This window comes from Oryctolagus cuniculus, chromosome 3 (assembly GCF_964237555.1).
Source record: "Oryctolagus cuniculus chromosome 3, mOryCun1.1, whole genome shotgun sequence".
NCBI lineage: Eukaryota > Metazoa > Chordata > Mammalia > Lagomorpha > Leporidae > Oryctolagus > Oryctolagus cuniculus.
This window is the reverse complement of record NC_091434.1, coordinates 138,222,474-138,294,562: the sequence shown is the minus strand read 5'-3', so window position 1 is coordinate 138,294,562 and position 72,089 is coordinate 138,222,474. Positions and strand designations below refer to the sequence as shown.

The 72,089-nt window shown below is 44.0% G+C and overlaps 1 protein-coding gene and 1 non-coding gene across 2 annotated transcripts; one reads left to right on the top strand and one right to left on the bottom strand.

Annotated features, from left to right (window-relative positions):
• Positions 1–26,835: 26,835 nt before the first annotated feature.
• Positions 26,836–26,952, top strand: LOC127491857 (U5 spliceosomal RNA). The gene has a single exon (XR_007920791.1). It is a non-coding gene; the product is annotated as a U5 spliceosomal RNA (small nuclear RNA).
• Positions 26,953–38,296: 11,344 nt separating this feature from the next.
• SYPL1 (synaptophysin like 1) lies at positions 38,297–66,344 on the bottom strand. The gene is made up of 6 exons (XM_002712032.5): positions 66,213–66,344; positions 65,878–65,949; positions 50,527–50,651; positions 48,240–48,447; positions 41,289–41,477; positions 38,297–39,766 (listed from the first exon to the last, which is right to left on the bottom strand). The coding sequence occupies exons 1-6, from the start codon at positions 66,261–66,263 to the stop codon at positions 39,632–39,634; spliced, it is 780 nt and encodes a 259-aa protein (XP_002712078.2). The 5' UTR covers positions 66,264–66,344; the 3' UTR covers positions 38,297–39,631.
• Positions 66,345–72,089: the final 5,745 nt, after the last annotated feature.

Sequence of the window (72,089 nt, the reverse complement as noted above, 5' to 3'; positions counted from 1 at the left end):
GGGTGCTCTGCAATCCATGAAGTGACCCAGTGACCTGCAGATCTGTCATCCTGCAGATGCCTGAGACACAGGAACCCCACCCAAAGGAGTCACCGTAGGGCTTGTTCAGACTCGGGGCAGGCAGGGGTTAAAAATTCCTGCTCACCAGAATAGGCCATGTATATTAAAAACCCTCCACTCTCTGTTCCAGAAACATTATTCTGGAAGGTTAATGTGTTCCATGAACGGTTTCCATGGTGACCAGTCCCACCCCATCCTCCACTCCCCCCAACAGGTGAGCAGCTGGGGAGCCCAGGGCAGGTGCGTGAGCGCATCAGAGACAGCAGGTGTCTTGAGGACTTGGGCTTAGGCTGGGCTCACCCCGCACTGCGTCTGAACAGCGCCCCACTGCACACCTCACGCAGGTCACTCGGGGATGGAGGCAGCCGCCGCAGAAGGCTCCTCCCCGGCGCCAAGTGTGGAGCCCAGCAGATGCACCATTCTCTCTCCACAGCGACAGATGCCACTCTAAAACCAACAAGGTCCCTGCGACAGGCCCCACTGGCTTCTCACCCCGTCTCTGGAGTGATCAAGGACTGCGGTTGCTAGGGAGAAGCGAACTGTCATTGATGGGGTCCCCTCCTGCTTGCCATATGCTACTTCCTTCCATCTTCCTTCAGCTCTGTGAAGTATTAGCCACATTTTACAGCCCGGAAACCGGAGCCTTGGTGAGGCCGAGGCATTCATCTCAGACTAACAGCCAGCGGGTGGCAGAGCTCAAATTGGAACCCGGATTTGCTGGACCCCAAATCACAGGCTCTGACAGGCCTTGTTACTAACCAGGCAATAAATACTTCCTAAGTGCCCATTCCCTCCCCAGAGCTGCAGGGGGACACAGAAAGTGCAGGAGGCCAGGTCCTGGCCTCCAGGGGTTGGGGCCAGCCTAGAGAATACGCAAGCACAGGGACCAGGGAGGTGGCTGCCCACTCTGAGGCCAGTAGGGAGTGTGGGGGCACAGGCACGGGGACTGCCATGCCCCAGCCGCTGCTCAGACAAGAGGGACAGCCTAACTCCTCCTGGCTGAGGGGCTCCTGGCAAGCTGCGATGCTTTGTGTGCACACCAGGAATCAGATCAGGAGCTCAGCCGGGACTTAACCTCCCAACCGGGTGCTCCTTGTGCTCCCTCCGCAGGAAGCAGGGAGGGATGTTTTGGGGCAACAAAGGGACAGGTCCCAGGGAGCAGAGCCTGGGGGCCCCACCTCCTCCTCCAGCCCCCCGGGGGCCTGGCCTTGCCAGGCGCAGTGGTCTGGGTGAGCAGCTGTTTCCATTTTCCCCTGCAACCTCCATTCTGGGAACCAGGCCAACAATTGGAGCCTTTTTTCTCTTTTTCCTTTTTGTACAAGGGAAAACCGCTCAGCACTGCCAGAAGCCAGGCACTTGCTTTGGTGGCTGCATTGGTGGGCAAGGCCTATTGGGGGCCACTTTCTTCCCGGCTTGGCCTTGGTGGGCTGTCCCTCCGTGTGCAGCAGCTGGAATCCATGTTCCCTCCCCCAGGCTCTGTCCCAGTGCCCTTTGTCCCTTGGACTTGGCAGTTTGCTGTCAGTCCTACACCTCCAGAAGATGGGGCGCCCCAGAGGGCGTGTCCTAGGCGAGGGCCCTGCCAGCCCTGGTGCCCTGATGGGGACCTGGAGGCAGCTTGACCTTAGTTGTCCTCACCATGGTCTTGGCACTGAGGCTGAGGGCAGGAGAAGGAGCCCACGTCCACCTTTATCCCTAGAATCCCCCACTGCCCTGCTTCGAGCAGTTGCTGTTTGTGTATGCAACCCGGTGTGCAGGGATGAGTACCGCTCCTTTCTAGAAGCATCTGTGGCATGTTTGCTCACTCCTCTGGAAGGCGCCTTGCAACCTCAGAGTGCCCCGTGCTGGCCGCTCTTGTTCTGCACGACACACACAGAGCATGCGTTTCCCAGCCTCTTGTGTTCTTGTGTGATTTTCCGTGACTGCTTCCTTGGAGGCTTTTCTCGAAATAAGCTCCTCTAGGCAAACAGGGGAAGGGATGGATTGATTAGCCTCAGAAATTAAGAAGCATGAAATTATTCTGCCTCTGACACCCGAGGACTGTGAGCCAGGGCTGGGTGTGGGAAGGCAGGCTGAGGCCTGGGAAGGTGGGAAGGGGCTATTCACAGCTCTTGGGGGCTGGGACTTGACAGCTTGGAGAAATAGTTCTGGCCAGCAGGCGCCCCGCCTGGTGTCCTCCCAGCTGACAGCGGCTCCACCAGTGCTCCCCTGAGTCCAGGACGCCGGCTTCCCTCTCTCAGGACCTGGGGCACTAACCCCACCCTCAGGCTCCTCATGAGAACTGGGCAGCAGCAGAGGAACAGAGGGCAGCCAGGGCAGGCCACTGCTGAGCTTTTCCGTGGTCCCTCTTTGGTTTCCAGATTTCTGGAAGTCACCATTGCACACTGGTGACACTTTGAAGTATTTTTTTTAGAGAGATTTATTTATTTATATGAAAGACAGTTATAAAAGAGAGACAGAGAGAGAAAGATTTTCCACCTGTTGACTCACTCCCCAAATGGACACAATGGTTGGCGTTGGGCCAGGCCAAAGCCAGGGGCCAGGAGCTCCATCCAGTTCTCCCACTTGGGTGGCAGGGGCCGAAGCACTTGGGCCATCTTCTGTTGCTTTCCCAGGAACATTAGCAGGGAACTGGATCAGAAGTGGGACAGCTGGGACTCAAACTGGCACTCCTGAATCCAGCGCTGGCATCCCATATAGGAACCTGCTCCTCTTCTGAATCAGCTCCCTGCTGATGGCCTGGAAAAGCAGCAGAAGATGGCCCAAGTGCTTGGGCCCCTGCACCCACGTGGGAGACCCGGAAGTAGCTCCTGGCTCCTGGCTTCAGATCAGGTCAGCTCTGGCCGTTGTGGCCATTTGAGGAGTGAATCAGCGGATGGAAGAAATCCCTCTCTGTCTGTAACTTTGCCTCTCAAATAAATAAATAAAATCTTAAAGAAGAACAAAAAACCAACCTGGCTCTCATATGGGATGCCGGTGTCACGGTGGTGTCTTAACGTGCCGGACCACAGTGTTAGCCCACCTTGAGCTTCTTCACATTGCCTCCATGTGATTCTGGGTGGGCGTTAATTTAGCCTCAAGACCAGTGGTTACTTTCCATATCACCATGTTGTCAAAGGACAGTGACATTTCACAGTCATCTGAGAGAAATGTGGGGGACCATGTGAATGTGGGGAGCCATAGTGACAGTGTGAACCAGGCTGGGGGTCTGCTGTCTCGGAGGAGCCATGTGCTGAGGGCGGAAGAGCCCCCACATGTCTGGGATCAAGTCTTGGCTCAACTTCTCAGCAGCTGTGTTGCCACATCGGTCAAGGGGCAGTCACAAAGCCTGTCTCACTGCGTGGATCAGAGAGAGAAGTGACGTTAAGATACCTCACACGCTTCCTGTGGAGGGCAAATTCTTAATCGGCAGGAATTCTCTTTCTCTTCTAAAACCTGGGGTACCTGAGTCTAGCATTGGCAATATTTGCTGATTTTTGCGGTAGAGTTGCCTGGGATATCGGAACTATTTGGGAAGAGAGTGAGTGAGGATGTCATGTGATCAGTAGAAACCAGGGGTGTGAGTAGTTCTCCAGGAGAAATTTGGAGATTCCCTCTTCCATTTGATTTCCTGGTGAAGGGTGTGTTACAGGGTGAGTGTGAACCCAGAAATGAAAATAGTGTCTAGCTGTGATCCAGAAAAACCACCTTTTTAACTGAGGGCTCCACACTGTAGGTAGCTCTGTGCCATTGTCCCAGTACATGGAGTCCATCCTACACCCGCCTCCATCTCTTTCTCCAGTCCTGCTCCTTGGTGAGGCAAACAGCTTCAGTGTGCAGGAGAACAGTTGTTCAGGATGATTGTGTGTTTTCTCAAAACAGCAACAACTGCAGTCCTGTGACATTACCCTCCACCCCTGGGAATTCAGCTACTGTCCCCTGCACCTTGGACCTGTCAATCTTCAAGATTATTTCAGGCTGAGATCAGCAGTAAGATGATTTCCACTGGGGTCGGTGTTGTGGCACAGCAAGTTAAGCTGCCATTTGCAATATATATAAGCACTGATTTGAGTCTCAGCTATTCTACTTCTGATCCGGCTCCCTGCTAATCACCTGGGAAGGCAGCAGGAAACGCCCCAAGTGCTTAGGCCCCCTCACCCCTGTGGGAGACTGGATGAATTTCCCGGCTCCTGGCTTTGGCCCAGTCCTGGCTGTGGGGGCCATTTTGGGAGCGAACCAGTGGATGGAAGATCTGTGTGTATGTGTGTCTCCCTCTCTTTCTGTCTTTGAAAGAAATAAATCAATCTTAGAAAATAAAAAAGCTCTCTGTTACTATTCATCCACACACATACAAATTCCTTGGAATTTTCAAAGTGCATTCAGCTTCATTCCAACAACCCAAAGCCCACAGTAGTTGTGTGTTCATACAAGGGGACACATATAATCAACAACAACAAAAAAGCAAAATTCTGAAACACATAACCATGTGAACCTCAAAGACACTGAAAGAAAGAAGACATTTTTTTAAAAAAGATTTATTTATTTGAAAGACAGAGTTACAGAAAGATGTAGAGACAGAGAGAGAGGTCTTCCAGCCGCTGGTTCACTTCCCAAATGGCCACAATGGCTGGAGCTGCACTGATCCAAAGGCAGGAGCCAGGAGCTTCTTCTGGGTCTCCCACAGGGGTGCAGGGGCCCAAGGACTCAGGCCATCCTCCACTGCTTTACCAGGCGTAGTAGCAGGGAACTGACTGGGAAGTGGAGCAGCCGGGATTTGAATGGGTGCCCATGTTTGGTGCTGGTGCCTGGCTTTACCTGCTACATCACAGTGCTGCCTTCGATGCACCTTATTTCTACAAATGCTGGTTGAGTGCATTCGGTTTCTGCAAATGCTCATTGAATGGGCTGTGTGAGGCCATCGCAGGACACACAACCCAAGTATTGGCTGCAAATGGATTGCAGCCAGAATTCTGACTGCTTTGGCCTTTGCTCAGAGAGTGGCCTATTTTGCCTCTATTTTGGGTTTGCACTCACTTTTTTTTTAAAGATTTATTTATTTTACTTGAAAATGAGAGTTACAAAGAGGCAGAGGCAGAGAGAGAGAGATGTCTTCCATCAGCTGGTTCACTCCCCAAAAGGCTGCAGCTGGGCCGATCTGAAGCCAGGAGCTTCTTTCAAGTTTCCCATGCAGGTGCAAGGGCCCAAGGACATGGGCCATCTTCTACTGCTTTCCCAGGCCATAGCAGAGAGCTGGATTGGAAGAGGAGCAGCCAGGACTAGAACCAGTGGCCATATGGGATGCTGGCACTGCAGGCCGGGGCTTTAACCTGCTAAGCCACAGCACTGGCCCCAAGAAGACATATTCTAAAAAAGGCATACTATATGATTCTGCTCCCATGAGGTTCAAGAATCAGCAAAAGTGGGGCAGGAGTGGGTCTTTGGTGTTGTGTTTAAGATGGCATTTGGGATGCCCGTTTTCCATACCAGAGTGCCGGGCTCTGCTTCCATTTCCAGCTTCCTGCTAATGCACACCCTGGGAGGCAGTAGGTAATGGCTCAAGTACTTGGGTTCCTGCTACCCATGTGGGAGACCTGGATTGAGTTCTGGGTTCCTGGCTTCAGTCTGGCCCCAGCCCACCTGTTTAAGACATTTGGGGAATCGATCAGTAGATGGGCGGTCTCTCGGTGTGTGTCTCTCGGACTTTCAAATACTTTTTTAAAAACCAGCAAAAATAATCTTAGTTGATAAGTCAGAAGAGTGATTGCTTTGAGGTCATGCCTTGGAAGAGCCACAGAGAACCTTCTGGGGGCGAGAGGAGGGAATGTCCTGTATCTCGATTTGGGTGATGGTTACATGGTTATATGCATCACAGACATTCAGAGATGTAAACCCAAGAACTGTGCTTTTTAATGCATGTCAGTTTTAAAAATAAAAACATGAAAAGGAGAAATTGGAGAAGTGCAAAGAGCTCGGGTTGAATGGGGATTGCCCAAGCTGAGGCTGCCTCAGAGACAGCTACCAGGAGTCCTGGGACCAGTTTCTCCTTTGGGAGAACTATGGCACTGGGATGCCCACCCCAGGAACCCTCGTTCTGATCCTGGCACCAGCAAAAGACCACCTGCTGTTAAATCTGTGTCAAAGGCTTACAGGATGGTGGCCTTTCCTGCCCTTAAACAAGTAATATTTAAGGCAAAATTCTGCCCAGATTCAATGTCCTACTTCCAGGTATACCCCCTTTCTCCTGAATCTCCAAACCATCCCCTTGATACCCAAAGAGCCATCTGTGACCCCCTACTCACATATGTACCCCATATCCATCCATCACCAAGCCCTGCTAGTTTTACTTCCCCAGCAGCTTGAACACTCACGGTCTCCCCATCCCAGTGTCCTTCCATCCCCCTCCATCACACACCAACCTACTCTCCCACACTCCTGTGGTCTGGCTGCCTTTCAGTTAACACTGCTGAAGGAACTGCCACCCCAAAATGCAAATTGTAAAACACTTGAAGGATCCTGATCACCTCCAGGATCAACCCAAGCTCCTAGCAGGGCTCAGGTGCTCCGAGCCATGGTGTGAAGCATGCCTCTCTGCCTGGACCACCTCATCTCTCTCCGCTGGGCACTGTCCTAGGTGCTGGGACTTCCTTCACTGATGCAATCTGCAATCTTGTGGGAAAAAAGCAGACAGCAAACAAATAAACATATGAAGTAACAAGGGAGCAGACTGTCCTCTCTTGGGCTTCTGGGCCATTGCATCCATTGCTTCCTGCCCCTGCTACGCTCCCCATCATCAAGAACTGTGAAGGCTCTGACTTTTTACCCCACGTGCAGGCTCATAGGTTAGCATTCCACAATTTCATGGATGCTGGCAGAAGACATGAGAACCCTAGCTCCAAGAACAAGGATGGGTTACTACCCCAAGACATAATCAGAGACTGGCATTTTGCTCTGGTTTTCTGGCCCCAGATGACCCAATACTCCCTTTCAGTAAGACAGACAAGAGACAACTAGAAGAATACAACTTTTGGAGGGAATTGAGACCATAAACATTAAGATGAGAGGATGGTCATCATGGCAGAGAAGGTAAACCCACCACGTAGGACACCTGTATCCCATATCAGAGCATGTGGGATCGAGTCCCGGCTCCTTCACTTCCTATCTGGCTTCCTGCTCATGCACCTGGAAGACAGCAGATCAGGGCCTAAGTACTAGGGTTTCTGCTACTCATGTGGGAAGCCCCGGTGCCTGGCTCTTGGCTTTAGCCTGCCTCAGCCCTGGCTGTTGTGGGCCTTTGGGGAGTGAAACAGCAGGTGGAAGACCTCTCTTTCTCTCCATTTCAAATAAATAAATATTTTTTAAAAAATGAAAAATTAAGACGGGTTGTGAAAAGGGGATTTAGAACTGCTTAGAACAAGCTACAGAGCTTTGGTAGAGCACTAGGGGATGGAAACCCCACACTGTACAATCCTTGCCCTTGAGAATCTGCTCAGGGCCTGGCAGGGAGACAGAAGTGTTAACATATAAATTGCAAGGGAGTGGGTGTTTGATCAGCGGTTAAGAAGCTAAAGATGCCTTTTTTTTTGTCCCATTCTCAGTGCCCAGGTTTAAGTTCAGGCTCTGGCTCCTCACTCCGACCTCCTGCTGATGTGTACCCTGGGAAGCAGCAAGGACAGCTCCCGTAGTTGACTCCCTACCAGGCATAGGATTGCATTGCATTCCTGGCTCCCAGCTTCGGCCCCAGCTGAGCAGGCATCTGGGGACTGAACCAGTGGTTGGGAGCTCTGTCTGCCTTTCTCTCTGTGTGTCTCTCAAATAAATTTTGCAAAACATAAATTTCAAGGCTGTGCCCCTAAGCTCTGGTAGACCTGTGACAAAGGATTAGGAAGCCACAAGGATAGGCAGGAGGAAAACCATAAAGCTAACTCAGAGGGGCAGGATTTAGAAAAATGTCCATCTTTTTTTTTTTTTTAAACTTTTTGCCAGGCAGAGTTAGACAGTGAAAGAGAGAGAGGGAGAGACAGAGAAAGAGAGAGTTAATAGACAGTGAGAGAGAGAGGTCTTCCTTCCATTTGTTCACTCCCCTAATGGCCACCACGGCCGGCGCTGCGCTGATCTGAAGCCAGGAACCAGGTACTTCCTCCTGGTCTCCCATGCAGGTGCAGGGACCCAAGCACTTGGGCCATCCTCCACTGCCCTTCCGGGCCACAGCAGAGAGCTGGACTGGAAGAGGGGCAACCGGGACTAGTACCCGGCACCCCAACCGGAACTAGAACCCGATGTGCTGGTGCCGCAGGCGGAGGATTAGCCGAGTGAGCCATGGTGCCGGCTGAGAAGTGTCCATCTTGAAAGCAGCACTGTGTGCAAGGGAAAGCCAAGTGCACTCGCGAGGCAGGAGCCCCTACAGTTTCACACTGACACTCAGTAATGTGCATCTTTTGGTGGTAGAGGACGATGCAAAATTCCCTGCAGACAAGCTTGGCTGGGCTTATCTGGTCAGGCCAGGTAGCGCTTCTTGCAGGTACTGTCGCTGCGGGAATGTTCTCTAGGCAGAGTTGGCTTGGTGCTCACCACCCCGGAACAAAACAAATAAGGGTGCAAATTTTCAGCACTTTTGCCACAGCCAGAAGCTGCTCTGGTTCCTCTGGTGAGAACACAGCCTGAACCTCACTGGGCCTGCCCGTCATGCCCACTTGGTGGGAATGCAGGACCATGGCTGCCAACACACACTACTTTGCACTCACAGAGCAATCTGTGGAACCCCGGGGCCAGCAACAGCTGTTGTCAGTTCCCAGAGTCACAGCCAGCCTGGCACCACCCAACCCCACCACACACCACCTGCACTGTCTTGAGCCTGGGCTCTGATTTTTGCAGAGATGGAGTGAAGGGAAGTCTGTCAACCCAGCAAGGGCTTGCAGCAGCGCCTCTATCTTTTTTTTTGTCAGAATTAGAGAGAGGGAGGGAAAGAGAGAGAGTGAGAGCGAGAGCGAGAGATCTTCCATCCACTGCTTCACTCCCCAATCAGTCACAACAGCCAAGGCTGGGCCAGCCTGAAGCCAAGAGACAGGAGTTTCATCCGGGTCTCCCATGTGGGTGGCAGGCGCCCAAGCGCCACTTGTGCTACTTTTCGCAGGCCCTTATCAGGGAGCTGGATTGGAAGTGGAGCAGCTGGACATGAACCAGCACCCATGTGGGATGCCGGCGTCACAGTCAGCAGCTTTGCCTGCTACCCCACAACCCCAGCCCCCAGTCATTGCTTCTAACTACAAACAGTGTGGGCTTAGCAGGACCCAACTTCAGAGAGAAAAGGTTTGTCTTTTAAGAAGTAATGCTTGGGGCCGGCGCCGCGGCTCACTAGGCTAATCCTCCGCCTATGGCGCCGGCACACCGGGTTCTAGTCCTGGTTGGGGCGCTGGATTCTGTCCCGGTTGCCCCTCTTCCAGGCCAGCTCTCTGCTGTGGCCCGGGAGTGCAGTGGAGGATGGCCTAAGTGCTTGGGCCCTGCACCCCATGGGAGACCAGGAGAAGCACCTGGCTCCTGCCTGCGGATCAGCGCGGTGTGCTGGCCGCGGTGGCCATTGGAGGGTGAACCAACGGCAAAGGAAGACCTTTCTCTCTGTCTCTCTCTCTCTCACTGTCCACTCTGCCTGTAAAAAAAAAAAAAAAAAAAAGTAATGCTTGGGGCCTGTGCTGTGATACAGTAGAGTTAGGCTGCCTGTAGTGCTGGCATCCCACATGGGCACAGGTTCAAGTCTCAGCTGCTCCATTTCTGATTCAGCTCCCTGCTAAATGTGCCTGGAAAAACTGTGGAGGATGGCCCAAGTGCTTGGGCCCCTGCACCCATGTGGGAGACCCAGAAGAAGCTCCTAGCTTCAGCCCGGCCTAGCTGTGGCTGTTGCAGCCATTTGGGTAGTAAACCAGTGAATGGAAGATCTCTCTCTCTTTCTCTCTCTCATTTTCTCTCTTTCTCTGTAATTCTGCTTTTCAAACAAGTCAATCTTTATAAAATTTTTTTGAAGTAATATTTGACTTGAACTTACAGGTGAAAAAAATGACATCTTAGCCTTCCAAATCTTTGAGTGGTATTAGGAGACCATGGCAATTTGGTATTGTGGCTTCTCTTACTCTTCTCACCCCAGTCTCCAGCCACACAGCGTGGTCCTCCTAGATACTTGTACCCTAGTTTGAGAAGTGGGATTAGGGGGAGCTGGGGGGGGGGTGGTGGATGAGCTCCTCACTCTGGCGCTCATCTGGTCTTTTCCACTTTGCCTTGAGATGAGGTGGGGACAGGGGGAGTGGCCGTCCCTGCATGTGTCTGGCTGCCCAGCCTCGTTGGAGGCATTTGCTTTGTGCTGTTGCTGAGGGAGTAGGATCCCTGCTTCTCCACTCTGGTGGGAACAGCTTCCCTGGGGAGACAGGGGGAGGGAGAAGAGGGTGCAGGGGGGGTCAAGATGCCTGCCCTGCTGCCAGTGCCAGGCCTTTTTCTCGCCTTTGCTCTGAGCGCCGACCCTGCTAGCACTACTCTGGCAAGTTGCCCTCCCTTTGAGAACAGAGTCGCTGGGCTCTGGTTGAGAAACGCTGGATTGAGGTTTTCCATAATGACTAAAACCAGAGTCCTCTACCCCAGAGCGTCTCAGCAGCGGTTGCCACACATGGCTTCTGACCTCTCAGGAAATGACCTCTGCACGCATTGCAAAATCAAGAGTCTCCATCCTGAGCCACATGTGCAACAGGAAAAGACTAAATACCAGTTCAGATGTTTCTGTACCAGGTATGGATGCTGGCTCACAATGTTGGCTTGAAAAAACACTTTCCTGGGGCTGGCACTGTGGCATAGTGGGTAAAGCCGCTCTCTGCAGTGCTAGCATCCCATATGGGCGCCGGTTCAAGTCCTGGCTGCTCCACTTTCAATCTGGCTCTCGGCTATGGCCTGGGAAAGCAGTAGAAGATGGCCCAGGTGCTTGGGCCCCTGTACCACATGGGAGACCTGGAAGGAGCTCCTGGTTCCTGGCTTTGGATCAGCTCAGCTCTGGCCATTGAGGCCATTTGGGGAGTGAACCAACAGATGGAAGACCTCTCTCTCTCTCTCTCTCTGCCTCTGCCTCTCTGCAAATATGCCTTTCGAATAAGTAAATACATCTTTAAAATCAAAACAAGACAAAACAAAAAACACTGGCCCTGCCATGCTCGCTCAGCCAGCAGACTGGTGCAGGTTCTATTTGGAAAGGGGCAAGGATCAACCGGGAGCAGCCCTGGGGCTGGGGCAGGCCTGGTGTTCGTGTTTCAGCACACAGGTAAACCTGGAGCACCTCCCGGTCAGATCTTATTCCTGCCCCTTGTGGAGAAAAAAAAAAAAAAACAAAACACAGTAGAGAATGATTTTCGCAGAGACTTCTTCCCTATTGTCCCTGAGAGACGACAGTGGAAGCTATGGGCAAGCCTGGGGCTCGGTTCCTAGGGCCTCCTCGCCCCCTCTAGAGGCTGCCCTGACCACGGACAACTTCCCGCCTGCTCAGTCGCCAGTGGAGTGTTTGCATTTCAGACAAACTCTAATAGGATTCCTTCCCGGGGACACTGAAGGGTTTATTTACAGATGCTCACTTCCTTGTCAGAGGAGCTGAAGGGCAGAGAGATTTGGAGCTGACAGTTCTGGGAGTGCCGCCCTCAAAGGGTGATCAGCCAGAAATAAAGAGAAAGAGCTTTTTGAAATGATAATGGCAAGCAGTGGGGACAAGTATTTGCTTCAGAGGCACCGTTTTAGAAAAATGATGCATGGTATGAAGTGCAGCCCGACGTGGATCTTGCTTGCTTTTCACTGACTGTAATGAATATTTCAGGGCCTGGCAATCCTCAGTGGTCGCCATCAAGTTTTTCTGAAAATCACCCCAGAAACAGGTTTCTGCAGAAGGAGTTCTATTTTCTGTTGTGAGAATGAGGCTATCCACTTGGAGTTCCGTTTCCTGATTAGGGACTGTGCGTCAGATGAGATCTGATGAGTGCAGTCAGAAATGCAAAAACCCAAGGCCTCCCGGCCATTACAAACAGGAAAGCCATGCCTGAGGACTGCCAAGTAGCTGTCAATGGACTGCCTGGCTCCCTGTGGCCTGCTGTCACTCCAGGCTCTTGACTGGTCACATCTACGAGGTCCTCACGCCCAGCCTGAGGTAGGGAAAGTGGGTCTTAATCCCAGTTCTGCAAAGGATGAAATTGAGTTTCAGGAGCCCACAGCTAATTGGAAGCATGGCAGAGACTTCCTGCGTGGGTTTTCTTTAGACTCTTAGGCTCAATCAGTGTGTATAGCAGTGCGGGGTCCATCGATGACACCCGGCCTGTGACAAGCAAAACACTGTGTCTGCCTGTCTGACACTAAGGCAGTGGCTGCCTGAAAAGCACACACACCTTCTACCCTCCCAACCTACTTTTTTGCTGTTCTTTCGAAATCAAAATGCCTTTCAGGGTTGCTATGCGGACATGAGGGCTGTATTGAGTTATAAAGAAAATTTTAATAAAGAATTGTTAGGTGAAGTCAGATATGAGCTTATGTGTGTGTGACAAAGGCCTAAAGAAAAGACATCTATGTCCAGCATATGCATCTGCATCTCAAAGTCATCCTGATAATGTTTCGGGGAGGTAGCCCAGTGTTGGCATCCTGCCCTGTCCCCTTCTACCCGATAACCTGCCAGGTGGGGGTCCCGCCCCTTCTGCCTGACAATCTTCCACAATCTCCCAGACACAGCCCAGTATCTGCATTTCAAATACCCTGCTCTGGAGCCACCTACGCTTCCTCCTGTCTGATACCTTCAGGGGAAAACTCAGATAGGAGCTTCTTAATATTTACATCCATAAAATCCTTTGTTTCAGGAGGAGACAAAGAACCATCTCCTTAAAAACCCCTGGCCTCAACTGGACTGCACGTTCAGCCCTCTGCCTCTCTGCTGAGCCGCCCGCCTGCCTGGCCAGGTGTAATCTCTCCACTCAACCATGAAACCTCGCTCCTCCCCCCAGTCTGAGCGACTGGGCACTCTCAGGTCCTGTCTGGAGAGGTGCCCATGTGTTCTTATGGATGTCCCTTCCCTGATAAACTTTGCTACTTACTTTCCACTACTCTGTCTCACGCCTGAATTCTTTCTTGCGGGAAGACAAGAACCCCGCCATTCACCGGTAACAGAATTACCCTGAAAAATGTGTAAAACACATTCCGGTATAGGTGTGACTTAAACGCAAGGAGCTGGCATTGTGGTGCAGCTGGTTAAGCCACTGCCTGCATTGCGGGCATCCCATATGTGCGCTGGTTCAAGTCCCGGCTGCTCCACTTTTGATCCAGCTCCCTGCTAATGTGCCAGGGAAAGCAGCAGAGGAATAACCCATGTGCTTAAGTCCCTGCAGCCAGGTGGGAGATCTGGATGGAATTCTAGGCTCCAGGTTTCAGCCTGGCACAGCCGTGGTTATTGTGGCCACTTCGAGAATGAACCAGCAATGGAAGAGTCTCTCTCAAATAAATAAAGCTTAAAACACACACACACACACACACACACACACACACACACTGGCACTTAGGATAAACCTTGACTTTGCAATATTCTTGTTTGTTTTTTCTAGAATTTAAATGAGCCTTCTGGAACCAGCTTTTAAAAACAAACAAATAAAAAACTGTCCCTTGGGAAACATAGCTGGCACCTTTTTGCTTCTTTCCTAGAGTTCCCAGCCAAGGTTTTCAGCATCTTTGCCGTGACCTCAGAGCTGCTGGAAGTGGTACAGCGCCCGTTTGGCGGTTTGTTGACAAGAGCTGCTACACTTCACACTTCATTGGGAAGCCATAAAAGCATCTTCCAGGTCATTAATGCAGCCTGTTAAAAGAGTCGCTTGCTGCATTTGGGTAGTGGGATTAAGGACAATTTCTCTCACAGTTTCAGTATATTTTTAAAAATGGACTTCAAGGGCACAAAAAAGGAATGGATAAAACCTCTGCGTTCACAGCACACCATTGTCATTGGTCCATGCATGGCCTTTTTTCAGATCATTTTTATTCCGTGGCAAACACCTGGAGAACCTTATGCCCCACCAAGAGCTAGAATATCACTACCATTTTTCACCTTGACCTGAAGAAGAGATCAGGGCTCCCACTCTGTCCCTGCTCGCTCACAGACACTACACGTGTGTGGCATCTGTCACTCCCTCACTTTTAAAAACTGGACCTGACCAAATATTCATGAACATGCTACATGTGGATGTATTATACATGCATATGAATACATCATGTATTACATATGTGTATGGACACATTTACTATAGTATAAGAATGCATCCCACATTGTCACGCATAATTGGGTTTCCTTCATGAATAAAAGTTGTATCCCCCTGCATTTGGTCTTCCAAAGCCTTTTCATTCAACATTGGTTTGGAGAACGCTGATGTGGTCAGGAAAGCTTTAGTGCATTAGTTTTCACTCAGTTTTAGTCCATTGTGAGATTCCACTAAAATTCATTTCTATCTTCTCCTGCCAACAGCAATTTGGGTTGCTTCCCTTTCTTTTTCTAAGACAATCTTTCCTGCCACGAACATTCTTTTAACTATTTCATATAACGCAGGCACTAAGGTTCTTCTTTGGGATGGTCCTAGGTTTATTTACTGGATCTTAACACATGGGCAACTATGCAGGCAACTGCAGACACGTGATTGTCCAAGGCGGTTACACTAACTCCCCGCCACTATTCCCTTCCAACTGGACATCGACAGCCTGAGTTTCTAGGCAGGGGTGGAATATCTGCGGTTTGAATCTTTTGTACTTTTCTGTTCCTTTGTTTTGCTTTTTCTTCTTCATTAGTAGGAATCCTTATGAGTATATTCTGCATGCTAATCCTTTCTGCTGTCATAGCTTCTTCCAGTTGTGATTTTTCTTTTTTCAGGATTTATTTATCTGAAAGATGGAGTGATGGGGAGACACACACACACACACACACACACACACACACAGAATATTTCATCCACTGGTTCACTCCCTAAATGGCCGCAATAGCCATGGCTGGGCCAGGTCGAAGTCAGCAGCCAGAAACTCCATCCTGGTCACCCTCGTGGTTGGTACGGCCCCAAGTAGTGGAGCCAACTTCTGCTGCTTTTCCAGACACACTAGCAGGGAGCTGAATCAGAAGCAAAGCAATGGAGACGCGAACCAGCTCTAATATGGGGTGCTGGTATCACAAGCAGTGGTTTAACCTGCTGTGCCACAACACCAGCCCCTTTCATTATCTTTGAAGTGTCTTTCGGTGCTACCTTTTCATGACTAATTTTAGTGTATCTGGACTTGTGCGTATCTTTTATTAGTGTAGTTTTTTGGCTTTTTAGGAAATTTTCCTCTGATCTTTTCTTTTTAAAAAAGATTTATTTATTTACTTATTTGAAAAGCAGAGGTAGAGAAAGAGGAAGGGTAGCAGAGAGGAGAAAAGAAAGAGAATTGATTTTCCATCTGCTGGTTCACTCCCCAAATGGCTGCAATGGCTAAGGCTGGGTCAGGCTGAAACCTGCAGCCTGCAACTCCATCCTGGTCTCCCATATGGGTGGCAAGGGGTCCAAGCACTTGGGCCATCTTCTGCTGCCTTCCCTGGCACATTAGCAGGGAACTGGATCAGAAGTGGAGCAGGTACTGGCACTGTGGTGTAGCAGGTAAAGCCGCCACCTGCAGTGCCAGCATCCCATATGGGCACTGATTTGCAGCCCGGCAGCTCCACTTCCGATCCAGCTCTCTGCTATGGCATGGGAAAGCAGTGGAGGATGGACCAAGTGCTTGGGCCCCTGCACCTGCATGGGAGACCTCCAGGCTCCTGGCTTTGGGTCAGCCCAGTTCTGGCCATTGTGGTCATTTTGGGAGTGAACCAGCAGATGGAAACCTCTGTCTCTGCCTCTTCCTCTCTGTAACTCTGCCTTTCAAATCAATCAATCAATAAATCTTAAAAAAAAAAAAAAAAAAAAAAAAAGAAGTGGAGCAGCTGGGACTTGAACAGAAATTCATGAGATGCTGCTAACATGGTGGCTCCTGAAATCTTTCCCTATTCTAAGATCATAGGGATCCTCATGTTTCCCTCTAAAAATTAAGGTTTATGTTTGGCACTTAAGTTATGAATAGTTCTAGTTTGCTTTTTTATGCGATCTGAAGTAAGATATTTCATTTTTCCATGTGGATAGTCAATTTTTCAGCTCCATTTGCTGTGCAGTTTCCTTTCCCTAGTTCTCTATTTCTAGCCTATCTTAAAAGTTCAAATATGCGAGAGTTTGATTCTCAGCTCTCTATTCTGTTGGTCACTTCATTTATTCCTGCACCAACAGAGCACTATCTTAATTACTACAAACTTAAACCAATACAGTTGCATATGAATACATCTGCCAGGACAATCCCCTCCTTGGTTTTTCTTCTTCGGAAATACCTCGGCTATCCTTGGTCTTTTGCTCCTCCACATCCATTAGAAACAATTTTTTCATGTTTCATGAAAATCCTGCTGGGATTTTTGACTGTAATTGCTTACATCTGTAGATCAATTTGGAAAAAAGTGAGACGTTTCTGATAAAGACTTTCTACTCATAAACAAGAGAAATTTCTCTATTTGGATTTCTTTTGCTAACATTTTGTAATTGTTTGTATATGGCTTTTGCACATCATTTTTAAGATTTTTTTCCTAGGATCTTTATAGCTTTGTGATATTCTAAGTCATTAATATTGATATTTACTTTTAAAAATAAATCATTATGTTTTAAAATTGTGTCTGCTATATAGAAATAAAAATTGAATTTTTACATTGATCTTGTCAAAAGCAATTATGTCTAATAATTTACTTTTAGATTCCTTGGGGATCTCTTTGTACACAATCATATCATCCACAAGTAATGTGTTTTATTGTCTTCTTTTTATTTGCTTATTTTATTATTTTCATTTTCATTTTATTTGAAAGGCAAAGAGACAGTGAGAGATTTTCTATCTGCTGGTTAACTCCTTAAATGCCTGAAAAGGCCAGAACTTGGCCAGGCCAAAACCCGGAGCTCAGCACCAATCCTGGTCTCCCACGTGGGTGGCAGAAACAAGCCCTTGAGCCATCACTTGCTGCCCCCCAGGGTGTGCACCGGCAGGAAACTGGATGGGAAGCAGAACTGGGACTTGAAGCAGATAATCCTATATGGTATGTGGGCATCCCAGTTGCTTCCTTTTCAATCCTTGTATGTTTAATTTCCTTTTCTTGACTAATGTGCCACACAGGATCTTTACAAAATGTTGACTAGAAACACTGAGGGCATGTATCTTCACTTGGATCATGATTTAAAAAACAAAAACAAAAAACCTTGCAATGTTTTCCTTTTTTTGTTCTCTAAATATTTATTTATTTATTTGAAAGGCAGAGTGACAAAGAGAAGACACACACATACACACACACACAGACAGACACAGAGAGAGAGAGACAGAGTACATCCATCTTCTAATTCAATCCCCAAATGTTGACAACAGCCAAGGCTGGGGCAGGCTGAAGCCAGGAGCCAGGAACTCTGTCGGGGTCTCACACATGGATGACAGAAACCCAAGCTCTTGGGCGATCATCCATTGCCTTCTCAGGTGCATTAGCAGAGAGTTGGACTGGAAGTAGAATAGCTGAAACTTGAAAGGGTGCTCTGAGATAGAATGCAGGTATCCCAAGGAGTGGCTTAACCTGCTGCACCATAATGGCCGGCTCTATGTTTTCTTATTTTATGACTTTTGTTGCAGAGACTTTATTTAAAATTGGAGCTTAATAAGACATTTGAAGCCTCATAGAACATTTTGTTCCATTGTTCAGAACTGAGCCACAAAGTCAGAAGTAGCAGTGAGAGAGGCTGCGAAATCTAGTCTCTCAGCTGGGTAGCGAGGTGCAGATGGAGTTGTCCTAATGCAATTCGAGTTCTCCTAATGCAGAGTGAAGGGAGCATGTGTATTTGCTTGGTAATGAGGAAGCAGGCGCTGCTCTCTCTTGCAGATGTTGACCACAAACCAAGATGGGCAACCAGCCTGGTGTCATGACAATATCTCGTGAGATATAAAAAATGTCTTAGCGAAGCCTTCCCTTGAAATTACTAAAGTGAACAATACCAAACAGCTGCAAAGGAACTTCCTTAACGCCCAGATCAGTGCTCCCTATTTCCTGAACTCAGAATTCTCTTCTGGGGCAAAGCTATGACTTCACGTCGTCCGGGAGAGGGGAGTAGAAACCACACTGCTGATCATTTTCCAGTTAGCCACGCCATGTGGAACTGTCATCTTGATTTCCGTTTTGATCACCAGTGCTGTTCGTACTTGCACTTGTACTTCGTACTCTGTACTTGGCTGGCACTTTCCCCAGCCCAGGAGGTTAAGACTCTGCCCTTGGTTGAGCATTGCCAGACACATGTGGAGGGAATCAGACTAGTCAATCATCCCTTACTGCTTTCTTCAACTCACGCTGTCTGGTGACATTGGCCTCCCTGCTGCTCCTGGACTACACTTCCCAGAATTCCTGTCTCTCACTTCTGGCCAAGTCCTGGGGAGAACTTGGTGTGAGATTTGGAAGGCGGCAGCGGTGAAGCAGCAGCCAGCGTGCTGTGCTGCTGAAAGCTGGTGTGGTCTGCCAGGCTCAGCTGCAGCTCTCGCGTGTTGTCGCCAAGCCGCTGGCTCAGTTGACTGTTGTGGGGCCGCAGCCAGGCTGGCAGCTCCTGCAGCGGCTGCCAGGTCGCCACCCTCCCTGTGTCCTGAGCCAGGCACATGCAGCTCTGAGAAGGGCACAGGGCGCTTCTGCACTTCACCTAGGCAGTCCTGGGGAGGAGGCAGACAGATGGTGTGGGTCGTTTGTCCGTTAGGGTCTCATTTGTTCCCATGGGTTCCAACTTGGCCTCATAGAGTCCAGTTTGTTCCCCAGCTTGGTCTCCAGTTTCCTGATCAGCAGACCCTGCTGGTTTGCCATGACTCTACATCCATCGTCAAATACAGAGGCAACCTCCAGCCACAGGCTTCTGCCCTGGCTCTTGCCACTGCAGGGGCCTAATCCTTCTTTTTTAAAAAATACTATTTTAAAATCTTTTTAATGTCTTTTGTTTTTTTACTTATTTGAAAGACACGTGCACACACACACACACACATACACACAATTTCCCAACTGTGGTTCACTCTTAAAATGCTCTCAATAGCGGGGGATGGGCCCGGGCTGAAGCCAGGAGCTAGGAATTCAATCCATGTCTCCCTACATGATTTGTCAGGAGCTAGAATCAGAGGCAGAACTGAGGCTCGAACCCAGGCACTTCCATATGGGATGTGGTTATCATAAGGAACACCTTAACACCCAAAAACTGCTGTTTCTCCTTCTGCCCAGTGTTTTTCCCTGGGGGTGGAGGTGGGTGGGCAGGGAGAGGAGTAGGAACAGGAGTGATTGTGATGCTTCACTCCTGAAGGCAGAGTTCATCCTGCAGACAGGTGTGCGTGTGTGTGTGTGTGTGTGTGTGTATTTGAAGGGGAAGAGGCAGAACTAAGTTCTGCTAGGGCAGTCAGAAAATGACACTGTAACTCAACTCTAATGCCAGGGACGATGTTGGTAGAAAAGGGAGGAGAGGAGGTTGAGATGGCGGTGGCAAGCAACAAGGGCTGGAAGGCAGAGCCTTGCCTTCAACAAGGGAGTGAGCAGGGTGCGCAGACGACGGAGGGCAGAGAGCACTGGCTGCGCGGGGGGAGCCCTGAGTGGCACTGCCTCCACCCACAGCACTTGTCTGCAGCCCTCATCTGGTTCGGGAGGGGTCTTCACGAAGGTCATGGGAAATGCCTATTATGAACAAACTGCATAGCTTTCAAAGGCTTTTGCATCCAAATCAACATTTCCCATAAACTTTTTGAAGTACCCTCATAGGTCACCATATTGTTATTTAGTTGTTTTCTTCAAAGTTTTCATGTAACATTTCATAGGTGACAGCTTTCACGATGAAGTATAATGATAAATCAAACACACAGGACCTTGACTCCTGCTTCATAACCTGTAATGTCACCAGCACTCTGGAAGCCCACATGTGTTCCCTCCACCTACTACCAAGTTGAGCAGGTTTTGAATTTCATGTTTATCACTACCTTGCTCTTTACAATACATTTTTCAAATCCAATACAAATATCTACATAATATACAGTTTGCTTTTACTTCTTCAGGGCTTAATAAATACAGTATTGCATTGTATTTATTCTTCTGTAATTTGCTCACTCATTTTGCATTGCCTGAAACATATGTGGACTGTGGCAGGTAGATGTAACTTGTTTATTTTCATGGCAGTGAGCTTTTCATTTTTAATATAATTGAACATAGCACTTATCCCATTTATAGTGAATTTTTTTTTGTGTCTGCTTAAGACATCCTTTCCCACTACAGATCCACAGTCTGGCTTAAAAATTGTGAAGTTTGGGGCCGGTGCTGTGGTGCAGCAGGCTAAAGCCACAGCTTGCAAGGCCGGCATCCCATATGAGTGTTGGTTCGAGTCCCAGGTGATCCATTTCTGATCCAGCTTCCTGCTAATGTGTCTGGGAAAGCAGTGGAGGACGCCCCAAGTGCTTGGGCCTCTGCACCCAAGTGAGAGACTGGGAGGACGGTTATGGCTCTTGGCTCTGGCCTGGACCAGCCTGGTCATTGTGGCCATGTGGGGAGTGAACAAGCAGATGGAAGCACTCTGTCTCTCCTCTCCTGTAACTCTTTTCAAATAAATAAATCTTTAAAAAATTTTTATTTTAATATGTCAGAGGACAGGATCTAACTGTTTAAAAATATGGATAATAAATTGTTCCAGCATCATTTCTTTTAAATATTTTTTAAAAAATATTTTTATTCAAAAGGCAGACAGACAGAGATGTCCAATTTGCTGATACACTCTCCAAGTGCCCACAACAGCTGGGGCTGGGCCAGGCAGCAGCCAGGAGCCAGGACTCCATTCAGGTCTCCCACTTGGGTGGCAGAAATGCAGACTCGAACCATTATCTGCTAGTTCCCAGGAGTATTAGCAGGGAGCTGGATTAGAAGCAGCTGAGCTGGGTCTTGAACTGGCACCTTGATATGGGATGTAGGCATCCCAAGCAGTGGCTCAACATGCAGCCCCCAACACTGGCCTCCCAGATGTCCTTCTAAGCTAATTCTAGTATTTAGCTGGTAGATAATTGAGTTTTCTTTTTCTTTTTTTTTTTTTTAATTTAGTAAATATAAATTTCCAAAGTACAGTTTATGGATTACATTGCCCCCCCCATAATTTCCCTCCCACTCACACTCCTCCCATCTCCCACTCCCTCTCCCATTCCATTCACATCAAGATTCATTTTCAATTATCTTTATACACAGAAGATCAATTCAGTATATATTAAGTATATACTTTTTCATCAGTTTGCACCCACACAGAAACACAAAGTGTAAAAATACTGTTTCAGTACTAGTTATAGCATTATTTCACATTGGACAACACATTAAGGACAGATCTCACATGAGAAGTAAGTACACAGTGACTCCTATTGTTGACTTAACAATTTGACACTCTTGTTTATGGCATCAGTAATCTCCCTAGGCTCTAGTCATGAGTTGCCAAGGCTATGAAAGCCTTTTGGGTTTGCCGACTTCGATCTTATTCCGACAGGGTCATAGTCAAAGTGGACGTTCTCTCCTCCCTTCAGAGAAAGGTACCTCCTTCTTTGATGGCCCTGTTCTTTCCACTGGGATCTCACGCGCAGAGATCTTTCATTTAGGTCTTTTTTTTCCCCCCAGTGTCTTGGCTTTCCATGCCTAAAATACTCTCATGGGCTCTTCAGCCAGATCCGAATGCCTTAAGGGCTGATTCTGAGGCCAGAGTGCTGTTTAGGACATCTGCCATGAGTTTTCTAAATGTACAGATATGTAGCTTGTGTTATTTAGTTTCTTGATTTCTCTTTGTTTTTAATCATTTTATTTATTTATTTGAGAGGCAGAGTTACAGACACAGAGAGGGAGAGACAGAGAGAGCGGCCCTCCATCATTGGTTTACTCCCCGACTGGCTGCAAATGGTAGGAGCTGTGCTGATCTGAAGCCAGGAGCCAGGAACTTCTTCCAGGTCTCCCACGTGGGTGCAGGGGCCCAAGAATTGAGCCATCTTCCACTGCTTTCCCAGGCCATTAGCAGGGAGCTGGATCGGAAGTGGAGCAGCCGGGACTCAAACTGGCGCCCATATGGGACGCCAGCACTACAGTAGACGCTTACCCTACTACACCACAGTGTTGGCCTAGTTTCTTGATTTCTATATTTGCTTTTTTCCTTCTTGTCCCATTTTGGCTAGGATCCCTACCTAGCACAACACTGCTTCATTTTTGTGCATCACTGTCATGTGGTCTCCTCTCTACTCAAACCTCTACCCTGTGTTGTTTTTACTCATTTTCAGGGGGAAACAGCTGCAATCAGAGGATTTCCTGAGACTAATTATCACCCAATCTACAAACAAATCTTTTAAAATTGTTTTCTCCTCCTACTATCCTCCCTTTCCATCAACCTTCTTTTCCATTCTAAGGTGAATTAATGCTCCACCAGAAAACATGCTGTAATAGCTTAAATCCTAAGCACACACAAAGACCTCCTGGGATCTCACACCTTCCTTCAGCTGTTCCAATTCTCTGCGCAAAATACCTTTTTCTTTCTTCTCTTTCAGCAAATTCTTTCAGCAAAACACCTCCAAAGAATCATCTATACTTGCTAGTTTCCACTGGCTCCTCTAAAATTACTCTGTTGGGCTGGTCTAATTAAGCTGCTGTTCCTAGACGTGCATTGATACAGCCCTTGGGAAGGACAAGACCGCCACAGTCAAGGGCAATGGTGGATTCACATTCCTCATTATTACTTATCCCTCAGTAGTGGTTGGCAGACCAACTGTCATGGGGTGCGCACGTGTGTAGGAGGTATTCACACAGGAGGTGTACTGAGTTTCCCCCACTCCCAGAGGTAAGGCATTTGGCTTATGATACCAATAAACTTCTACCTAAACCATTGGAAGATTTCTCTGTTATTTGCAATCAAATGCATTCCTTGTTAATTTATGTAAGTTCATTCTTTTTAAAAAATGTAAATCAAAGAATTTTTTTTTTATCAGAAGCAACATGAAATAGCAGGGGAAAAACTTGAATTGGAAGGGCTGGAGCTGTGGTACAGTGGGTAAAGCCGCCGCCTGCAGTGCCGGCATCCCATATGGGCGCTGGTTTGAGACCTGGCTGCTCCACTTCCGATTCAGCTCTCCACTATGGCCTGGGAAAGCAGTAGAGGATGGCCCAGGTGCTTGGGCCCCTGCACCAGTGTGAGAGACCTAGAAGAGGCTCCTGGTTCCTGCCTCCGGATTGGCCCAACTCCTGCTGTGGTGGCCATTTTGGGTGTGAATCAGCAGATGGAAACTCTCTCTTTGCCTCTCTGTAATTCTGCCTTTCAAATAAAAAAATAAATCTTAAAAAAAACAAAAACAAAAAACCAAACCTGAATTGGAGCCCAGAGGTTTCTCCCATTTGGGAGCAGTATGGATGCTACTCCAACTCCCAGGCTTCCAACACTTCAAGTCCCATTTGTGAAACGAGCTGTATTTCCAGTGCTGACGCTCGACAGCGCTAACAGTCTCTGCTTACCTCTTCTCACGTCACAGGGAAACTCACGAGCACAAACACAGCTTCTGATGTAAAATGAAACTATAAATTGACTATTTCAGTTTGAGATCCTAAGAAAGGGAAAATTTGTGTTCCAATTGTTTCCACTCTTTGATGATGATTCTCACATCTCTGCTCGTTGTGTGAGGCAGGAAGAAAGCAATGGCTGAGACAGAGGTAATGGCACATTTTCCCTGGGAAGTCTCTCTCCATCTCACTTAGTAAACACACAATTTGAAGGACTTCAGGTTCCCAAAATTTCGGAGTCCATGTGTGAGTACTTTTCCTTATCCCCCCCGCCCCCCAAGTGCAACGAAACATGGCACATAGTATACAAAATACTATGTATAAGAAATATAAGAAGCCTCAGAAAGGCGGAGAGATGGAGAGCACTGGCTAGGAATCTTGGGAATCAAGACAGTAAGGTGCTTGGGTTTTCTTTTTGCTTCATGAATTCCAGTCTTGGAACTGAGGAAAACGGGTGAGGCAGAAACAGCAACAGGCACAGACACAAAACAACAAAAGCTGACTCTCTCCAGGAAAACGACAAGGAAGCAGGCAACTTACCAAGACAGAAAACCTCTGGACAAAACAGCTACTGCAACCAGACACTACAGGAGCAATGGCCAAATGAACAGCCCGCACTTGAAGCCAGGTGAGGGTGTAAGGAGGCAGTCCTCCCCTCTGGTCTGTGGAGGAGTCACAGGACGCCCAGTTGAAAAGAAAGGCTAAGACTGACAAGTACCCGACAGGTTAGGGTTTCAAGTGGAAACCACCCACTGGAGCAGGTGTTTGGCTCAGCAGTTAAGACACCACTGGGATACACACATCCCATAACCAAATGCCTGGGTTTTAGTCTTGCTCTTCTTCCAATTCTGGCTTCAGAGGCTGGGAGGCAGCAGTGATGGATCAGGTACTTGGATTCCGGCCACCCACATGGGTTACCAGATTGAGTTCTGGGATCCCGGCTTCAGCCTGACTCAGCCTCAGCTGTTGCGGGCATTAGGAATATAAATCATCTTGAATGGAAGATCTTTCTTTACCTTTCCAATAAAAATAATACATGAAAATCACTCAGCAGACCAAGAATAGACTACCTCCAACCAAAACCACAGATAATAGATGATAACACTGGGATGTCAGAGAGAGTAAAATTACCTGATAAACTTGTGAATCAGTCACATAAAAACGCCTTAGGGGAGCAAGTGTTCACCCCAGCTGTTAGGTGCCTACATCCACACTGCAGTGCCTTAGTTTGATTCCCAGCTGTGGCTCCTGACTCCAGTTTCCTGCTAATGCAGACCCTATGAGGCAGCAAGCAATGGCCCAAGTAATTGGATCCCTGCCACTCAAATGAGATACCTGGCTTGTGTTCCCAGCTCCTGGCTCCAGCCCTGGCTGTTGTGGGGAAATAGATGAAAAAAAAAAATAGTCTCAGTAAAGAAAAAGTCTCAATACATAACAAAAATCAAATGGAATGTTTAGAAATGAAAAATATAACACTAAAAACTTAATGGATGGATGCAAGAGCAAACAGAGGACATGAAGGAGTGAAATCAGCCACCTGGAAGATAGGATATGAACTGTCCCATTTTTAGAGGGAAAATGGAGTTTAAAAAGAACTGGAAGAAATAATGGCTAAAATTTCCCCCAATAATGCAGCTGAGCAAACTCCAGACTCAAAGCCGAGGAACCCCGTCTTGCTTGGCGTATCTTTTTTCCTCTATTGTTTTATTTTCAACTTATTAGTTCTTCATTTTACATGTGTTTCAGTTAACATAGAGAAGATTTAAAAGATAAAATAACTGCCTGATACACAGGGCAAGCACAGAACACTCCACTCATCAGAGTACACACTCTTTCAAGCTCAGGAAATAGTTAAAATTTTCAACCACAAACTAGGTTAAAATGCAAGTCTCAATAAACTTCAGGGGACTAATTATTGTAGAGACCACAATGTGGTTATTATCTCTGTAGTAAGAAGAGAGATAGAAAAAAAAAGAATTTGAATATATTCAGAACAGTGATAAAAATGCTGCATATGAAATGCTTGTAGGATAAAGCTGAGATGGGTAGTGATAGAAGAATATTTAAAATCTCACGTGTATACACTGAAGGGAGAGAAAGGCTGAGAAATGAATGAGCCAAGTACCATCTCAAGTCAGGGGAAAAACAAACCCAAACGAAGCAGGAGGAAAGAACTAATGATGCTAATAGGCACCGAAATTAAACAAAACAAATACGAAATATCCAGCAGCAATAAAGTCAAACTCCATCCTTTGAAAAGATGGATCAAATGGACAGCCACTGGCAATACGGGTCCACGAAAATGGAAGGCACAAAAATAACAGGAATGAAAGGAGCGCATGACTGCACATGCTGCAGATCTTAGACACACACTGGGCTGTGACAAACTTAATGCTAATTAATTTGAAAACTCAGTGAAAGGGGAAAAATAGAACTTAAGAGCAAAACATCTGAATGTTTAGCATCATTGATGGTAAATAAGACTGAGATAGTAATTTAAAGAGAATTCTAGAGCTGGTGAGCTCTGTCAAATATTCAAGGAATGGCAAATCTCAAATTTTTAAAAAAGATTTATTATTTATTTGAAAGGCAGAGTTAGGGAGAGAGAGAGAGGAGAGGAGGAGAGAGAAGGAGAGGGGGAGGAATGGAGGGAGGGAGGTAGGGAAGGAGGGAGGAACGGAGACAGAGAGAGAATCTTCCACCTGCTGGTTCGCTTCCCACATGGCTGTGGCTGCAACAATCAGAACTGGGCCAGGCCAAAGCCAGGAGCCTCTTCGGGATCTCCTAAGTGGGTGCAGCCCAGGGACTTGAGCCACTCTCTGCCGCTTCCCCAGGCACACTAGCAGGGAGCTAGATGGGAAGTGGGACATACAGAACATGAATCGGCGCCCACATGCGATGCTTGCGCTGAAGGCCACGGCTTTAACCTGCTGAGCCACAGGCCTGCCCCTCAATCTTATATAAATTATTTCAGAGTACAGAAGAAGAGAGGGGGCAAACACGTCTTCACTCACCGGACAAATTCTGTGACGGGGCCAGAGTATGATGGGACTACAACAAGTCATTGAGTAAAAAAATGTAGAGAAAAACAAGAATAAGAATTTCACAGAAAGAATATGAACATTAAGAAGTGATGCTTATACTTCAGATCATATAAATCTTTTGTCTTATACTAAAGATTTCTGTGGAGAGGAAGAATTCTGAGTCATTACTCAATTTTTTGAGAGCCTTGTTTCTGCAGGGCTAACAAAGTTAAAAAAAAAAAAAAAAAACAGGCTTAAACAGGCTTCCCACTTTGTATTTGCAGCTTTCCCAGAAAGCATCTTGAGTCTGGGAATTCTTCGCAGGACTCATGGAATGCAGGTGTTGCAAGCCATGGCTGGCTTAACGCTCTGTGGTACAACGCTGGTTTCTCCAAATACTACTCCCCAATTCAAGGCTTTTGGCGGAAGAACGCAGCCAACCAGGAAATATAGCAACTTCAACAGGTTCTCAAGGGTCATTCAGAGGATTAATAAATACAAGATTCCAAACAAACAAACAAAAACAAAAACAAAAACAAAAAAAACGAAAAGAAGTGATGTTTCAGGGGCCAGCATTGTGGCAAAACAGGTTCAGTTGCCGTCTGTGATGCTGGCCTCCCATAATGGAGCCCTGGTTTGAGTCTTTGCTGCTCTGCTGTCCATTCAGTTCTTTGCTAATATGCCTGGGAAAGCAGTGGAGGATGGTCCAAGTACTTGGGCTTCTGCCAGCCACCTGGGAGACCAGGATGGTATTCCGGGCTCCTGGCTGTGGCCTGGATCAGCCTCACCTATTGTGGCCATTTAGGGAGTGAACCAGCAGATGGAAGACCTCTGTCTCTCCCCCTTTCTCTGTCACTCTGCTTTTCAAACAAACAAACAAATACTTCTTTAAAACACTAAATTATGTATAAACTCACTGAGAATCAAGGAAATTAAAACTAGTATGAAATATTTCATAATCATCAAGTTGGTGAAAAATTACATAGAGAAACAGTGCTAACTATTGGTAAGACTGTGGAACAACGGGCTCCCTCATTCCTTCCTGGGAAGGAGTATAAATTGGCATAACAATTTTAAGAAATGGTTTGACATCACCAAAGTTGTACATGCATATGTATTCCATGACCCAGCAATTCCACTGTGTGGTTTCATAACAGCAAAAGCTCCAAGCAGTCCAAATGTCCATCAATAAAATGGAGACATGAATAATGGCATATTTACACAATGAAACTATATCTAGGAAGATTATTAAACTACAGCCAAATCCATCAGCATGGATAAACTATAAAAAAGGCCTATTGGGAAAATAAGCAAATAAAATATGGTTTTAGTTTCGTAAATTTCAAGAGCCAACAGTCAAAACCACATATTTAAAATAGTAAAAGCTAAAAAGAAGAGATATTAAGAACTGAGGATTTAGTCAGGGAAGGGAAGTTGACTGGACTTAGAAAGGCACTGGTAGTGTTCTGTTTAAACTTTTATTTATTTACCTTTTATTTGAAAGGAAGAGAGAGACAGAGAACTCCTACCTGCTGGCTCACTCCACGTGCCCAGAACTCAACCTGAGAATCCCGTGTGAGTGGCAGGGACCCAGGGACTCGAGTCATCACTGCTGCCTCCCAGGGTGTGCATCAGCAGGAAGCTGGAATGGAGAACGGGACTGGGACTTGGATGCAGCCTTCTGACCTGGACGCAGGTTCTCAATCAGCATCTTAACCACCGCGTGCCACACACCTGCCATAATGTCCTACTTCTGGGTCTAACTATATGTGTACATTTTCATATACTTTTTATATATACATTTCAGAAAAAATTATTTTTGAATGATAAAGTACCATTATTTTTGAATAATGCCTATCCCAAAACACCAACTCCCAATTCTGGAATTTCCAAATTCCTTATTTGGAAAAAACATCTTTGTAGATGGGATTCAGGACCTGAGATGAGATGACTTTCCAGGAGGTCCTAAACTGTCCTGAAGAGAGGCAGAGGATGATTTTACAGACAAGCAAGAAACAAGAGAAGAAGGAGGTAAGATCATAGTAACGCTGGCATTAAGCCAAGGAAGCCCGTAACCACCAGAAGATGAAAGCCAAGGAGTAGATTCTCCTGAGAACCATGGAAGGATGTGCCTCCTCATTTCAGCTGAAAACTGTTATTTCACAGAGAAAGACATATTTTGAATTTCTGGCCTCCATAACTGTGATATGATACATTTCTGTTGTTTTAAGCCACCAAGCTTACAGTAATTTGTCACAGCACATTCAGGAAACGCAAATAAACGGTGAAGAATGAGCACAGAGCCTAAGCACGAATGCTAAGGAGACCCAGCAACGCTGCAGACATCTGTAGGAGTTCCAGTTGGCACAGTGCAGTGATTTTTCCAGCAATGTTCAGCCACTTTCATGTTGACAGATGATTTGAGGTTGGACTCTGGCTAGGCAAGGGAGTACGGAATACTGTCATAAGAGTGTAGTAGTAGACAGGGAAGAAAGGGAAAGAGGAAGATCAGAAGAGATCTGGAGAAAGTTAAGGTTAATAAGTAACCCTGATAAGATCAAAGAACAGATGTAGAGAGGATTAGCAGACTGAGAGATGGCCGGTTGTGGTTGGAAAGAATTCAGAGGAAGGACAATTAGGATTAAGAGGCCTAAGGAGTCTTGAGGAGGCGGCTGAATACAATTCAATGGAGACAAAGAAACTACTTCCCAGGTTCTAGAAAATACCATGATGATGACCCCAATCACTTAGCCATGGCTTCCAGTAGCCTTCATCTTGGTTGTGAAGATAGATCAATAAACACTGTAAAAAGACTGATAGAGACCAACTCCTCGGCCTCATGAAGCAACCTAGCAAGGTCAGGTGTCTTTATTTTCCTTGTATGGGATGCTGGCCTGACTCCGTTCTGTAAGTTTCTGACAAAGCTAGTTTCTGAAATGTCCCCAGATGTAAAAGATATACAGGGATCATTCTGTCAACAGCAATCAATGCTACACAGTTTAATGTGCCTTCCAATCACCTAAGGGAGTTGTTAGAATGCAGATTCCAGGTCAGTGGGGCTGGAGGGGGTCTTGCATTTCTGCTGGCTTCCAAGCGATGCTAACAACTGCTTGTCAGTAGATGAACCACATTATTTTTCTTTCAAGAGGTGATCCCTGAAAGCATGGCCTATTTGGAACTGATCTCCCAGTCTGGGAAATGAAGCATCAGCAGACATGGTGCTGAATCTATCCTCTGTTTCTAGGGCTTATGACGATGGCTAATGGGGTGTGGTGAATGTCTAGACTCACGTTGTGATACAGAACCAGACTGTACCGAGTAACGGTGACTGAAGCAAGATTGCAGTACCTATGACCAACACACAAAAATAAACCGTATTTTATGTATTTTCCAGTGGCTAACTGGAAATTGAGAAAAACACTGCTTACAATGGCATAAAAATTTTTTACTCAGGGATCAATCTGACAAAACATATACAGAACCTGCACTCTAAAAACTACAAACACTGCTTAAACAAATGAAAGACCTAGATAAATGGAGAGGTGTACCATGTACATGAGTAGGAACACTCAATATTAAGATGTCAATTCTTCTCAAATTGATCTATAGATTTGACACAATTCCGATCAAAATTCTAGTAGGCTTTTCCATAGAAACCAACAAGCTGATTCTGAAATTCATGTGGAAATGTGAAACACCTCTAACAGCAGTGACAAGTTAAAAAAGAACAAAGTTGCAAGGCTAATACTAACTTTAAGACCTGTTATATGGGGCCGGGACTGTGGCATAGTGGGTAGAGCGGCTGACTGCAATGTTGGCATTCCATATGGGTGCTGGTTTGCGTCCTGGCTGCCCCACTTCTGATCTAGCTCTCTGTTATGGCCTGGGAAAGCAGTGGAAAATGGTCCAAGTCCTTCGGCCCCTGCACCCCCATGGGAGACCTAGAAGCTCCTGGCTCCTGGCTTTGGAGCACTCCAGCTGCTGCAGCCAACTGGGGAGTGAACCAGAGGATGGAGGACCTCTCTCTCTCTCTGGAGGACCTCTCTCTCTCTTTCTGTGCCTCTCCTTCTTTCTCTGTGTAACTCTTTGAAATAAAATAAATCTTAAAAAAAAAAAAAAACCTGTTATAAAGCTATAAATCAAGGCAGTACCTGCATTAGCATAAGACAAAAACATAGCACAAAAACATACATGGACAACTAATTTTTTTGTTTATATGGATAAAAGTACAAAGACAACTCAGTGGAGAAAGGACAGTGTTTCAACAAATGATGTTGACCAGTCACCTAATCGTATAGCAAAAACACAAACAAACAAAACTGTATTCCAGACCTTTGATGAGTATCTGGAACCACCTATAAAAATTAAACCAAAATGGACCAGAGCTCTAATTTGTAAATCTTGAATAAGACTGCTAGAGAGAAAAGAAGGTATTTGTGATCTTGGGTTATGCAAGGATTTTATGGATACAACATAAAAAGCACAATCCATTTGAAAAACATGATAAATCTGTCAAAAATTCCAAATTTCTGGGGTTGGGCTTGTGGTGTAGTGGGTAAAACTAGTCTGTGATACTAGCATCCCAAATGGGTGCTGGTTTGAGTTCTGATTGCCTCATTTCTGACCCAGATCCCTGCTAATGACCTGGGGAAAGCAGTGGAAGATACAGTGTTTGGGCCCCTGCACCCATGTGGGAGACCTGGATGAAGCTCCGGGCTTCGGTGCAGCCCAGCCCTAGTCATTGCAGGCATCTGGGGAGTGAACCTGCAGACAGAAGATCTCTCCCACTTAAAAAAAAATGATCTTAAAAAAATTTTAAATATATTATTTATTTCACTTTATTTGTGTGTTTGAGACAGATCTTACACCATCTGCTTCATTTCTCAAATGCCTACCATAGCCAGGGCTGGGCCAGGCTGAAGACAGGGAACTAGAAATCAACCTGAGTCTCTCACATGGGTCACAAGGACCCAAGTACTTGAGTGGATCATCTGCCGCCTCCTGGGGTGTGCACTCATAAGAAGCTGGATCAGAAAACAGAGGAGCCAGAATTTGAACCAAGGCACCCTGATAAGGTATGTGGGCATCCCTGTTGCTGTGGATTTGTTCTGAGAGAAACATAGTGGGGGCAAGAGGCACGGAGTCACAACACAGACACCCGGAGTCAGGTGAAAGCAGGCTAGAGGCAAGCAGCTTCCAGACTTGATTATTTCAGTTGGTGCAGCAGCTTATATACCTGAGGCAGCCAATCCGGTCAAGGGTGGTTTATGCCCTAACCAATCACTGCCTGTTGCCAGGCAGGCTCCTTTGCCAGGTGGGTTCCCAAGCCATTCCTGAGTAACTGACACTCACTTGCCAGCAGCCATCTTGGTTCGGCCTTCTCATTCCACCACACATCCTAAACATCATCTTAACTGCTGTGTCAAATGCTTACCTCAAATTTCTGCTCAACGTAAGAATGAAAGGACAAGTCCAATAATGGACAAGTTCAGAATTAGAACAACAATGAGATACCACCACACACCTATTAGAATGGCTCATATTACAGACTGAGACCAAAAGTGCTGATGATGTAAAGTAACTAGATTCACACATTGTTGGTGGGAATGTAAAATATCACAACCACTTTGGCGGGTCTTTTTTTTTTTTTTTAAGATTTATTTATTTATTTGAAAGTCAGAGTTATACACAGAGAGGAGAGGCAGAGAGAGAGAGAGAGAGAGAGAGAGAGAGAGAGAGAGGTCTTCTATCTGCTAGTTCACTCTCCAGTTAGCCACATGGCTGGAGCTGGGCTGATCAGCAGCCAGGAGCTTTTTCCAGGTCTCCCATGTGGGTACAGCGGCCCAAGAACTTGGGCCATCTTCCACTGCTTTCCCAGGCCATAGCAGAGAGCTGGATCAGAAGTGGAGCAGCCAGGGCTCAAACTGGCACCCACATGGGATGGCAGCACTGCAGGTAGTGGCTTTACCCGCTATGCCACAGCACGGCCCCTGGTGGTTTCTTCAGAAATTCCTACCATATGATTCAGCTACCCCAGTCCTAGGCATTTATGCAAGACAACAACAAGCATATGTCTCTACAAAGACTTTTACATGAATGTTCATAGCAACTCTATTAGTATTAGCTCAAAGCCCAAACTGACCATATATCCACTGGTAGGTGAAGGCATAAGCAAGCAGTGAGAATCCCACCATGCAGGTGTGCATGTGCACAACAGGAAGGAGATGCTGACAAGCCCTACATGGATGAATCTCAAAGTATCTGCAATGAAAGCAGCCACCAAAAATGAGCACTTAATAAATGAGTCTATTCACAGAAACCTCTAGAAGATACACATTAACAATGACAAAGACCAATGATTGCTGGAAAATAAGTAGGATGTGTGGGAGAGGGTATGAGGAAATGTTGGAGGTGATTGGTACCAGCTTTATTTTACTACATGAACGTACTGCAAAGAGTTCACAGAAAATGCCTACTATGAAAATATGCATGGGATTTCAAAGTTTTTCTATTAAAATGGTTTTCATTTTCCATGAACTTTTTGAGATATGTATCTTAAAACTTATTAAATTATATACTTTAGATGTGTATTTTATGACAATCATACCTGAATAAAACTATTTTTACAAATCTACATCATTTGGAATTCAAGAAGCACAGCTTCAGTTATTCTTAAACAAGCAAAGCTCAAATTCTAACAGTACAGAAGACTCTATGTGACAGTATCATGATACTAATCAAATCTTATTTTAATCAGCTAAAAAAATTATTTGTGGGCAAGGGGGACAGGAGAGAAGCTAGCAGGTGCTCCCATTCCCTGGTGTACTCCCCAAATATTCAAGCTTGGCTGGGGCCAAGGTGGGGAACTCAGTGCAAGTTTTCCTTGTGGGTGGCAGAATCCCATTACTTGAGTCATTCTGGTGCCTCCCAGGATCTGCATTAGCAGGAAGCTGTACTCAGGAGCCAGAGCTGGAAACTGAACCAGGCACTCCAATGTGGGACACAGGTGTCTTAACTGGTGTCTTGATTGCCAGGCTGAACACCATCAGTGATCAGTTTAATTCAACTGGTATTTTTCAGGTGTTTGTTCCACAGCATTAATAACTATGATGTATTTTAAAAAATGTTTTCTTTTAAAGTGTATTTTCCTTTATTTGAAAGGTATTTGAGAGACAGAGACAGACAAGACAGACCTTCAAATGCCCCCAACAGTTCACTCTTCCAATGCCCCCCAAGAGCTAGGGCTAGACCAAGGCTGAAGCCAAGCGCTCAGAGCTGTCTGTGTCTTCTGTGTAGGTGGGCAGTGATTCACATACTTGGAACGTCACTGGCTTCCTCTCAGGGTGCATATTAGTAGGAAGCTGAAATTGGAAGCTGAGGCAACATGTGAATCAAGCAGTTGGATATGAGATGTGGGAATACCAAGCAGCACTTCAATTGCTGCTCCAAATGCTCATTTCAGAGTCATTGACAATGATCAAATTTGATGCAATACTATAATGATCATGTTACAATGTTGTACAAATGTGTGGTTAAGTGTGCCGTCTGAAACAAAATGCTATTGCATTTTCAAATATGTATACATATTCCACTTTTTAGATTTCAGAAATTATCATATAATTGTAAAGATAATAAAAGTAAAAGGTATAACTAAATTCCCAAATGAAATGAAAAAACAAAACTATCACTTTTGGGGCCAGCACTGTGGCACAGTGGGTTACCCTGCTGCTCGCAATATCCCACTTCAGAGTCCCAGTTTCCTGCTCACGTGCCTGGGAAGGCAGCCAATGCCGGCCTAAGTGTTTGGGCCTCTGCCTTCCATGTGGGAAACCAGGATAGGGTTCCTGGCCTCTGACTTCAGCCTGGCCCAGTCCTGGCTGTTGATGGTATTTGGGGAGTGGACCAGAGGATGCAAGATCTCTTTGTCTTAGTCTCTCCCTCTCTCTTGGTCTGCCTTTCAAAAAAGAGAAAGAAAAAAAGAAAAGAGTATTGAAAACACTCACTAAAAGTATGAGAATGCAAAAAGTTTAGAAAGGTTACCTCACAGAACATCAAGGGATAAAAACTGGCATAAGCCTTGCCCACAATAAACGATTACCATTTAAATGTTACTATGGACAATAGCAACAAAAGCCACCAGACATAAATCTTCACTAAACAGCATAAAAGTATAAATGGAGATATGTTTGTAAATGCAAAGCCTGTATTATGATAATTCTCCACAAATGAACATTTGTTTTCAAATAAAATCCCACTAAAATTTTCAGGAACTTGACAAACTCACCTTGAAATTTATATAAGACTACAGGGCTTCAAGACAGCAAAGACAACTGTCCATAACTCTAAGAATGATGAAACTGTCAGTCCCCAACAGTAATTCTTTCCGGAAAGCTATACAGGAGTGTAATGGCTACCGGGTAATAGGGCTAGATGTGGCACTGGTAGAGAACACACAGAAAAGGCTACAAACGGAAATTTGATATGTGACAGAGTGAATACAAGATGAACGTTTAAATGAAAGGTACTATGAAAAATGGGTACGAGTACTGAAAAGTATGAAAGCTGACATACGGGTCACAAACTACAAAAACACACTCTCCAATACTAATAGTGAAAACCAGGGATGAACATCTTTATGAAATTAGAAGAGGATTTCTTAAGACATAAAATACAAACCACAAAGATAAATTAGTATTAAAATGAAAAACTTTTATATGACAAAGAAATCAAGACATCTACAACTTATGTAAATGCCAAGGGACTAATTTCAAGAATTCATAAGCAGCACCTCCAGTTGACAGGAACACCACCACCACCACCAAATTGGTAAAGGATGTGAATGGCAACGCCGAGCTGGGCTATCCCCAGCAGACTGGCAGCAAGCCAGCAGCATCAAGGTTTAGCAGCAGCATGCAGCAACAGAAATCTTAGACACTGCCACTGAGACAATCAACCGGTGGAAGCATTTTGCTGAACTGTTCTGTAATAGCAAGGTTACAACTAAAAATGCATTTCACGCTCCGGCAGTTCCCTTTCTAATGACAGGTCCTACAGAACCCTTCACACATTTCAGATGGACTTCTGTGCTATTTTAAATAGTGAAAGGCAGGAAAACTGTCTCAGTAAGGAAAAGGGTGTATCTGTAATGCTTTATTTCCATAAAAATACCTGATGCAAATAAAGTATTTATATATTTTGTATACTTACATGCTTATCTGAAATACAACAAATTTTTTAAAATTCAGTAGAAACACAATGAATGTAACATGAAATATTGACCTTAACATTTACAGTAGGTTGAGAATTAAGTGTCTTTATCCAAGTGAGCTCTACCCTGAAAAACATTAGTAATGAGGAAGTCCACCCTCTGTTACCTCTGGGTTCTGCATCTGCTGATTCAACCTTGGAAAGGAAATACTTGAAAAAAAGCCATCAGTCTGTACTGAACATGTGCCACTTTTTCTTGTCATTATTCCCTAAGAAATACAGTGCAGTTTCCTAGCACTTAAACATTATAAGCACAAATGATTTAAAATATATGGATGTGCATATGTTGTGCCTAAAAATATATTCCAATCTATACAAAGGACTTGACTATCAGCAGACTTTGGTACGGGGGGAGGGGGGGGTTGGAATCAATCTTCAAGAGGGAACAATGTTAATTCTCTACAAACTTCACCTTGTAAGTCAAAGCTTTCATTGCTTCTATCTTGGAAATTATCCTATAAATTGCTGCATCTTGTAATGCCGACTGTAAAGCAGGGAGTGAAAAGGCAACACAATTCCTTTCTCCATCTACTATAATCTCAATAGCCTATTAGCTTGTAGTCTCATTATCCAGGACTTCCAGGAAGTTAGAGGTGTTTTTAAGCCTGAAGCTTACTCTGCCTCTTTGCTCAAAACCATTATTCCTCCTCAGCCCCAAGAATTCCAGGTTAAGAATCTTTATTAGTTACTGCCAAAAGCTAGTCATTAATAGCTAACATTTATAGAGTACCTACTATATGCTGAACACAGTTTTAAAGCCTTCACATTAATTCACTTCATCTTTATAAACACTCTGTATATTCTTGCTATTTGTTTCAGATAAGCAAACTGAGGCACAGGTGATTTGCCTACAGTTAACTAGCTAGTAAGTGGGAAAGATTCAAATCCAGGCAGTCTGGCTCTAGAGCATACTTCCCCCTCCTTCTCCCCTCACAAAAAAATGCTGCCTCCTGGAGAAGCACTTTGCTAGGGTTTCTTTATTTCTCTTAAATATTTAATTTTTATGTATTTGAAAGGCAGTTACAGAGAGAGGAGAGGTGGAGGGAGGGAGAGGAGGGAGTATGGGGGGGAGAGAGAGAGAGAGAATCTTCCATCTACTGGTTCATTATCCAATGGCTGCAATGGCCCGGTTGGCCAGGTCAAAATCAAAGACAGGAGCCTAGAAATCCTTCAAGGTTCTCCCACATAGGTGCAGGGGCCCAAAGAGCTATCTTCTGCTGCTCTCCCAGGTGCATTTCCAGGGAGCCAGATGGGAAGTGGAGCAGCGAGTTTTGAACCAGTGTCCACATGAGATGCCTGTGTCCCAGGCAGAGGCTTAATCTGCTATACAACACCAGCCCCAGAGAGCACATACTTTTTTTTTTTTTTTTTTTCCAATTTGACAGGTAGAGTTATAGACAGTGAGAGAGAGAGAGACAGAAAGGTCTTTCTTTTGTTGGTTCACCCCCCAAATGGCCACTAAGGCCGGAACTGCGCTGATCCGAAGCCAGGAGCCAGGTGCTTCCTGCTGGTCTCCCATGCGGGTGTAGGGGCCCAAGCACTTGGGCCATCCTCCACTTCCCCCCAGGCCACAGCAGAGAGCTGAACTGGAAGAGGAGCAGCCGGGACTAGAACTGGTGCCCATATGGGATGCCGGCGCCGCAGGCAGAGGATTAACTAAGTGAGCCACGGTGCCGGCCCTGAGAGCACACACTCTTAAGCAGGAATCTGTGCTAACTGGACAATTAGAAAGGATATATCAGGAAAACTTAATCTGACAGTTACATTTTCAAAAAGATTTATTTATTTATTTGAAAGGCAGAGTTACAGAATGGCAGAGGCAGAGAGAGAGAAAAAGAGAGAGGGAGAGAATCTTCCATTTGCTGGTTCACTCCCCAGATAACCACAACGGCCAGAGCTGTAACAATTTGAAGCCCAGAGCCAAGAGCTTCCTCCGGGTCTCCCACACAGGTGCAGGGGCCCAAGGCCACGGGCCATCTTCTTCGGCCTTCAAGACCATAGCAGAGAGCTGGATTGGAAGTGGAGCAGCCAGGAATTGAACCGGCACCCATATGGGATGCTGGCACTGCAGGAGGTGGCTTTGCCCACTACACCACAGTGCCAGCCCCCGAATAAGCATTTTTTAAAATGAGACTGAAACAAAAAAGTTTCAGTCATCAAAGCATTTCTGTCTGTTTTATTCCTTGCCAAACATTTAAAAACATTATTGTGATTCTATTTCCTGCTTTAAGGCAGTTTCATTTTGCACTGCTTATGCCTTTAAGATGAAGGTTTCTTTGTAATAACAATCAAAGCACTCTTTCTTTCAATTTCTTTATTAAGTTGGTTGCATAAAAGATATACATTCCTCAAAACATTTCCTGTCACGGATAAAAGCAACAAAAACAAGGCAATAGTAAGATGTGCTTCACATATAAACAATCATATTCTAGGAATAGGCAATCTGGATCCCTGTACAATAAGATTAGGAAGCAAAATGTGAGTAAGCCCCATATTCAGAATATACCCAAATGTGTGTGCAAAGAGAGTATACCCACAATAAAGCTCAGGTTCTTTTATGATGCATAATTCCTTAATTATCCAATTGTGAAAGAAGAACATTAAGAAACATGAAATCAGAATCACATTTATTTTCACAATATCAATGCTAAACTCAAGACAGCAACTTCATTGACTCTAAATGTTAAATGTTTCAAAAGTAAAAGGTAATCTTAATTTTTGTGACCCCCTGAAAAGGTCTGCAAAAAAAAAAAAAAAAAAAAAAAGTCTCCTATTCTTCTCTACTCACAAGGAGACTAGATCTCAACCTATGCTTACACAGCAAGAGCAACATAGGAGAAAAAACAAACATCACCAAGAGCAATGCCCACACATACGAAGACATCTAGGTGAACCATGTTCTTTCTACTGATACCCGAGGGTACTTCAAAGAAGTTCATGGAAAACACGCACTATCTCTGAATTCCTATTAAACCACTAAAGTAATGTAAGCTTATACCTCATGTAACAGAATTACTAAATAAACTACACATCTGTTAGAAATTTCCAAATCCCTGCTCCCACCACAATTTTAGTACACATATTAAGTACAGCAGGTCATTTAGAAAAAACAGAAATAGAGCATATACCCAGTTTTTGCCATTACATTTTCATAACATGAACAATGTTCAGATAGAAATTTTGAACTAAATATGTTTTTTCTAAATACAACTTATATAATATAGGTTTTCTTAAACAAAGACAGGTCTCAGGCATGTAATCTGTACAAACTTACAGTAGTGTATATCCCAAATAATTTTATTCCTATTATGATAGAATATAATTTTATGAATGAAGATACACGTTAAGGCTTAAGGTGTAAACACTTTAGAAAGCAAACAACTTACTGCTCATTTAAAAATGTGTATCATCTCATAACAGGCCCCTGAACTTTTAAAATTTACATGTGAGAATACATTTACATCTTACATTTCTAAGAAAGGCACAGGCTTTATGTAAAAAAGCAGCAAAATTTAAAACCCACCAATTTATTGAAAAAGCCATTACTTTTATTAGAAACCAATAATGCTTCTCAAGATGTTGGCAACAAGTCATAGCAAGACACACATTTCCTACAGTGCTTTTCTCTCTTTAATTATATTCCAGCAGGAGGTGGAACCCCTCCTTGGCCGTGGGCAGTAGAAGTATTTGATGGACTGTGCAAACTGGTCTCCTTGTATACAAACCACGCATTTCCTCCCCAAAGTATCATGTTCAGAAAGCCAAAGATCTATGAAAAATAAACAAGGTAATCTAATACTCATACAGACATCCATGTCCTACTCACAAATCTTTTCTTTACATATATGACATTTTCAGGCAGTGCATCATTATTTAAAGTTTAATACTACATACAAAAGAGGATAAAAACTTTCTATTTCAATGTACAAAATTTGGATATATAATGACTTATTTACCACAAAATAAGGTTAAACCTCTAAGTCTGTAACATATAAAATCATGATTAAAAGAAATTTTAATTTTGCATGCTCATGACTACCAAGAAGATGAGACTGAATTTGAGAAAATGGAAGCCCTCCTTGTATTGGTTTCTACACAGACTGCAGTATTTGGGGATGAAAAGGAACATCAGGAATCCACATTTCCTTCTTTGGGAAGCTTTCAATTTTCTCCCACCTGGAGGGGCTACAAACTGTATACTTCTTCTTACTTCTCTCCTGTCTCCCCCTACTGCCACCTCTACACCAATCCAACAGTTGTAGGCCTGAGAGGAGTCACAGAAGAACTGCACTTCACATCCTGCACTAATCAACCTAGAAGAAAGTAACCTTCCCAAATGCAAATCTGTGACCAGATGAAAGCAAAAAGGTTCCCTGTATCAACAGAGTCCTTTATAAATCTAATAATAGTGACTTATAAAGATCAGGATAAAAAGCTTGTTAGTGCCACCCCATTACTGAAGGTCAAATGCTTTCTCTCTTTGTGTTTGTATGCCAAACCATTTCTTAAACTGTCCAGATCAAAGCTCTGTCAATATAAATGGTAAAAACTGATCTGATCTCTAAAAGTTATTAAACAAAAATTTAGGAAAATTCCTATGTAAGGTAGGGAGGGCTGCCTTCACCCATGGGAAAAATGTTTTCTTGAAGACATGAGACCCCCCCCAAATATAATCTATTCAATACAATATACTAATAATATATTTAACAGCAGATGTATAGAGGTAAAATAGTAGGCAGAATAATAGCTACCATATCATATAGACTAAATATTATAAATTATTTAAGAAACCACAGAAGTATCACTTTAAATGCCCAGAGTCAAGTCAGATTTAGAAAGCAGGGTTCCACAGTCAGACCTGGTTCAAATCTTGGTTTTCCATGTACTGGCTGTTGTCTCTTTGGGAGTGTTAACGTATGAGTTACATTTCCCCAGTAGTAAAGCCAAGGTTAGAATTCTACCTTCCACAGTCCTTCTAGGATGACTGGATAACTTAAATAAGATGCAAGTATAAAGGCCTTAGCACAAAATGTTAGCAAAAGCCCCGCCTTGTCAATTTCAATGAAAAGTAAGACCAAATCAGGATCTTTTTCAAACTTGTAATGGGTAATAATTTTCTTAAACTTCTCTTCACATTATAAAGGTAAACACTACAACTAGGATTCTGATGATTTAGTAAAAATAAAAACCAAGATTCATCCAGAGAGTCACTGCAAATTGCTTTCTTAAATCATTAGTAAGGTTTTTTCTGATAAGTGAAATAAAAAAATTAATAAATAATGCATACATACCACAGATACATTTAGGGACCCCATACTAGTCACAGAACCAAAGTAACAATGCACGTCCTTCTGTTGACAAGGCAGAAGTTCCTGAACAATACTGTGCCCAGTGGATACTTTAATATCTGTAAGAGCTTTAGCCCAGGCTGAAGTGCTCACCAACCACAAAAAGGTGGCAACAAGAGTGATAACAAAGTCCTAAAGTAAAAACAAGTGTGAGTCAATAATGAATAGTCAATTGAAGAGCACTACATTTCAAATCCATGATGAAGAAATTACTGGTAACCCTCTGGGATGAGAAATGGCTTTCCTGACATACTTTACAGAAAAGGTCATAGTCAGTACAGCATGTGCTGATGTTTACTGTTACTTGCACAGGGCCTGGGACAGAACAGTAAGCACGACTCAGTCGTCTTCCTCAGGAGTCTTAGATTTTAACACTAGAAATCAAATGTCATGCAATCCTCACCATAATCTCATTTCAGTCTCCCACTTCCACAGTTACACCTTAGACCTGTCATCATCAACTGGATTGGCCCATAACTGTTGAGTATCCCTCTTTCCAATATCACCTTTCTAGCTCACCCCAGTATCCTAATCCCCAAAACCCTTTGACTTCACAAGACCTACAATCTGATCACAACCCATGTTTATTGCATCCAGCTTCATGCATGTCCTCATTTCCCTTAATCACTTTACTTCCTACGGTTCTTGGTTACAAACCTTTTGCATACACTCTCAATGTCCTTATCTACCTCCTATTTCCTCACATTGCTCAGGTAAATCTTTAGCTTTAGTTAAATCTAATTCTCCAAATATTAGATAATAAAATGGTGAAAAGCATACAACCAGGATGACAGCTCTCATTTTAAATTCATGAACACAAATTTTAAGAATACTCATTATATTAAAAAAAACTTCCCATGACAACTTACCACTAATAACTATCTTTTGATATTTATTGTATTTTTAACAATAAAAGGGAAGATTTTAATCATTTTGGATTTTTTTTATTTAACTCAAAGATGGAGAAAAAAAAATATTCTCCTTACTCAATTTCTGCCAAGGAACTAAAATTTTGTTAAGTAATATGGATTACAGGGGGCCAGTGCTGTGGCAAAGTGGGTTGAGCTGCCACTTGCAGTGTCAGCATCCCATGTGGGCGTCAGTTCTAGTCCTGGCTACTCCACTTCCAATCCAGCTCCCTGCTCATGTGCCTGGGGAAACAGCAGAAGAAGCCCCAAGTCCTTGGGCCCCCACACACAAGTGGGAGACCCAGAAGAAGCTCCAGACTCCTGGCTCCTGGCTTTGGATCAGCTGAGTTCCTGTCGTTGTGGCCATCTGAGGAGTGAACCAGCAGATGGAAAACCTCCCTCTTTCTCTCTGCCTCTCTGTAACTCTACCATTCAAATAAATAATAAATCTTAAAAAAATTAAAATAGCTAGAAAAATTTAAAAATACTGAATACAGGATTTAATTAACACTTTCTCTGTAATCTTAAGTTCCATCTTGTTTGGTCTTTCTCCAAATCAATGACCAAAATGACAACGTAAAAAACATGTATGTTGGCCGGCGTCGCAGCTCAATAGGCTAATCCTCCACCTAGCGGCGCCGGCACACCGGGTTCTAGTCCCGGTCAGGGCGCCGGATTCTTTCCCGGTTGCCCCTCTTCCAGGCCAGCTCTCTGCTGTGGCCCGGGAAGGCAGTGGAGGATGGCCCAAGTACTTGGGCCCTGCACCCCATGGGAGACCAGGAGAAGCACCTGGCTCCTGCCTTTGGATCAGCGTGGTGCGCCGGCCACAGCGCGCCAGCCGTGGTGGCCTTTGGAGGGTGAACCAACGGCAAAAAGGAAGACCTTTCTCTCTGTTTCTCTCTCTCTCACTATCCACTCTGCCTGTCAAAAAAAAAAAAAAATGTATGTTTTTCACGTTACATATTCGAAGCATATGGGTACACTCAAGGCTACGAACTCAGCAACAAAAAAACTCTCCAAGCTCAGAAAGGAGTTTTGGAGCTTATTATCAGACACATTTTATTTTAAAATATAATATATATATGTATATTTTGTTAGATTTTAATTATCATCTGTCAGTTTTGCTTGTATTTATTTATTTTAAAGATTTATTAATTTATTTGAAAGGCAGTGTTACAGAGAGAGAGACAGAGAGAGATCGTCCATCTGTTGATTCAATCCCCAAATGACCACAACGGCCGAACTGGGCTGATCTGGAACCAGTAGCCAGGAGCTAGCTTCCTAGCTTGCTTCCTTCCTCCTTCCCTTTTTTTTTTTTTTTAATAATTATTTATTTATTTGAAAGTCAGTTACACAGAGAAAGAAGGAGAGGCAGAGAGAGAGAGGTCCTCCATCTGCTGGTTCACTCCCCAGTTGGTTGCAATGGCTGGAGCTGAGCCAATCTGAAGCCAGGAGCTTCTTCCTGGTGTCCCACATGGCTGCAGGGGCCCACGGACTTGGGCCATCTTCCACTGCTTTCTCAGGCTATAGCAGAGAGCTGGATCAGAAGTGGAGCAGCTGGGACTCGAACTGGCACCCATATAGGATGTTGGCACTGCAGGCAGCGGCTTTACCCGCTACGCCACAGCACAGGTCCACGCCAGGAGTTTCTTCCAGGTTTCCCATGTGGGTGCAGGGACCCAAGCATTTGATCTATCTTCTGCTGCTTTCCCAGGTGCATTAGCAGGGAGCTAGACTGGAACTGGAGCAGCCGGGACTTGAAGGCACACATGTGGAATGCAGGTGCTGCAGGCAACGGCTCAACCTGTTTTGCCACAGTGCCAACCCCAGTCTGCCATCTTTCAGTTATATATTTACGATGCTTATCAGGAGTTTCTTACTATATAGAGACTATGCTATACCTAGTCAAGATGACATTAAATAGGCTGGTGCCGCAGCTCACTTGGCTAATCCTCCGCCTGTGGCGCTGGCACCCCGGGTTCTAGTCCTGGTTGGGGCGCCAGATTCTGTCCCGGTTGTTCCTCTTCCAGGCCAGCTCTCTGCTGTGATCCGGGAAGGCAGTGGAAGATGGCCCAAGTGCTTGGGCCCTGAACCCACATGGGAGACCAGGAGGAAGCACCTGGCTCTTGGCTCCAGATCAGCGCAATGCGCCGGCGGTAGCGGCCATTTGGGGGGGTGAACCAACGGAAGGAAGACCTTTCTCTCTCTCTCTAACTCTGCCTATTAAAAAAAAAAAAGACATTAAACAAATGCTTTGGGGCTACAGAACAAAAACCAATTACCGTTTTATAAATATGGAGGTATTTGCATTTAAGCTTTTTGTTGTTACTGGTCCCCTTTAAAAATATAGATCAAAGAGAAAAGGATAGAAATATTATAGCTTATGTTTTCTACTCTGTGAGTATACTCTTCTTCTCACTGCTACACTCTGCTCTAGGTAGATCTTTTCCAAATACTGCTAGAAATACAATACTTTTTGGATGATTAATAATATGAGGCAATCACACATTAAGTTCTATCTAAAGTTCACAGTGTTGATCAAAAGATGTCAAATTTTCTTAATTTTCAGGTATTTTCTTTCTTCTTAGAAAGAAACACCAACTCTTTCTTAGTTGGAAACCACACTCTGTCATCTTCTTACACTCTTTAAATCACATTGCTGATGGCTTTATGAATAACATTTTTCTGTATTTTAAAAATTGTTCATGTATTTATTCGAAAGGCAGAGAAAGAAAGAGATCTTCATCCCCTGGTTCACTCCCCAGATGACTGCAATATCTGGGGATGGTCAGAAGGAAGTTAGGAGCCTGGCACTCCATCTGAGTTTTTCATGTAGGTGGCAGAGGCCCAAATACTTGAGTCATCTGCTGATGCTTTCCCAGGAATATCAGTACAGAGGTGAATTGGAAGCAGAGCTGCCAGGACTTGAAATGGTGCTGATAATGGAATGGAATCACAGGTGCAAGCTTAACTCGCTGCACCACAATACTGGCCCCATATTTTTGTATTTCAAGAATAGGAGCTTTTCTGAAAATGATGCACAAAGTAACGTTAGGGTGAAGGGGAGTGGAAAAAATCAGGCCCCTGCAGAGAGTATTATTTTCCTACACATAACAACAGTCACAGTACAATCTAAATGGGCAGTGCTTCATGGAGTTCTGCAATGCACAACCCACAGCTGCCTGGGGCAAGCTGCTCCTAATAAGTTACAATATGATTCATAACAAATTTTTAAGATTTCGGATAATCTATTTTTGTTTGGCCTTCATTTTTCTGATATTACTGATTTTCTACATTGCCTAGAACCTTCTTAATTTCCTGCTATTTAACACAAGAAATATAATGTTTACCTAAAAATAACAAAAGTAGATTTGAAATTTTATATTTGAAATATTCCCAGGAATATACCTTAGCACAGAACTGAGAATACTGCTCAAAGAATGTGTCCTTGTTGGGGCTGGCATTGTTGCATAGCAGGTTAAGCTGCCACCTACCACGCCGGTATCTCATATGGGCACTGGTTCAAGTCCTGGCTACTCCACTTCCAATCTAGCTCCCTGCTAATGAGCCTGGGAGAGCAGCAGAGGATGTACCACATGCTTGTGCCCATGCCCTCAAATGCTTGGGCTTGTACATCCATGTGGGAAACCTGGAAGAAGCCTCCGGCTCTTGGCTTCATCCTAGCACAGCCCCAGCCACTGTGGTCATTTGTGGCATGAACTTGCAGATGGAAGACCTCTGTCTCTAACTCTACCTTTCAAATAAAAATTAAATCTTAGAAAAGTAAATCCTTACTAACAGTGTCTAGACATCAATGTCACATTTGACTACATTTAATAATTGGAGTACCTAAAAAAATCTTTATGCTACACGGAATTTAACTTAGAAGTTTTACTTTTACAGACAAGAAGCACCTATTGTATTAACAAAAAACCCACTTAAGGAACCAATTCAGGATTACTGCTTTATATGAGTGATCACTCTAAGGAAGAAAACTCATTTTTATTATCTGAATGATATAACTAGATAGGTGTCAGATAGAAAAATGTTCTACAAAAACAGATGAATGCTGCTTTAAACCGGGCAAAATTTTTAAAATCCACCAGAAAAATATGAGAAACAAAGGGCTCACTGCTGGGTTATCCCAAAAAGATTTGTTGGGATAATGACAAAATGGCAAGAAACATTTTTTTTTTTTGACAGGCAGAGTTAGAGAGAGAGAGACAGAGAGAAAGGTCTTCCTTCCATTGGTTCACCCCCCAAATGGCCGCTACAGCCGGCGCTGCGCCGATCTGAAGCCAGGAGCCAGGTGCTTCCTCCCGGTCCCCCATGCGGGTGCAGGGGCCCAAGCACTTGGGCCATCCTTCACTGCCTTCCCAGGTCACAACAGAGAGCTGGACTGGAAGTGGAGCAACCAGGACAGAATCCGGCGCCCCAACCGGACTAGAATCTGGGGTGCCGGCGCTGCAGGTGGAGGATTAGCCTAGTGAGCCGCACCGGCCTAGAAACACCTTTTAATCACAAACAATTTTAATCAACTAATATATAATCGATTTGATCATCCTAGTCCCCTTTTAAACAAGGCTTGGAGTCTGCAGAAGCTATGTGTTTCTAATATGTCATTCCTACTGAATATATATATGTATATATATTATACATGTATACATGTATATATATTGTACATGTATATATATATACATGTATAAATGCTTAGTAATCATCAAACCCTCTCTCTGTATGTGTATACACACACACGCACACACATCTATGCACTGGAAGTTAAAACAGCTGATATCTATCTTTCTGAAAGGCATTATACAACCAAGAAATATTTTATGGTTTTCTTATTCTCAGATATGAGAAACCTAATAAATGTGAATGATAAAGACTATTTTCTTACTTACCATATGCCTACTTATGATCCAGGCAGCAAAAATTAAAAACAGAAATTGTTACCTTTTTAAATAATTCCATCACATTTAAATAGCCTTCCTTTTAAGCTAAGTTCACAAAGAATTAGGAAATATTATTGTTTCTCAAAGATGAAAGTGATCAGTATTACAAAAATATTTCTCTTCTCCAAAAATCAATAGCACTAACACTGAGCTCATAGTCATTCATTTATAGTGGAGGTCCAGTTTAAAACTATGATTTATCTCTGAACTTGCCACTGATAATTCAGGTAGATTCTACTTACTAAAGCTCAGAGATTATTTCTAGTTCATTGGACTCTAAAGCCAAGAAAGGCATCAGGATTTCAAATCCCAATCGTTTGTTGGCATTTCAAATGTTCAAAATTAGCTCATGGGTATCACTAATGTTGAACGTAAGAATTGTCTGGGCCATATATTAAATTAAGGAATTTCAGAATACAGACCAGAAGTCAGCCTCTTCTGAAAGGGGCTTCACGGTAAATACTTTTAATCTCCATCACAGCTATGTAATTCTGCCATTGCAGCATGAAAGCAGCCACAGACAATGTACAAATAACAGGGTGTGATCAAGCTCCAAAAAATTGTATTTAAAAAAACATAGTTATATTTGACTTGTGGGCCATTATCTTCTGATCTCTGATATGGACAATCAGGCTTAACAGGATACTGTAGAGGCATAAATAGGGGGCCTTTGAAGAAAGAAAAAAATGTTGAAAAATAGGAAGACTACTGGTATGGTATGTAAGTTTTCAAATTAAAGACATTAATTTTGACTTAATTTTTCTGCTATCTGTAACTTAATATGCTTTATAACACATCTGAGTTTTCTCCAGGTTAAAAGTAAAAAACAAAAGCAAACTTAGGTAAAGTACAAATAGACTAAAAAAAAAAACGGATTAAACTTAACAATGGTAGAAAGCTCAACCTTGTGGCGAATACATATCAAAATTAAGTTAAACTGATTCATGTCAAGAATTTTGACTTCCAGTAAGTAAACTTATATAACTTACACAAATTATTTTTGTATAGAAAGAAATAAAACAATTACTTACAACCATGGGAAGTTTGCGACTATCTCGATACAGGTTCGTGTAACCAACATACAGCAGCAGGGTGGCAATGCAGTACAAGAACACAAAGACTGCAAAGGTGACATAGAACTGTGCCGAAGAAGAGTAATCTCCTATGAGAACATGACTATCCCAACTTACGCCACACACATTTACATTTGGAGGTGCCTGAAATGATGCATGATTCAACCTGTTTAAAGAAAAACTCAAATAAATTGCTAGGTTCTCCCAAGAGTTAGACATACTTAAGCAGAATTTTGAAATTACATTTCAAACAAAATATACTCCCCAAATACATCAAAAACATTTTCCTTTTGAAAAAAGGAAAATTCAAAATAAAAAGTAAAGTTACTTAAATAAACTAAAATTTTCCTAATATATATACATAAATTATACCTGGCAATTGGTTTATGATAGATCAAATACAGATTGAACTAAACCCTTTCAATCCAGATATCCAGATATTATCTTTCTGAAATAAAAAATCAGATTAGGAGGGATTATGCCATACAATTTAGTTTATAATTTGAGAAGTTATACTTCATTACAGAAACAGTCTGTGTGACTAGCCCCAGGAGAGCCAATTATAATACTGCTTCATATTTTAATCTTGGATTAATTCGTTGTTACCCGTAAGTTCATACTGCTTTTAATTTTCCCCACCCATAAATCACAAAAATACTTACCACTAAAACTGCTAGTAACAGTTATTTGTACAGGAAAAGGGATAGGAGATATAGACATAACTTTTAATATAAGATCTTATTTAATTATCAAAACATTCTTAAAGGTAGCATTTCTTAATTTATTGGACAGAAAAATTGGGACTTAAGAGAGGTTAAGCAGGAATTGTTAAATGGAAGAAGATTCACACTCTGTCTTGAACTCAGGACATATTCAATAAACTTTTTAATGAATACTAAAATCCAACAAAAGACTCCACAGGGCTGGCACTGTGGTATAGCAGGTAAAGCCACAGCCTGCAGTTCTGGCATCCAATATGGGTGCCAGTTCAAGTCTCCGCTGCTCCACTTCTGATTCAGCTCTCTGCTATGGCCTGGAAAAGCAACTGAAGATGGCCTAAGTCCTTGGGCCCTGCACCTGTGTGGCGGACCTGGAAGAAACTCATGGTTCCCGATCAGCCCAGCTCAGACTGTTGCAGCTGTTTGGGGAGTGAACCGCCGGATGGAAGACTTTTCTTTCTGCCTCTTAACTCTGCCTTTCACATAAAATAGATAAATCTTTAAAAAAAAGAAGACTCCACAAACAAAATATTAATTGTTGCTTAAATAGTATATTTTACTAGTGAAACATAGGAACTCTTCACTTTATATCTTCAAACTATGTGAAGAACACCATTCTTCAGTCATTAAAAAACATGAGAAATCTGGACTTTTGAGTTTGCTTTTCTACATTAGGGTTTTTTGCATTAAGATTACAGAACAATTTGTTTTTGTTTTTTCTTATTATTTATTTGAAACAAAAACAAAGAGAAAAGAGAGAAAGAGAGATCTTCCATCCTCTGATTCACTCCCCAAATACCTGCAACAGCCAGGGCTGGGCCAGGCTGAAGCTAGGAGCCAAAAACTAACTCCAGCTGAGTCTCCAGGTGGGAACCCAAGCACCTGGTCTATCATTTGCTGCCTCCCAGGCTCATTAGCAGGAAGCTGGCTTAGAAGTGTAGAGTGGAAGGGACTCAAGCAAGCACTCCTGTTAAGGAAGATGGGCATCATAAGCAGCAGCTTAGCACGTTGCACTATGATGCCCACCCATTTTGCTTTTTAATTTCCAATCCCCACTGTGAGATGATAAACATTTCAAGGCATAAAGCAGTGTCATACCTCTATAAAAGTTTCCAAATGGTTCCCGCACACAAAAAAGTTCCTAAATGCTTATTCCATTTTCTGTATTCGTTTTGCCAGACTAGGAAAAGTTTGCAGATAGGCACTGATCTGTGCACTCTATTTTGAGTACCAATGATCATTTAAAAATGAGCATGAAATCTAACATTTTCTCCTTTAACAGTCAATAATTGCTGGAAATTAAAAAAAATTATCTGAAGGGCAGGAGAGTGGCAGGAACCTGAGCCATCACTGCTGCCTCCCAGGGTGTGCACTGGTGGAAGCTGGAGTTGAATCTAGACACGCTGATGTGGGACATGTACCTATTAACCTCTAGGTCAAATACTTGCTAGCACTGCTGGAAATTTTAATGATTCAATATGAAAGTAGAAAAGTTGTTAAACCAGAAAAACAAATAGGTAACTCACCTGAATGGATAACCAAAACTAGCTGTAATAGTTTTATTCTCAGTAACTTCAGGAGGACAATTCACTAGAACCTCTGTTTTGCCCTTAAAACCTCCACAGGTGGCAAAAGTAAAGATGGAGGCAATCTACACAAAGTGAGATCAAAAAAGGAAAAAAAATCAGTAAACCCAAACAAGGTAAATTAAAACAGTAAGTACACCAATTATTAAAACTAGCTAATATTTTAGCAATCCTTAATCATAAACTAAACACAGATAGTGAAAAACGTTTAAATATTTATTTGCAAGTCTCAGCAAACGTTACTTTACTTTCCTAAGTATAAAAGAGAAGTTAATATGCCAGCCCATACAATAATGTACTTATTCATACATCAATGTATGCATTAAATATGGGCATGAAATTCAGAAAACATCTATTTATTAGTATCAAATCAAATAGGGTAATTGGAGGTATTTTTATTTAGCATCCTAAGCAATAGAGTCAAGTGGTTGTATACAAATAAGAGATGCCACTTCATTAAGTCTGTAAAGCCTCCTGATCTGCATTTGCTTAAAAAGTGTTAACGACGTTTTCTTAAATGCTATGTACACTAGAAAAAACTGAAAGCATCCTAAATGTTGACAGGGAATCAAACTATCATTCACACAATGAAACACATAGCCATCAAAAAATACTGAGGATTATGGGAACGGCACTGTGGCATAGTAGGTTAAGCATCCACCTGCAGTGCCTGTATCCCATATGGGTGCCTGTTCGAGTCCAGACTGTTCTACTTCTGATCCAGAGCCCTGCTGATGACCTGGGAAAACAGTAGAAGATGGCCAAAGTGCTTGGGCTCCTGCACCCGCATGGGAGACCTGGAAGAAGCTCTTGGCTTCTGGTTTCAGATCAGCTCAGCTCCAGCCGTTGCAGTCATCTGGGGAGTGAACCAGCAGATGGAAGACTCTCTAACAATGCCTCTCAAGTAAATAAATCTTAAAAAAAAAAAAAAAAAAAAAAAAAAAATTGAGGATTATCCAATGATAAGCAGTTCATTACATTTATTTATTTATTTTAAATATTTATTTATTTATTTGAGAGGTAGAGTTACAGATAGAGAGAAGGAGAGGTAGAGAGAAAGGTCTTCGATCTACTGGTTCACTCTTGAAATGGCCACAATGCCCAGAGCTGGGCCGATCTGAAGCCAGGAGCCAGGAGCTTCTTCTGGGTCTCCCATGCAGGTACAGGGGCCCAAGCACTTGGACCATCTTCTACTGCTTTCCCAGGCCATAGCCGAGAGCCGGATTGGAAAAGGAGCAGCCAGGACATGAACCCATGCCCATATGGGATGCTAGTGCTACAGGTGGAAGCTTTGCCTACTATGCCATAGAGCTGGCCCTATTCATTACATTTAAAATTTATTTTTAAAATGCATTGTTCATGTATTCACATATATGCATATACACATAACAAAAACTTGAAAGGTTACATGTCAAAATTTTGACAGTGGTCACCTCTCAAAGCAATGATTGATAAAACGTCATTCTTCTGTTTGTACTTTTTATTTTTCTACAAAACAAAAAACCCAGATATGCCATAACAATTGAGAGTTTAAACCTTTAGCAAATATTAATGGCTTTATTTTCAAAACATATTTTTGAAATCTGACCACTTCTTACCACCACCTCCTCATCTAACCCACCATCACCTCTTGCCTGGATTTTGCACCAATGGCCTTCAAAATGATCTCCCTGCTGTCTTTGCCCCAGCTTCAGCCTACTACCCTGTAATCCCACACTACAACCCAGGCATTCTTTTAAAAATACAAAGCAGAAAATTTTATCCTCTGCTGAAAACCTCCAATGGCTTCTGAGCCCTCTCTGAATGAAAACTAAAGTTCAAACAAGGGTCATAGGGTCTGCAAAATCCTTCCTTCCGTGTTGCTATTTTTTCCTTTATCTAGTCTCTCTATATAAAAAACAATCTCCTTGCTATTTTTTTAACTCCTCCTGCTGAGCTTTTGCAATGGCCATTCCCTCTGCTTGGAATAAATGGTCCACCTGCTCAGTTCCACAGCTCCCTGTTCAATATGATTGTGACAGAGAAGACTTTGTCTCATACTATTTTAAACAGTGCTCTCACCCCATATGATCTATTCCTTTTATGTGTGTGCTGCTATATTTCTCCTCCATTGTTAGATTACTACTTGACACACTGCTTATTTGTCTTTGTTTTGCTTTAGATGATATAAACCCAGCAAGAGGTAGATACAATTCAATGCAAATCTGATATCAAAGCCTATACTGTTGAACAGTTGTTAGTATAGTAAGGTCCCCTATGTATGACTCCACAGTCTTGAGTCTTGTGGGCCATAACCAAAATTATAACCATCAAGGGATAATTTTTACCATGAAGAGATATATGAAAAAAAATCTGATTACAGACATGAAGAGTCTGAGCAACATCTAGCAATATGATGTCTTCAATCTTCTGGTAAGAGTTAATAGGTAGGGGGCTGGTGCTGTGGCACAACAGATTAATACCCTGGCCTGAAGTGCCGGCATCCCATAAGGACGCCGGTTCTGGTCCCAGCTGCTCCTCTTCTGATCCAGCTCTCTGCTGTGGCCTGGGATAGCAGTGGAAGATGGCCCAAGTCCTTGGGCCCCTGCACCCGCATGGGAGACCCGGAAGAAGCTCCTGATCGGCACAGCTCTGGCCCTAGCAGCCATCTGGGGATTGAACCACCAGATGGAAAACCACTCTCTCTGTGTAACTCTGACTTTCGAATAAATAAATAAATCTTAAAAAAAAAAAAAAAAAAGAGTTAATAGGTGAGGAAAAAAGAGTTAGTAGGCAAAGGCAGAATACATACTCTCTTGGGATAAATATGTACAAATACAGAGTGAAAATAAAAGGCCAAGAAATGAGCCTTGGGCATATACCCACATTTAGGGTAAGAAGAAACAAAAAAGATTTGCGAACTGACCAACAGAACAGAACAAATCACAAAAATTGACTAGTACAGAGAAAGTCCAACAGTTGGCACTGTACATCAATGAGGAAAGGAGGACAGTGATTTTAAAGATACGGACAAATTCTCTGATACACCACCCATTAACTTCCCTTCCCTTGAATGTGGACTTGCTTCTAGAATATAGTAGAAGTGGGATGTCTTCTGAGACTAGGTTATAAAAAAGCCTGTGATTTTTGTCTTCCTTTCTTACTCTTGAACCTTCTTTCCTTTGGGGCAAGCCAGTTGCCATGCTGGGAAGACACTCAGTCAACTTTTGGAGAGACTCATGTGGTGTGGAAGTGAGCACTGCCAGCAACCACGTGACTGAGCTTGGATGAGGAATCTTTGAAGCTTGCCACCAGTGATGTGACTGAGCTGGCAACTTCCAGAGGTGCAAAAGCACAGCCAACAGCTTGACAGCAACCTCATGGGACCCCAAACCATGCAGCCAAGTTGTTCCCAAATTCCTGTCTCATAGAAATCATGAGATAATAAATGTATGTTGGTTTCAACTACTAAACTTGGGGGTAATTTGTTATACAGCAAAAAATAATTAATATAAGAATCATGGTCAATAAATGGTACAGATGAACTGCAGACTTAAGTGAAAAAAGCTTTACTATTAAAAAAAAAAGCCTTATTTATTTATTTGAAAGGCAGAATTACAGAGAGAAGGAATTACAGAGACAGCTTCCATCTGCTGGATCACTCCCCAAATGGCCACAATGCTTAAGCCAGGAGCCCAGAACTCCATCTAGGTCTCCCACATGGGTGGCAGGGACTCAAGCACTTGGCCATTTTTGCTGCCTTTTGAGACACACTAGCTGGGAGCTAGATCAGAAGTGGAACAGTCAGAACTCAAAACTGGTACTCATATGGGACGCTGGTATCAAAAGCAACCACTTTAACCCCTAATCCACTGTGCCACAATGCTGGCCCCAGCCTTTAACATTTTTAAAGACAATGTTAAAAAAAAAAAATCTGTGACCATAAGGAAGGGAAGATTTTTAGACTTAAAAAAAAAACCTCCAAGCATGAGAGTAAATTCAACTACTGAAAAAGAATTCTTAAAAAGCAAAAGTCAGCTTTGAATGTGGAACAAGTAGAAACACTGGTAATAAACAAAATGTCAAAAAGACCTAAGGAGTTGACAGATCTAAGAGTAACACCTGTTGATGTGTACTAAGAGACATGTTCACAGTGACATTGTCTAAAGTATCAAAATATGGGGCTGGCGTTGTGGCACAGTAGGTTAAAGCCATGGCCAGCAGCGCCAGCATCCCATATGGGCATCGGTTCAAGTCCCAGGTGCTCTACTTCCAATCCAACTTCCTGCTAATGCACCTGAAAATGCAGCAGAAGATGGCCCAAGTCCTTGCAGCCATTTGGGATGTGAACCAGTGGATGGAATCTGTCTGTTTCTCTCTCTCTAACTCTGCCTTTCAAATAAATAAAAAAATAAAAATCTTAAAAAATATATAAAGTATCAAAAAGGAGGGAAAAGTAATGGAAAAAGTGTTAATATACAGTATATTCATTTTTTAAAAAAATTTATTTGAAAGGTAGAGTTACAGAGAGAAAAGGTTTTCCATCTGCTGGTTTATTCCCCAAATGGCTGCCAACAGCCAGAGCTGGGACAGGCTGAAGTCAGGAGCTTCTTGTGGTTCTCCGACGTGGTTGCAGGAGCTCAAGCACTCGGACCATCCTCCGTTGCTTTCCCAAGTGCTTTTAGCAGGGAGCTGGATTGGAAATGGAGCAGCCAGGTCTCAAACTAGTGCCATATGGAATGACAGCATTGCAGGCGGTAGCTATACCTGTCCGCCACAATGCTGGCCTCAAAAACATTTTTTTTTTTAAATTTGACAGGTAGAGTTATAGACAGTAGACAGTGAGAGAGGGAGAGAGAGGGAGAGAGAGAGAGAGACAGACAGAGAGAAAGGTCTTCCTTCCATTGGTTCACTCCCCAAATGGCCGTTATGGCTGGTGCTGTGCTGATCCAAAGCCAGGAGCCAGGTGCTTCCTCCTGGTCTCCCATGCGAGGTGCAGGGGCCCAAACACTCGGGCCATCCTCCACTGCCTTCCTGGGCCACAGCAGAGAGCTGGACTGGAAGGGGAGCAACCGGGACTAGAATCCAGCGCTCATATGGGATGCCAGTGCCACAGGCAGAGGATTAACTAAGTGAGCCACGGCGCCAGCCCCCAAAACATTGCTTTTTTAAATCTGCTTACTTATGTACATCACTTCTGCCATTATTTTTGCTCAAACCCTACGAGTTAGTCATGGTGGAAACTGGCAGGGCTTGAGCAAAGAGTGCCTAACCAAACAGACTCTCATTTCTAATTTCATTCTGATTCCCACTTAGCTTCTTCAGTGTGGGTTCTAAAGCTATAGCATCCGGTAAAGTAGCTAACAGCTACTGCAGCTATTCTATAGACAGTCATGCTTTAAGTGTAAAATATACTCTGGATTCTTAAATTTACCATGAAAAACATGTGAAGAAATATCTCATCAATAACTTTTATATTGATAATCTATTGATATATTGAGTTCAGAAGTACAGTATTTAAATTAATACCATTGGTTGAACTCTTTAATTAACACACAATTATTCTTAGGTGTTTAAATTTAACTGAAAAGTGATCCCTATTAAATGTAAGAGTGGGAATAAGAGAGGGAGGAGATGTACAGTTTGGCATATGCTCACTCGGACATACCCCTAATGGTAGAGCTAGAAATGTGCCTGGGGATTCCAAATCAATCCCATTAAGGTGGCATGTACCAATGCCATCTTATTAGTCAAAGTGATTAAGTTCATAATTGATCATAAAGATAGAATTAAGTATCAAAGGGATCACATAAACAAGACTAGTGTCTGCTAATACTAACTGACAGAATTAAAAAGGAGAGGAGAGAACAGGGAAGCGAGAATCACAGCAGACTCATAGAATGGCAGATGCCCTAAACAGCACTCTGGCCTCAGAATCAGCCCTTAAGGCATTGGGATCTGGCTGAAGAGCCCATGAGAGTTTCTCAGGCGTGGAAAGCCAAGACACTGTGATAAAAAAAAAAAAAAAAAACAAAACAAAAAAAAACACCAAAAACCAAAACCAAAACAAAACAAAACCTAGATGAAAGATCTCTGTGAGTGAGATCCCAGTGGAAAGAACGGGCCATCAAAGAAGGAAGTACCTTTCTGTGAAGGGAGGAGAGAACTCCCACTTTGATTATGGCCTTCTCTAAGTAAGGTCAGAGTTTGTGAACTCAAGAGGCTTCCATAGCCTTGGCAGCTCACAACAAGAGCCTCGGGTGATTACTGACGTCATAAATAAGAGTGTCAATTGTTAAATCAATAATGGGAGTCTGTGTGTACTTATTCCCCATGTACAATCTCTGTCCTTAATGTGTTGTACTATGTGAATTAACGGTAAAACTAGTACTCAAACAGTATTTTATACTTTGTGTATCTGTGTGGGTGAAAACTGTGGAAATCTTTACTCAGTATATACTAAGTTGATCTTCTGAATATAAAGATAATTGAAAATGAATCTTGATGAAGAATAGAATGAGACAGGAAGCGGGAAATGGGATGGTTGCAGGTGGGAGGGAGGTTATGGGGGGAAAAGCTGCTATAATCCAAAAGTTGTACTTTCAAAATTTATATTTATTAAATAAAAGTTTAAAAAAATTAATTTCAACTGCTTCTATTTTTAAAAAACATTATTTGTTTGGAAGTCAGAATTACAGAGAAACAGAGACACAGAACATTGGTTCACTCCTCAAATGGCCACAATGGCCAAGGCTGGACCAGGCTGAAGCCAGGAGCTTCTTCTGGGTCTCCCATGTGGGTGGCAGGGGCCCAAGCACATGGGCCATCTTCTTGTGCTTTCCCAGGCATATTAGCAGGGAGCTGGATTTGAAGTGGAGCAGCTATGTCTTGAACCAGTGTCCATTTGGGATGCTGGCATTGTAGCCGGTGGCTTTATCTGCTATATCACAGCGCTAGCCTGTTTATACTTTTTCAGTGTGGTGACAGAACATTTAAAATTACTATGTGGCTTGTGTTTTTGGTTTGAATTGTATTTTTATTGGCCAGAGCTACTTCAGAATGATGATGTCATACTGCCCTGAAATAAAAAATTGTTTATGTCACTCCTGTTAAAAGGGGTTTCCTCAACGGCTTTTTCAGACTAAAAAACGTGGTTAATCCAGCTTCAACTTTATCTTTCTAGATTTGTTGGCACTACATTCCCTGCCAGGTCCTGTTCGCTTCTGTCACATGGTACTGCTCACTGTCCCTGAAACACAGCATGTCTTTATAACTTAGATGCAAATGTTTACTCTGCTGGGAATGCCCCTGTTCTCTAATTAGTTCTCTGATTCTTCCCCTAAGTTGCACAGACATTAACTCTATTATATATTAACTCTACTACAGCAATTCTTCTCTATCTTACTTTATAAAAAAACAAAATGAAGGGTGAAATGGTGGTATAGTCGATTGGCATGGGGTTTTTCAAATAAGGAGACAGGACACAGGAGTGTCCATTCTAAGAGTGCGCCTCTAGATAGCTATGCGCTCCCACTTTTATTTAGAGGGTACCAGCAGGTCTACAAGCTAGCAGGCACTTAGGCAAGATTACACATCAACTTAAGGATTTGGGAAAAGGAATTCTGTCTGGTGGTCTAACATAGGGATTAGAGCTGTGTTGTAAATCTTCAGAGACAAGTCCATTCAGATGCTTGTGCAAACTTACAAATTCCCCAAAAAACTCCAGGTACCAATTCATGTCCATTAGCTCCCTGCTGCTCCTGCTGCCACATTCCTTTGGGGTGGGTGTGCCCATCCCTGGCCTATTTCGGCATATGGCTGCCTCTAATTTCAGGGGTGGGGTGGGGGGGTTGTGCCCCCCTGAGAGGCACTTACAAAGTATTCTCTACAGATTGGGTCACTAACTGTGATGCCCATGGGCAGGGCCGGGGACCCTTTTTCCTGCCAAGGGCTACTTGGATATTTATAATACCATTCAAGGGCCATACAAAATTTTCAACTTAAAAATTAGCCTGCTACAGATTTACTGAATTTTGAGTCCTGCCTCTGGCTGCCTTGGCAGATTAAATGATTTCACAGCCCTCATACCGCCCATATGCCAGGAGTTTCTCACCACTGCATATGTGATCCTCATATTAAATCCTGTCTTTTCCGCTTCCAGCCTACTCCCTGCTAATGTGCCTGAGAAGGCAACAGAAAATGGCCCAAGCATTTGGGGCCCTCCAGCTGTCTAGGAAACCAGGAAAGAGTTCCTGGCTCCTGGCTTCAGCCTGGCTCAGCCCTGACTGTGGCCATTTGGGGAATGAACCAGTGGATGAAGATTTCTCTTCCTCTCTCATTCTATCTTTCAAAAGAATAAAAGAAATTTAGAAAAAAGAAAATGAGCTTCCAAATTAATACAAAAGTTGGCAAATGAAAGGCACACTGCAGCTTGTTGTTTTAAGATTATGGCCTTCAGGTCAGCATTGTGGCAAAGTGGTTAAAGCTGCTGCCTGCAATGCTAGTATCCCCCATGGGTACCAGTTTGAGTTCCGGCTGCTCTGCTTCCAATCCAGCTCCCTGCTAGTCACCTGGAAAAAGTAGTGGAAAATGGCCCAAGTGTTTGGACCCCTGCCACTCATGTGGAAGATGCCCCCGGTTTCAGCCTGGCCCAGCACTGGCTCTTGTGACTATTAGGGGAGTGAAGCAGCAGATGTGAGATCCTCTCTGTCTCTTCCTCTTTGTAATGCTTTCAAAATCAATTAAAATTATCAATTAATTAATTAACAAATTAAATAATTAGTTAAAATTAATTTAAAAAAGACTATGCCTCTACCCCTCTCTGGCCAGACTGTCATGATTTTGCACCTAGTATCATTCAAGATTTTCATTATCCACCTAGCAGAAGGTCTGGCACACAGCAAATCCTCACTAAACTACTTCTTAATTAGGGAAAAATTATTTTTAATAATTTAATAAAACCATAATTTGAATGCTACATAAGCATTTCAAAGTTTTTTGTTACAAGAAAAAAGCCACATTAGCAATTCTTATCTTTATCTTATCATACAGAAAAAAGGGACAAAGTACACATTTTATATTTAACAAAGTACAAAATAATCTATGAGTAAATTATCCAACCATCTCACTTTTTCCTGTATTTTACTGCCATTGTGATCTAGACTGAAGTTATATACTGGTAGTTTACTGCCAAAAACTGGCCTGCAGACACATTTGTAGGGTCTTTCTAGTATTTACAAAAGGTATATAATTGTTGCCAATATCTATTAGAATACTACACAAGAAAATTTGGATTTCCTGCTTTTCCTGAACATGTGTAGGAAAACTGAAGATTTGGCAACATCAAATCCACATTCTCTAATGGCAACAATCAGATGGAACAGAATGACAGATGCTACTTAGGGTAGTGGGTAAGTGCTTTCCAGACTGCCCCCCTCTCTACTGTCTTAACAATCTGTTAAGTTGCCAGTAACCAATGACTTAGACTATTATATTTTATCCAAACACTTGTTTTCATTCATATACTTTGAGGGCAGTTCCTTTGAATACTTTAGTTTACCACTAGTCTAATATGTGAAGTACAGGCATGTTGAGCTGTATTTCTTTAGAACCTTAAACAAATTTTATTTTTTATTTTTTTTATTTTTATTCTCATTTTATTTGAGAAACAGAGAGAGGGACAGAAGTCGGGGAGGAAGAGCTAGAACAAGAAAGATCTTCTACCTGTTGGTTTACTCTCTATATGTCCACAATAGCTGTGGCTGGGCCAGGATGAAGTTAGAAGATACAAAACCAATACTGGCAAGTCTCCCATGTCGGTGGCAGACACTTAAGCACTTGAGCCATCATCTGCTGCCTCCCAGGGTTGGTATTAGTATGAAGTGGAAATTAGAAGTGGAGCTGGGACTGGAACCCAGGCACTCTCACACAGGATGCAGCATCCCAAGTGGTGACTTAGTCACGCCAAATGCCTGCCCCCAACCTCTGCAACTTTTGAAATCATTTTCCCACCCCTGCCTACCTCATGAAGAATGACTGAAGCTGCTGACACAGAATTCTATCGTAACTACTAAGAAAGTAGAGGCAGGGTAACAGCAAGCTTCTTCTGAAGTCAAAAAGACTTCACACTCATCATGACAGTACCAAGTTACCAAAGAAATAGCTCCATTTATCTCTGTGTCCACCAGATAACCATTACTGCATCTTCCACACTTAGGCAGAGATCTGTAACCTCAGGGGTAATATTACAACCTAGTTCTCTAGAATTCTTGTCTTCAAAGTAGCCTGCAGTACTCAATTAACTGACATAAACGAAGAAATTAAACTTCTGGTTATATCCACTTTTAGTTTAAATAAGGAATTAAAGCTTACTTGTGATTAATATACCATGGAAGCTAGTGCTGGGCTTGGCTGTCAGAGCATCACAGGTCAGTATGGTATGCTGGGTACCCTCTGCAAGGGCAGACTGTAATAATCTCACCTATTCTTTCACTTTTAGTAACATGTGTAACAATGAGTATTTCTGGCTAGGTGAGTTTAAGGAATAAATTATCTTGTTTTAACCAAACTAACCTTCACAAATGTACCAGTGACTTAAAAATGTGTTCAAATAAACTACAAACTAATAATATTGCATACATGAGAGACAATGGAAGCCATGTAGCAAGGTAAAAATGGATTCTATTTAATTGGATCACAAGAAGGTAGCAAAACATTCAGAATTATCAGAATAGTATTTAAAATAAGGATTTTAAACTATGAGTGAAATTCATCTCAAATGCTATCCCTTAAGATACTAACATAAAATTTTACAATTATAGGAGTGAATGCCAAAAAAATTTTGGAGACTACTGGTATTTTCAAAGAGTTACCTACATTACAGCCAGAGTCCCAGTCTTGTCCTAGGCCCTGCTCATTCCCAAGGGAAACACTGGTATTCATCTAATTTGTAGGTGTTGTTTACAAGCCTCCAGTTGCAGGATCTTCACTGCATTTGGTTTTATCATTTACCTCAAATCATCTACTTAAACTGTGTTTCCCTTTACAATCATAAGATCAAATGCCAACAGCCAAGGTACTGGTATTTGAGTCAAATTCTGAAGCCTTCACTGCAGACTAATTTTGAAATGTCTTGTTACTGACGCTAATATTTCACCTTATTCTCATCGTGCAATGAAGTCAGTGACAAAGTGACAAAGAGGTTTTTTTTTTTTAGTTCTATTCTTCTACCTCCCTCCACTTTTTTTTTTTTCCAAAAAATTTCTTTATTTGAAAGGCAGAGTAGAGAGAAAGAGAGAAAGGGAGAGAGAGAGATGTAGAAGGAGATACATCTTCCACCTGCAATGGCTGGAGCTGGGCCTGTCTGAAGCCAGGAGCCAGGAGCCACTTCTGGGTCTCCCATTGGTGCATGGCAGGGGCCCAAGTACGTGGACCATCTTCTGCTGCTTTCCCAGGTGCATTATCAGGGAGCTGGACTGGAAGTGGAACAGCTGGGACATGGCCAGTGTCGAAGATTGTGGCTTTACCTGCTACACAACGCCAGCCTCCTTCTACTTTTAAATTACATTCATAGAAAATTCTAAAATAGCCTGCTGATATGATTCCATACCTTTAAGAATTTGAATTATGAGAATTAAATGCTAGCGCTCCTGTTGAAATAAACAGATAGAAGGTTTCTGCTAATTCTTAATCCATTCTATGTTGAAAATATCTTTATGTCAATACTATTCTAATTTGTTAAGCTGAGTATAGTATCTCTGAAGAACCTATATACAAGCAAATTTATTTTAAAACCATTTTCAGACTGCTCAATTATTTTCATGTCTTTTGGAGTGAACCTTGATTGTTGGTCTGGCTAGATGTTACTGATATAACCTGAGCTTTTCAGTAAAAATTATTTTTTTCAAACGTTTTAGGACATTTGATATAGGTTCAACTTGATTACCTGTGTCCCCTTTCTATCCCTGTCTAATGGTTTTATGGTCATTTCTACTTGGCTTTCAGATTTTCCTAGTCCACAAACACTATACCTTATGATGGGACTTTCCAAACTACCAACATATAAGAATATTCTAGTATCACAAACCCAGACCTTAAACTAGCAGATCTTAAGCTACACAGGTCTTGCTTAGGGGCTATAGCTCTTTCTATCCTTTAAATACTCAGCTCCAGGTTAAATCACAAATCCTGGCAGCAGGTTGAAGCTTTTCCCTAAATTCCCAGATCTGAGAATAGCCCTACCCTATTTCCTGTTCTGTTTCAGGTACCCAATGTTTACCTTATATCAGAACAAGTTTGTTCAATGTGTGATCTGTGAATTCCTGAGAGTTTCCAAGACTTTTTCAGGAGTCCACAAGGGTCAGAAATATTTTCACAACAATTTGCATTTCACACTGTCCACATTTACACTGAGCAAATGCACTGGTGGGTATCAGCAATAGTACCAAACTGTATTTTAGTACCACAGTTTAAAAAAGTCAGTTTTACTTAAGAATGTCTTCGATGAACCATTAAAATTATTATTTATTTTTATTAAATTCTGATCCTTGTCTATTCTTATTGAAATGGGAAATACATATAGCTTTCTGTTGCATACCAAAATATAATGGTTGTCTCTAGAAAAAGTATTTAAGTAACTGAGTTGTAAGCGGAATTACTCAGTTTTTTGGTCAACACAACTACTCTCCATCTTCACAGTCAAACAGAAGTCTACTGTCTTCACTTTCTTACCATTTATTGTGACTACTGCAATCTCACTTGTGGTTTCACTCAAACTGCTCTTGCTAAAATCAGTTTCATGACTACCAAAACCATTTTAGTCCTTATCTAACTTAATCTCTCAACTGCACCTAACATTGTGGAGCACTCATTGCTATAAATTCTCTCTAGTAAGGGTACCAAGATATGATTATTCTCCATCTTCCTAACCACTCCTCTCATCTTTCCTGGCAGGTATCTGCTGAATCTCCAGCTCAAACTTCTATTTTAAACTCTATCACACAACTGCCCACAGGGTACAGCTACTTACAGGAGGTTTTTCAAAATATTGATGGAAATTTTGCATTATCTTTTAATTCAATTTTCCATGAACTTTTTGAAACCCCCTTGCCTGATCTAAAGAGATCACAAACCCAATACATTTCAATCCTCACAAACCTATTAAAATTTGCTCCTCTTCCTCTTAATGACCTCTCTTGGATCATGCCACTGCCACTCCAACTAAGCATGGCCATCATTTCAGATTCCTTCCTACTCTTCACTCTCCAAATTCTAATTCCCAAATCTCTCGATTTCCACAGCACCTAATTTTAGGCCCTCATAATTTCTCAAGCAAGAGATCTCCCTTCTCCCAATTCTTCCAGTTCATCCTCTACACACTGCTGAGAAGATGAAAAGTACTAAAAGGCACATCTAATAATATTCACATGCTCAAAACCTTGGGCTGAACCTCCTTTCCCTATGACGGGAAATGTGGGCTTAAGTGGAAGCTAGCCAGTGAGCACCCCCAATATTCTGTACGCTGCAGGGAGGCACGTTCCCAAGGGCGATGCCTAGGTTCTCAGGTTGTCCTGGGGAGGCAAGCCCTCTGAAACCTACCTCTCTTACCAAACCAGACCCTTCTCCCTCCCAGTGTGCCTATCTGTTCTGGCCCATCTCCAGTTAACTTTAAGTTCTCAGCTGGGCTATGCTGCTTCTTCAACTTTACACCCCGATGAACGTGAGCTCCTCATGCCTAGAAAGCTGCTCTAGCTTGGAGTACATTTTGTACATACCTTTACACAGTATTTATCATATGGCATTCTCATATTCATTTGCATGTTCTTCATGCTTACTATACCATAAGGAAAAGCCTTTTATTCACATTTGTATGCTGGTGTTTAATGTAGTGCTGATACATGATACTCAAATATTTGTTGAATAAATATTCACTACATCATTAACAATGTACAGTCTTATAAAAAGCTCTCCTGTGCAATAATTTCCTCAGATTCTTACGAAACACATCAGAACACTAAAAGAACTATCAGTAGTGCTTTAAGTATACAATTAAAAAAAAAAAACTGACATAATAAAAGCACAAACTAAACAATTGCCTCTTAATTTAAGCGAAAAATCTGCATTATTTAAAATCCTCAATAACAATCTATCAGGTGTAACACTTTTTTCTTAACTTTTATGTTAGATTAGCTTAAACAGTATATTTTCCTTCTGAAAATACATATTTATTAAAATACTTAAAAATATTTAAATGCTAAAATAACTTCACCTTTAAGTGTGAACCCAGGTTTAGTATACACATTCACCTGTCTTTCAAAAAGTGTGAAGTCTGCATTATTTCGATTTTCAGAAAACACCCTGCAAAACTTTGGAAGAACTGGGTAGGTTCGAAAACTAAAATTAAATGCTCATCAGAGGATGTGTGCTGCTCTGCTACTTCTTAAAAAACATCCTCCTCAGGCTCTTTAATGCAGGACAACGTAAGCGCTTGTTCTCGGCCACTTTCTCACTAAAGCAAGGCGTGAGAGTGTTTCGGATGCAGCTGCTGCACACTGCACAGCCGCCAGCTGCCTTCTGCCTGGCACGGGACTGAAAATCCGCACGGCAAACACGTGCCGGGCCTCGAGGGCTCAAGGAAGCCCGCCGCGCCCCGCGCGTTCACCAACTCCGAGCCACTGATCGCGGCCAAGGTCGAATTAATACGTCTCCTTTGATGTTAATGATTGCGAGGGTTCCCAGGAAGGGCCTTCGAGCCGCCTCTCCAAGCAGGATGTTGCTTGCAAGTACCTGAAACAAACTCCCGTGTCCACCCGCCTCTGTCTGGTAGGCGCCTGAGCCGACCCAACAGACACGCTGCGTTCTGGTCCGACCCGAGGTCTAACTTCGCTCAAATCACGCCCTGAACTCCCGTCCGATCGGGACGAAAGGGGCTTCCGAGCGGCCGGGCCTCCGAGGCCCCGGGCGGGAAGGCCCGCACCGGGCGCTCCGGCCGCCCTGTTTCGGTTGGACCGCGGCAGGAAACTCTCTCTTCCTTTGCAGGGGGCAGTGAAACCGCAGAGAAACCTGAACTCCCGCTCTCACCGGGGCCAGCACCTAGAAGCGAGCTCCGGCGTGGGGGCGGCTCCGCCACGGAGCCCGGCGGCCGAGGCGCTCGCGATTCGAAGCCGGCCGCGCGCCTCCGCCCCGCGCGGGCCCGGGCCGCGGCCTCCCTGCCCTCCCTCGCCGTCCACTCCAATCCCGTCCCTGGGCCCCGTGCGGGCCGGGCCGCTCTCCGCTCCCACGCCTCCCCGCCGAGGACGCGCGGGCTGCACTCACCAACTCCAGGATCTTGATGAAGCCGAGCGGCTCCTTGAGCGGGTTGAGGTTGATCTGGAAGGAGGACATCCTCTGAGGACAGGAGGGAGAAAGAGTCAGGACGGCGGGGCGGAGGAGGAGGGGACCGACGAGACCCGAGCAGCCGGGCTGCGAGGAAGGGCAGGCGGGGAGGGCGGGCCGCGCTCGGAGGCGGGCCGGGCGGCCGCGGGGCGGGCCGGGGCGGGGCGGCGGCGGTTGAGCCGCTGGCCGAGGCGCTGGGGCGGAGACGGAAAGGGGCGGCTGGCAGGCGAGGGGCGGGCCGGGACTGGGAAGCCGAGGCTCCGCCTGGGCTGCACCTGGCCGAGCCGGCTGATCCGCTGGCGAACCAAGTAGATGTTGGACGCCATGCTGCGTGCGCCCCGCCCCGTTCCCCCGAAGCCCAGCCCCGGCGCTCCGCCTCCTCCCGCGCACGCGCGCGCCGCTCAGGCACCGCCTCGCTTCCGGCCCGCGGCCGCCTCGCGCTCTGGCCCGCTGCCCACGTTTGCGCCTGCGTAGGGTGGGGTCGTAACCTGTGCGAAGCGGCGGCTGCCGGGGTCTCACGGGGCTCTCACCTTCCGGAGCCGCTGTCATCTCTACACTGGGGACAGCCCCCTCTCTTCCCTTTTTCTCGTCATAGTTTCCGACATTTAGCTGAATTTATCAAGTACTGACAAAGATGAGGGTGCATCTCGAGGCTTGCGTTAGGAGTCCTGTATTCAAATGGTGAAAAGTTACCACAGAACCACCGACTTTTGACTATAGGGTACCTCAGACCACCAACAATTCCTGCGAAAATTATGCTTATTTCTACAGCTTTTGAAGCCTAGGCCGAAGAATGAAGAAGGACAGTTATACCCGACAGGCCCCTGCTGACCTACAGGCTCACCTCTTCTACCCTGTCTAGTCTTTGCTCAAGACCCCGAGTCCAAGACCCACATTAGGAGACATTAGCTCCAGGTGTCGGCCCCGAGGAAGTAGTCGCTTGTCTGACTCCCTCAAAAGCGCTTGAACAGCAGGAATAGTGGCCAGACTGGGGACTGTTACCCGTAGTAGGAAGATGGGGCTTGAGCGCACAGCTTTCATCCAAGTCCTTTTGTGCATATACTTCTTGTTTTTTTAGAAGATTTATTTGAAGGGCAGAGTAGACCCCGGATGGCCTCAATGACTGCAGCTGGGCCAGGCTGAAGCCGGGAGCCTGGAACTCCGTCCCAGCCTCCCACGTGGGTGGCAGGGGCCCAAGCATTTGAGCCCTCATCATCATCTGCAGCCTCCCAGGGTGCGTTAGCAGGGAGCTGGATCAGAAGCGGAGCAGCTGGGGGGATTGAACCGGCGCTCCAGAATGGGATGCTGGAGTCTCGAGTTGTGCTTAATTTGCTGTACCACCACAGGGGCCCCTACTGAGTGAATATCTACTCCGTGATCTTTGAATTACCAAGTTACTTGCCTTTGAAGCTATTCCTTCAGGGCTAACAACTGTTAGTGACCTTCATTCTAGGAAGCTAACTCTTCGAGGACATATTTACCTCCCTGTTTGCTGCTCAGAGTGCCAAGACTATTATAATAATGTCCTTGAAGACACATACATTTTTATTCTCAGCCTGACTCTGATCCCTTAGTCCCCAGCACGGTGCCTTGGTGAGCACCTAACAGGTGATTGCAGATCCATCTTCCGGAGCAATAAGTCTTCCAAGTTGTCTCTCAAGGTTAAGTCAAAGGCCGGCGCCGTGGCTCAATAGGCTAATCCTCCACCTTGCGGCGCCGGCACACCGGGTTCTAGTCCCGGTCGGGGCGCCGGATTCTGTCCCGGTTGCCCCTCTTCCAGGCCAGCTCTCTGCTATGGCCAGGGAGTGCAGTGGAGGATGGCCCAGGTGCTTGGGCCCTGCACCCCATGGGAGACCAGGAAAAGCACCTGGATCCTGGCTCCTGCCATCGGATCAGCGCGGTGCGCCGGCTGCAGCGGCGGCCATTGGAGGGTGAACCAATGGCAAAGGAAGACCTTTCTCTCTGTCTCTCTCTCTCTCACTGTCCACTCTGCCTGTCAAAAAAAAAAAAAAAAAAAAAAAAGGTTAAGTCAGTGGAAGGGGACCATGCATTGGTACTCAGTGATGCCACTGTTTGCGGAACTCCAGTGCGCTTGCTTGCTCTCTCTGTCTCTGTCTCTCTCACCTCCCCCTCTGTTTCCTACCATCCCCTTTGGCACTTCTCTTTTTATTCTCCTTCATCGTTTTTGTCTATGCTTTTTTTCTGTTAAGGCCTTTTGGGTAGGTACCTGGGGGTGGAATAGTGGATAATGGAACTGTTAGCTTGGACTTCATAGTCACAGATTCAAATTAGACTGTTAATGTTGTTTTTAAATAGATATACAGACAGGTTAGGAAGTTGTTCACCTTACAACTTTATTAACTTTAAAGATCAAAACATACCATAAATTGATAAGCTGTCACATAGTTTGAATGTTTTCCCCCCGAAGTTCATGTATTAGGAACTTAATCTCCAAATGTATGGGTTTTTGGAGCTGGGACCTTGGGGAGGCAATTAGGATTATATGAGGCGAAGGAGGTGGGCCCCCATGAGGACATTAGATGCTTTATGAGAAGAAGAGAGACCTAACTGGACACATTGCTCTGTCTCCCCATGTGGTGCCCTCAGCCATTTTTTTTTCTTTTTTATTTGACAGGTAGAGTTACAGACAGTGAGAGAGAGAGAGAGAGAGAGAGAGAGAGAGAGAAAGATCTTCCTTCCATTGGTTCACTCCCCAAATGGCCACTATGGCCGGCATTATGCCAATCCGAAGCCAGGAACCAGGTGCTTCTTCCTGGTCTCCCATGCAGGTGCAGGGGCCCAAGCACTTGGGCCCATCCTCCACTGCCTTCCTGGGCCACAGAAGAGAGCTGAACTGGAAGAGGAGCAGCTGGGACTAGAACCTGGCACCCATATGGGATGCCGGCACCACAGGAGGAGGATTAACCAAGTGAGCCACGGCGCTGGCCCCTCAGCCATGTTCTGATGGAGCAAGAAGTCACTCACCAGGAGTTGGCACCATGCTCTTGGACTTCTGAGTTTCCAGAACTGTGAGTCAAATGAGCTTCTATTTTTTTTTTATAAATTACCTAATATGTTAAAATGAGAAATGGACTAAGATTCCCACTTTGGCATTTTTCTTCATTTATTTCATTTATTGTGGGGCTCAGAAATTGGAGCTGGTGGGCCTTTTTCTCAACTTGAGATTGGCTTTCTGTTGCCTGTTTTGCCTACTGTCACTTTCTGTTCTGCTTTTTGTTCAGTTGCACCAGTGAAAGGCATGATTGCTACTTCTCCTTAGTGCTAAAGTACACGCTTTATAAGAAAGCCATTTCCTTGGCCCCGTGCCCACTAATTTTTAAAGATTAAAGAGAGGGGCCAGTGCTGTGGTGTAGCAGGTAAAGCCGCCACCTATAGTGCCGGCATGCCATAGGGGAGTAGTGGAAGATGGCCCAAGTCCTTGGGCCCCTGCATCCACATGGGAGGCTCGGAGGAGGATGCCATGGCTCCGACTGTTGCAGCCAATTGGGGAGGGAACCAGCAGATGGAAGACCCCCCCCCACCCCGTGCCTCTCCTTCTCTCTCTGTCTCTCTGTGTAACTCTGACTTTCAAGTAAAATAAATAAATCTTAAAAAAAAAAAAAGATTAAAAAGAAAAAGGGGTGGACATTCAGTGTAGTTGTTGAGATACAATATCCCCTATTGCAGTGCCTGTGTTTGAGTCCCAGTTCTATCCCCAATTCCAGTTTCCTGCTAATGCACTTTGGGAGGTAGAGGTAATAGCTCAAGTGCTTGGGTCCCTGCTAATCATGTGGCAGACCCAGATTGAGTTCCTGCCTCCTTGCTTTGACCTTTCTCAGCCCCAGCTGTTACAGGCATTTGTAGAGTAAAACAGTGGATTAAATCAATCTCTCTCTGCCTTTCTTTCTTTCTTTCTTTCTTTCTTTCTTTCTTTCTTTCTTTCTTTCTTTCTTTCTTTCTTTCTTTCTTTCTTTAAAAAAGATTTTACTTATTTATTTGAAAATCAGAGTTACACAGACAGAGGAGAGGCAGAGAGAGAGAGAGGTCTTCCATCCAATGGTTCAATCCCCAGTTGGCCGCAACAGCTGGAGCTGTGCCAATCCAAAGCCAGGAGCCAGGAGCTTCTTCCGGGTCTCCCACATGGGTGCAGGGCCCCAAGGACTTGGGCCATCTTCCACTGCTTTCCCAGGCCATAGCAGAGAGCTGGATTAGAAGTGGAGCAGCCAGGTCTTGAACCAGCGCCCATATGGGATGCCAGCGCTTCAGTCCAGGGTGTTAACCTGCTGTACCACAGTGCTGGCCCCATCTGCCTTTCAAATAAATAATATTTTATTTATTATCATAAATTTATTTATTAGTATAAATTTTTATTATAAATAAAAATAAAGAAAGATAGATACCAGTTGGGATGAACACAACCACGTTTACTCATTGTCAAAACTCATATACAGGATCTGACTGAGCAGAACACAGCAAGAGTGAGCTACTACCACTCCCTTCAGACACAGGTCAGTGCCTGGGGTCAGGAGTCTCCTACCTTCCTCAGAAAGAGCTGGCAGTGACTGGCAGAGCCAGTGAGATTTGATTAAGTGATCAGATGGCTGTTTAAAGAGTAGCATCTCATCGAAGGCATAGCAGTTCAAAATCTGGGAAGAATGTTCAGATGACTATATCACATTGACTACAACACTGGTCATTTTATGGTTTGTTTCCCAAATCTGAAGGAAAAGCCAGAACCTCTGGGCACAGTTTGTTCCAGATCTACTCTCCAAAGCGCCATTATGAAAAACATACTTATTATGCAGAAATGTCCTGTCCATCTGAGGTAGTATTGTTGAGCTCTATCTATGGTGGTATACTTATGGTTATGTTACCTATATAATTCATCATTATTTTACTTTCTCTATGCCAGGTTGTGATACTTAGGATTTCAGAAGGCCAGAAAGGAAGCTATATTTAGGCACATCATATCATTGCCTAACCATAATTTTTTGTTTTTGTTTTTCCTAATGGGATTGCAAAGTTTCAGTCATTTCAGTGGTGGAATGAGACTTTGGAACTTGCTCCCAAACATTATTTCTCTTTTTCTTTTTTTTTTTTTTTAAGATTTATTTATCTATTTGAAAGTCAGAGTTACACGGAGAGAAGAGAGGCAGAGAGAGAGAGAGAGGTCTTCCATCCGATGGTTCACTTCCCAATTGGCCACAATGGCCGGAGCCGCACCAATCTGAAGCTAGGAGCCAGGAGCTTCTTCTGGGTCTCCTATGTGGGTTCAGAGGCCCAAGGACTTGGGCCATCTTCCACTGCTTTCCCAGGCCACAGCAGAGAGCTGGATTGGATGTGGGGCAGCCGGATCTCAAATGGCACCCATATGGGATGCTGGCACTTCAGGCTCAGGTTTTAATCCACTGCACCGCATCGCTGGCCGCACAACAATGTTAAAGTAACAGTATGGGACTGGCATGGTACCGTAGTGGGTTAAGCCGCTGCCTGCAATGTTGGCATCTCGTATAGGCACTGGGTTGAGTCCCAGCTGTTCCACTTCTGATTCAGCTCCCTGATAATGCACCTGGAGAAGCAGCAGAAGATGAATCAAGTGCCTGGGCCCTTGCACCCACGTGGGAGACCTGGAAGAAGCTCCTGGCTCTTGACTTTGGCCTGGCCCTGTCCCAGCCCCAGCCATTGGGGCCATTTGGGGAATGAACCACCAGATAGAAGACCTCTCTTTGTGTCTCTCCTTCTCTCTTTCTCTCTGTAACTCTTCCTTTCAAATAAATAAAAATAAATCTTAAACCCTCTAAATTTATGTAAATTGTGCAATGGATTGATTCAATGGAAACAGAAAGTCTCATAATAATTTAACTGAGGCCTTTTTTTAAAAAGTTTCATTTTTTAAAAAAATATTTATTTATTTGAAAGAGTTACACAGAGAGAGAAAGGATCACACAGAGAAAGAGATCTTCCATCTGCTGGTTCACTCCCCAAATGGCCGAAATGGCTGGGGCTGAGCCAGGCTGAAGCCAGGAGTCAGGAGCTTCTTCTGGATCTCCCACATGAGTGCAGGGGTCCAAGCACTTGGGCTATCATCCACTGCTTTCCCAGGTACATTAGCAGGGAGCTGTATTGGAAGTAGAGCAGCCAGGTCTCAAACT

Bases quoted from the DNA above. Each gene is read 5' to 3' on its own strand.
- SYPL1 (XM_002712032.5), bottom strand. From the start codon at position 66,263: ATGGCGTCCAACATCTACTTGGTTCGCCAGCGGATCAGCCGGCTCGGC. The intron at 50,652-65,877 runs GTGAGTGCAGCC...CACTTTGTGTAG, and splicing joins TCATCAAGATCCTGGAGTTG to ATTGCCTCCATCTTTACTTT. The intron at 39,767-41,288 runs GTATGTATGCAT...TATTTTTCATAG, and splicing joins GGTCCCTAAATGTATCTGTG to ATCTTTGGCTTTCTGAACAT.